At 56.5% G+C, this 70,539-nt stretch overlaps 1 protein-coding gene across 17 annotated transcripts; it reads right to left on the bottom strand.

The window, feature by feature from the left end:
• Positions 1–4,458: 4,458 nt before the first annotated feature.
• TNK2 (tyrosine kinase non receptor 2) lies at positions 4,459–55,090 on the bottom strand. 17 transcript variants are annotated; one of them, XM_012460071.2, is made up of 16 exons: positions 55,002–55,090; positions 32,518–32,698; positions 31,501–31,571; positions 29,374–29,595; positions 28,030–28,182; positions 26,944–27,221; positions 25,391–25,517; positions 24,833–24,979; positions 24,654–24,748; positions 19,720–19,914; positions 16,827–16,918; positions 16,217–16,261; positions 7,144–8,492; positions 6,956–7,051; positions 6,693–6,820; positions 4,459–5,284 (listed from the first exon to the last, which is right to left on the bottom strand). In XM_012460071.2, exons 2-16 carry the CDS (start codon positions 32,678–32,680, stop codon positions 5,278–5,280), a joined length of 3,168 nt encoding a protein of 1,055 aa, XP_012315494.2. In that variant the 5' UTR covers positions 32,681–32,698; positions 55,002–55,090; the 3' UTR covers positions 4,459–5,277. The 17 variants fall into 17 exon arrangements, with proteins under 17 accessions (XP_012315494.2, XP_064216147.1, XP_064216154.1 ...); XM_064360077.1 differs by lacking the exon at positions 55,002–55,090 and adding an exon at positions 39,529–39,631; XM_064360084.1 differs by lacking the exon at positions 16,217–16,261.
• Between the last annotated feature and the right edge of the window lie 15,449 nt (positions 55,091–70,539).

The following is a 70,539-nucleotide window of genomic DNA, read 5'->3' on the forward strand; positions in this document are numbered from 1 at the left end:
TTGGGAGGCTGAGGCAGGAGGATCCTTTGAGCCTGGAAGGTCAGGGTGCAGTAAGTTGAGTATGTAAGCTGAGCTCACGCCACTGCACTCCAACCTGGGAGAGAGAGGGATAGCTTGTCTCTAAACAGATGAAGTTACAAGATAAAAAACATTAGCAAAATGTGTTAACTCGAGTTTATCCACAGAAAAAAATCTAGGCAGTGTTCAAATATTCTTTGAGAAGATGAATTTAGAGATGCAGAAAACTGGCCAGGCATAGTGGCTCATGCTTACAATCCCAGCACTTTGGGAGGCTGAGACGGGAGGATCGCTTGAGTCCAGAAATTCAAGATCACCCTGGGCAATATAGTGAGACATTGTATCTACTAAAAAAAAAATTAGCCAGGTGTGGTAGGGTGTGCCGGTCACCCCAGCTGCCTGGGAGGCTGAAGTGGGAGCATTGCTTGAGTCCAGGAATTCCAGGCCACCCTGAACCGTGACCATGCCACTGCACTCATCCTGGGTGACAGAGAGTGAGACCTTGTCTCAAACAAAACAATAAAACTTAAGAAAACCCTGCATGCTGGATGATCTTATTTTATAAAACTGTAATACATGTAACATATATGTGCACCGATAAAATGTGGGAGAAAATATATCAAAATTTTAAGCGGCTTTCTGGGTGTTTAATTTTTTGCTGTCGTTTTTTGAATGGTCCAATTCAACAAAGAGCGTGTATGACAATCACAAAAACATTTAAAAAAATACAGTGGAGGCTGGGGCTTCCCAAACGGCGTCGTGTGAGGCCAGGACTTTTGCTGCAGAGTGACCACACACTCTCCCAGTCCTCAGCTTCCTTCCCGCTAGCCCCAGCCGCTGGCTTCTGGCCCAGGTTCAGCTGCGGCCTTTTTCAGAGGCCCCACCAGTCTCCTTTCCTGACCTTAGATCCTAGCTGGTCCTCATGTGGCTCCGGATGGTGGGCGACCCGGTTCCTTCCCCTCCAAGCTTCCCTGAGCTGAGTCCCTTTAAGCACCCATGGGTCTAATTTGGACTGAATTGATTTACTGGGCAATGACTACACAATCTTACCCCTCCCACTCCCCGAACTTTAGCCACGGGGACTGCAATGCCACATTTTGCCAGTAGGTGGTGCTGCCTGACACAAAAACGCTCTGGCCCCAGGTCCTCAAGATCGACTTTGGGGATCTTTAAAACGGTGGTAACTGAAGGAGGGGCATCCTGACAGAGCACTGCTACCCAAGGCACGGTGGACACATTTGCCATCTAACACCACCAACAGCACCATCACGCAAGAACAGCTATTTCGATACCAAGAATTCAGGAAGAAAAAGCCATCACAATAAAGACTGTCCTTGAAACGGAACATATTTCATTTTAAGAAAAACTCAGTCCTGCATTTCTTATTCTTATCGCTTCACCTCAGGCCACTGAAAACTCCACTCTAGACCCGCAGTGGGCCTGGACTGGCCCTTCAGGAACCCTTACTCTTGACGAAGATTCCTGGAGCTGGAGGTTCCTCCATTCCCCAGATTTAGCTTAGTTAACTCGCTTCAGATTAGGAACCCTTTTTGCTCGCAGTGTGCAGTGAGAAGCACGTGCTCGTCTTTCCTCCTCTGAGGGCTGCAGTGGAGCCGCGAGCCACTCACAAGCAGACCATCCTGCTTAAACACACAGATCCAACCACACCATGTTCCCTGCTGCCTACAAAGTCAATAGGACTCAGCATTCCACACCAGCAGCCTCATGATCCAGGCCTGCCTCACGCGCCTCCATCGGGAGAGCCGCCTCTAACCCGCCCCCGAAACAACAAAAGGCTGCGCTCGGCCTTGCCAACTTCAGTGCTTGGGACAAGCCGGCTCGTGCCTCCCACCCGCCGCGCTTTGGACCCTCGCCTACCTGGCATCCGCTGTTCTTACCCATCACGTCAGCACAAGGTGACCTCATGGGGAGCCACCTCCTCTGCTCCCAAGGCACCTGCTACATGATAATTTTAGAGCACTTGTCTCGCCACAAGGATGTCACAGTCCCCCAAAGACGCAAGCGCCTCGGGCTAGGACTGTATCTGCTTAGCTTGCGTTCCCTCATCAGGGCGTGGCACACGAAAAGCACCCAATGCATCTCCACTGACTTGATTCTCCCTGCTGGCAAACATACCTCGGTCGGCGTTTCAACATCCTGACTTCAGACCTTTTCAGTAAACCCAGGACATGCTGGAAAAGCTGGCAGGCCGATTAGAAGCCAGAAAAAAACAGCAGGAAACCCCCAGGGTTCAGGGAACCGTGTGTCCCGCAGGAAAAGTGCATGGGGCTCCCTGATCCCCTGGGAAACCTCAGCTGCTCTGACATCCCCTGCCCCCCGCAAAAATCTTTCTGAATGTGTTAGCTCTGAAACAGATTTGCAAATGCTTGTAAAGCATACAAACATCTGATGGCTTACAAAAAAATTTGTTTTTAAAAATGAAGTAAAAAACACTTATCTATAAATGGGATAGATAACTTTGACTGTAGCAAGAGAATAAACTGTTTCCTAAAAAAACAGGGAAAATGAGAAAAGAAAAACACAACTGTATGCACAGTGTGGTCAGTGTGTCATGTAAGCTATTGATTAACAGAAACAGGCAGGGACAGGAAGAAATCAAATAGTTTAGTGGGTACAGAGCGCGGCCCATGCACCAAGCAAAATGTTTTACCTTCGCAACCTCAGTCAGTCCTCACAGCCCTTCTGTAAGGCAGGAATTACTCCATCGACTCAGATAGGCCACACAACATTTCGAAGAGGACACAGAGCTGGGAATGAAATCCAGGTCTAACAGCAATGCTCAAAGCTCACTTAACATGAACTTGTTTCCTTTTATGATACATTTGACTAGGTATTTTAAATCACAGTTAAAATAAGAGAATTCCTGCCTTTGCAAACAGAGTATGCAAACCTACCAGGCCTCAGAGCTTCTGAGCCTCAGGGCGTGCCCACGAAGGCCAGCCCATAGCCACAGACACACACGATGGCCAGACCCGTCCTGAACGGCCTCCGTTTTGTTTTCAATAAACTCAAGTCATCGGCTTTCTTGTGACTTACCTCTTTGCCTAAAGTTCACATGATCAGATGTGAAGCTCAGAGCCAGTTTCCTTGATTGATCTAGTAATTTCCTAGAAAGTAGTTAAGAAGCCGATTAATAATCTAACATTTTTAATGGGCCAAAGATATTAATAGGCAACTCATTAAAAAGGAAATACGAATTGCTCGTTTATTCACAAGAAAAACACATATTAAAACTATAGAAACGCTAATTTCTACCCGTCTGGCAAAGATGAGAAAACTCCACACGAGGAAAGCCCTCCCGCAGCGGTGCTGTGACAGCTGAGAAAGCCCTCCACCGAGGCGTCCAGCAGCACCCACCCGCACTGCACACACACTTTGACCCAGGAGTCCCACTGCTGGGAACTCATCTTTCAGACTGACTCGTGAATGAAAAACAGCCCACATACACGATTTACTGAGGCAACGGTTTTAATTGCAAAGGACGGGATACAACTAAAGTAGTCCTTCATCCAAAGGAGCCTGGTACATGTCCGGTTCTGGCACACCCACACATCCACGCACCCTGAAACAACGGGGAAGCCCAGCCGGGCGCGGTGGCTCACGCCTGTAAACCCCAGCACTTTGGGAGGCGGGCGGATCACCTGAGGTCAGCAGTTTGAGACCAGCCTGGCAAACATGGTGAAACCCCCGTCTCTACTAAATACACAAAAATTAGCCAGGTGTGGTGGCGCATGCCTGTAATCCCAGCTACTCAGAGGCTGAGGCAGGAGAACTGCTTGAACCCAGGAGGCGCAGGTCACTGTGAATGGAGATCAGCCAGTGCACTCCAGACTGGGCAACAAGAGCAAAACTCTACCTAAAAAAAAAAAAAAAGAATGGGGACGTGCGTTCGGTATTGCTATGGAGTTCTTCAAAATATTAACAAAGAGAAAACCCCGAACAAGGAGTACACAAGAAACCGGTGATGCAGGCATGTCTGGGCTGGGGGCGGCCGGCTGGCCTGGGACACTTCACCATATACTCTTCAGGGCCTTTTGAATTTTGGACTGTGTGAATATATTAGTTATTCAGAAAAACAAAATTAAAACACTTAACACACTGAAAGGCCCTTTGATCCTAAAATTTCGGCTTAGCTCTATTTAACCGAGTTGCCGTACTCTCTCCTGCGGGGTATATCCTGGATTGCAGAAATCCACGCGGCAGGTGGAATCCCTGCACTGGGAAAGTCCCTGACTAGACCCACGGAGACTCTGTCAGGGGCACGCAGGTGCCGCCCGGGGTCCAGGCCTGCACACCCTCCCTCCGCCTCCAGGTGGTGCTGCAAGGCCTGCTGCCTGGAGCAGATGCTGGTGGCCTGGGGAACCTTGGGGCCTGGAGCTTGCTGACCAGCAGGCGAAGAAACAGGCAGGCACAGGTAAGTAACATAAAATAGAACGAGCTTTATTTCTCTGGAAGAAGCAGGTACCGGATGCTGGGGCAGCAGCTTTGCCGACAGAGGCTGGTGGGAAAACATGGAATGGCACGGGGAAGTTGGGTGGAAGAGGAAGCACTCATGTCCCTCAGGGCGGCTGCCCCTCAGTCTCCTTCTGGCCATGGGGCCTTGGGCCCTGGTCCCCGCCAGAGAATGGTCTGATACCCTTTCTCCGCTTCCTGAGCCACCTCAGGCTATTTCCAAGCACAAGATCCTGAGGCCAGCCAAGTCCCATTCACGTCCATGGTGAAGCCACCAGTCACATTCTGCCCGGCACCCCAACTGCCTGCCAGGGGCCCCCTGGAAGAGGGCCCAATCCTAGGAGGTCCCGCTGGGTGCTGGTCCGCCTCTCTCTGGCCAACACATCTTCCTTGCCCAGGTCAAGCCTGGTTTCCTCCCAGTCTGGTCACCCAGGGCAGGGCCTGGGGCACTACTCCAGCCATAGGCCAGGCCCACGACTGGAGTCAGAGGCAGGTCATACCCAGAGCCCGCTGGGGCAGCCCCTAGGCCTGTCTTCACCAGGCTCCTTCCTGCATCTTGGCTGGGGCACCAGAGCCGAACCGAAGTGTGCAGGGACGGCGCTGGTAAGGGAGGGACGGGCAGGGCAGGGCTCCCAGCCTCCAGTGCCTTGCTCGGCCTTGCTCCGTCCCAGGAGCAGCAGGGAGCAGCGGGTCCTCCAGGCCTGGATGGGGGCGTCTCCCACCCCTGGTGGACGGACAGGCTCAGGTGATTCCTTCAGGCAGGCCCTCCGGCTCTCCTGACGCATCTCAGCGCCTACAGAATGGGAAACCACCAAAGAGTCCTTCCAGCAGTTAAACAGATCACAGAAAGGTCAGTGGGGTGGTTCCGGGGGCCACTGGAGTCACTGCCTCCTGGTGCCAGGCAACACCACGGAAGACTGGCAGGCCCCGGCAAGAACCATGAAATTTATCGTCCTGAGTGTCCTCTCTACTTCTAACAAACTATGAATAAATCAAGAGACTAGCGCTCCTGTGTGTTAGAGAACCCGAAGACGACAGGTGCCATGAAGCCCAAGCCTAACCGTGTGCAGATCAGTAAGCAGCACCATGAGGCAGTGACACTGAGTGCCTGCGTCCTGAGCCAGGCGTGGGGTGCTACACGCAGACATGCCGCTCATCCATCGCACCAGTCCCTTCTGCGAGGTGGGCACTGTTATCCACACACTTTACATGTGGAAGAACCTCAGCGCCGTGCACAAGGCCAGACGCTGGTGACAAGGACAGCGGGTCCGGACTGAGCTGTGCCTCCAAGGCCTGGCCAGTCTCAGCCCTGCCTCCCACCAGCACCTCCTGCGATGATGCCCGCTCCATCCATCTGACCTCAGTTCACACTGACTTGATACAACTCTCAGATACATTGTTTATATAATATACAAAGCATGTTTATATATTTATGTTTTTAAAATGTCTATATTTTTGTTACACTATATACAAACTTTTTACAGGAAAGACAATACATGTTCTTTTTAGTGAAAAAAAAAATTTTTTTTTTTTTTGGAGACAACTCTTGCTCTGTCCCCCAGGCTGGCGTGCAGTGGTGCAATCTCAGCTCACCACAACCTCCACCTCCCGGGTTCAAGTGATTCACCTGCCTCAGGCTCCCGAGTAGCTGGGATTACAGGCACCCACCACCATGCCCGGCTAATTTTTGTATTTTTAGTAGAGATGGGGTTTCACCATGTTGGCCAGGCTGGTCTCAAACTCCTGACCTCAGGTGATCCGCCCACCTCGGCCTCCCAAAGTGCTGGGATTACAGGTGTGAGCCACTGCCCAGCTGGCACTGAATTTTAAACGTTACTTTAAACAGAAATGCAAAAACACGGAGGTGAGAAACGGGTGTAAATCACAGGTCCTAATGCGCTGCTCCCTGGAGCCACCCGGGGTCGCTGTGGGTGCAAGGGAAGCAAAGCAAGCCCCCTTTAACTGGAGAGGCTCCAGGTCCCTCTTGTACTCATTAGAAAACCTAGTGGCTACCATGTCCAGATAAATGCATTTGGGAGAAATCATTTCCTGGGCCCTGTGCACTCCTCCCTCCCGCAGCTGGAGGGCTGTGTCCCCTGGCGGGAGTGGCTGTGAGGTGTCAGGCTTCTTCCCAGCGTGGCAGGCCCTGGGTAGCCCTCCTGGGGCATGGGGTGGGGCAGACTCAGGTTGGGCTCACTCACTTGTGATGGGCCGGGCCCCAGGAGCCCAGAAGGTGGCAACCGGCCTGCTCCAGGTTCCAGTCGAACATCTCCAGCACTTTGTGGCACTCCCCTCTAGGCCGCAGACCCAGCCCGAAGAGCTGCTCCACCTGGGGGCAAGGGTGGTGCCATGGACACATGGGCCTAGGGTACCAACCAGGGTGGGGAAGAGGAGTCGGGGCGGGGAGCAGCAGAACCAGGCTTCAGGGTCCCTGAAAGCCAGAGCGAGCAGGAGGTGGCGGTACCTTCAGATACTGGGCAGCCCTCTGCATGCTCCAGCCGTGGCTCTGCAGGGCCGCCTGGCACTCCTCTGTGGTCACCCCATGCACCGTGGCCTGCAGCTGGGCACACCCACCCCCTGTCAGCACCTCTCCGGCCCACTGCTCCAGGCCCCTTGGCCTGCCCCGACCCCACAGCCAGGCCCAGTACTCACCATCTGGACCTTGTCTGCCAGCCGGCCCGCTTCCGGCCCATCCCCAGCGCAGCCCCTCTGTGGCGGCCGAGCAGTGGCCCTCGGGGCTGGTGGCCGGGCCCCTGCGTTGCTGTTGTTGGTGGAGAAGTTGGCCTTGGGGTCCGAGGCAGCCTGGGGCATCGGCCGAACGGTGGCCGTAGGGGCGGCAGGGGCTGGGGTGCTGGGTGGGGGCAGCAGGAGGGGCACAGGCAGGGGGGCTGGCTCCTCGGGGCTCTGGGCCTCACGCAGGAAGCGCTGGTAGCGCTCCAGGTAGGACGGGCGCTCAGGCAGCAAGTAATAGTGGGTGCTGCTGACCTTCTTGCCATCCCGGACGATGGGCAGGATACAGGGACCGGCCCGTGGGCCAGGCGCCTGGATCACCTGCGGGGTGGCGTACTTGGGGTCTGAGGCGAAGCTTTGGGTGGTGGGCATGGTCTTCCCAGGTGAGCTTGAGAGCCGGGGCGGCAGTGGGGAGCTGCCAGGTGGTACCAGGGGGCTGGGTGTCCTCGAGCCTGGAGGGGACAGGGGCTCCCGGGGAGGCACCCGGGGAGGGGAGGCAAGTCCAGGCCACCGGCCGGTCCCCTCCTCGCCTGAGGGGGCTGGAGACAGCTCGACGTGCGAGCGCGTTGGCCGAGGGGGGATGGGCACCCTTGGGGGCACCTGGGGCTTGTCGTCACCCCCTGGGCTGGGGGAGGGGGCCTTGGATCCGGCTGGAACCTGCAGCTGCCGCATGCACTCCTGCTGCAGCGCCTGGAAGATCTCCGCGGTCTGCGCAGAGCTGGGCGGCTTGCCCCCACCCTGGGGCAGGAGGAACAGGTTGTCCTCCAGGGGAGGGGGCAGCCGCACCTGCTCAGCCACAAAGGCGTAGTTGGTCTCGCCCTGGCTGGGCACAGCAGGGACCCCCGTGCCCACCAGGCTGCTGTTGATGGAGCAGACCTCAAAGTCATCCTCATCCTGGGCCACGTCGTCATAGGCAGGTGGGGGCGGCAGGGGGCGTGCGTCCCAGTCCACCACAGGCGTGGGGTGCAGGGGCCGGGGCAGCGCCCTCGTGGGGCTCTGAGGTGGGGTCTTGTCTAGCAAAGAGCAGGCGTCCATGGCCAGCTGCGCCAGGGAGGGTGTGCAGGGCCGCAGGGCCGGGACCACGGGCTCCTCACCAAAGTCGATGAGCGTGACCTCAGCCCCGCTGCCTCGGCCGGCCTTGGTGCCCGGCACCCTCGCTGAGGGCTTTGCCAGCCACAGCCCTCGGGGCAGGCCTGGCTTCCGCAGGCCCAGCCTCTTGAAGTCACTGGACAAGGGGTCTTGGTCCTCGCTCACAGGGTCATAGGTTGGTTCTGTGATGGAAAGGGAGACCCCACCAGGAAGGAAGTCAGTCAGGGGCAGGGGCAGGGGAACACAGGGAGGTGGCATGTGGGAAACAAAGCCAAGAATCCCCCACCAACCCGCCACTCCCACTCCCCCCACCAACCCTCCACTCCCACTCCCCTCACCAACCCTCCACTCCCACTCCCCCCACCAACCCTCCACTCCCACTCCCCTCACCAACCCTCCACTCCCACTCCCCTCACCAACCCTCCACTCCCACTCCACTCAGCAACCCTCCACTCCCACCCCACTCACCAACCCTCCACTCCCACCCCTCACCAACCCTCCACTCCCACTCCCCCCACCAACCCGCCACTCCCACTCCACTCACCAACCCTCCACTCCCACTCCCCTCACCAACCCTCCACTCCCACTCCCCTCACCAACCCTCCACTCCTGACTCCCCCCACCAACCCTCCACTCCCACTCCTCCCACCAACCCTCCACTCCCACTCCCCCCACCAACCCTCCACTCCCACTCCCCTCACCAACCCTCCACTCCCACTCCCCTCACCAACCCTCCACTCCCACTCCCCTCACCAACCCTCCACTCCCACTCCACTCACCAACCCTCCACTCCCACTCCCCTCACCAACCCTCCACTCCCACTCCCCTCACCAACCCTCCACTCCTGACTCCCCCCACCAACCCTCCACTCCCACTCCTCCCACCAACCCTCCACTCCCACTCCCCCCACCAACCCTCCACTCCCACTCCCCTCACCAACCCTCCACTCCCACTCCCCTCACCAACCCTCCACTCCCACTCCCCTCACCAACCCTCCACTCCCACTCCTCCCACCAACCCTCCACTCCCACTCCTCCCACCAACCCTCCACTCCCACTCCCCCCACCAACCCTCCACTCCCACTCCCCTCACCAACCCTCCACTCCCACTCCCCTCACCAACCCTCCACTCCCACTCCCCCCACCAACCCTCCACTCCCACTCCCCCCACCAACCCTCCACTCCCACCCCTCACCAACCCTCCACTCCCACTCCCCCCACCAACCCTCCACTCCCACCCCTCACTAACCCTCCACTCCCACTCCCCCCACCAACCCTCCACTCCCACTCCCCTCACCAACCCTCCACTCCCACTCCCCTCACCAACCCTCCACTCCCACTCCCCCCACCAACCCTCCACTCCCACTCCCCTCACCAACCCTCCACTCCCACTCCCCTCACCAACCCTCCACTCCCACTCCCCTCACCAACCCTCCACTCCCACTCCCCTCACCAACCCTCCACTCCACTCCCCCCACCAACCCTCCACTCCCCAACCCTCCACTCCCACTCCCCCCACCAACCCTCCACTCCCACTCCCCTCACCAACCCTCCACTCCCACTCCCCTCACCAACCCTCCACTCCCACTCCCCTCACCAACCCTCCACTCCCACTCCCCCCACCAACCCTCCACTCCCACTCCCCCCACCAACCCTCCACTCCCACTCCCCTCACCAACCCTCCACTCCCACTCCCCCCACCAACCCTCCACTCCCACTCCCCCCACCAACCCTCCACTCCCACCCCTCACCAACCCTCCACTCCCACTCCCCCCCCACCAACCCTCCACTCCCACCCCTCACTAACCCTCCACTCCCACTCCCCCCACCAACCCTCCACTCCCACTCCCCTCACCAACCCTCCACTCCCACTCCCCTCACCAACCCTCCACTCCCACTCCCCCCACCAACCCTCCACTCCCACTCCCCTCACCAACCCTCCACTCCCACTCCCCTCACCAACCCTCCACTCCCACTCCCCTCACCAACCCTCCACTCCCACTCCTCCCACCAACCCTCCACTCCCACTCCTCCCACCAACCCTCCACTCCCACTCCCCCCACCAACCCTCCACTCCCACTCCCCTCACCAACCCTCCACTCCCACTCCCCTCACCAACCCTCCACTCCCACTCCCCCCACCAACCCTCCACTCCCACTCCCCTCACCAACCCTCCACTCCCACTCCCCTCACCAACCCTCCACTCCCACTCCCCTCACCAACCCTCCACTCCCACTCCTCCCACCAACCCTCCACTCCCACTCCTCCCACCAACCCTCCACTCCCACTCCCCTCACTAACCCTCCACTCCCACTCCTCCCACCAACCCTCCACTCCCACTCCTCCCACCAACCCTCCACTCCCACTCCCCTCACCAACCCTCCACTCCCACTCCCCTCACCAACCCTCCACTCCCACTCCCCTCACTAACCCTCCACTCCCACTCCCCCCACCAACCCTCCACTCCCACTCCCCCCACCAACCCTCCACTCCCACTCCCCTCACCAACCCTCCACTCCCACTCCCCTCACCAACCCTCCACTCCCACTCCCCTCACCAACCCTCCACTCCCACTCCTCCCACCAACCCTCCACTCCCACTCCTCCCACCAACCCTCCACTCCCACTCCCCCCACCAACCCTCCACTCCCACTCCCCTCACCAACCCTCCACTCCCACTCCCCCTCACCAACCCTCCACTCCCACTCCCCCCACCAACCCTCCACTCCCACTCCCCCCACCAACCCCTCCACTCCCACCCCTCACCAACCCTCCACTCCCACTCCCCCCACCAACCCTCCACTCCCACCCCTCACCAACCCTCCACTCCCACTCCCCCCACCAACCCTCCACTCCCACTCCCCCCACCAACCCTCCACTCCCACTCCCCCCACCAACCCTCCACTCCCACTCCCCCCACCAACCCTCCACTCCCACCCCTCACTAACCCTCCACTCCCACTCCCCTCAACAATCCTCCACTCCTACTCCCCTCACCAACCCTCCACTCCCACTCCCCGCACCAACCCTCCACTCCCACTCCCCCCACCAACCCTCCACTCCCACTCCCCCCACCAACCCTCCACTCTCACTCCCATCACCAACCCTCCACTCCCACTCCCCTCAACAACCCTCCACTCCCACTCCCCTCAACAACCCTCCACTCCCACTCCCCCCACCAACCCTCCACTCCCACCCCTCACCAACCCTCCACTCCCACCCCTCACCAACCCTCCACTCCCACTCCCCCCACCAACCCTCCACTCCCACTCCCCCCACCAACCCTCCACTCCCACCCCTCACCAACCCTCCACTCCCACTCCCCTCAACAATCCTCCACTCCTACTCCCCTCACCAACCCTCCACTCCCACTCCCCGCACCAACCCTCCACTCCCACTCCCCCCACCAACCCTCTACTCCCACTCCCCCCACCAACCCTCCACTCTCACTCCCATCACCAACCCTCCACTCCCACTCCCCTCAACAACCCTCCACTCCCACTCCCCTCAACAACCCTCCACTCCCACTCCCCCCACCAACCCTCCACTCCCACCCCTCACCAACCCTCCACTCCCACCCCTCACCAACCCTCCACTCCCACTCCCCCCACCAACCCTCCACTCCCACTCCCCCCACCAACCCTCCACTCCCACCCCTCACCAACCCTCCACTCCCACTCCCCTCAACAATCCTCCACTCCTACTCCCCTCACCAACCCTCCACTCCCACTCCCCGCACCAACCCTCCACTCCCACTCCCCCCACCAACCCTCCACTCCCACTCCCCCCACCAACCCTCCACTCTCACTCCCATCACCAACCCTCCACTCCCACTCCCCTCAACAACCCTCCACTCCCACTCCCCTCACCAACCCTCCACTCCCACTCCCCCCACCAACCCTCCACTCCCACTCCCCTCACCAACCCTCCACTCCCACCCCTCACCAACCCTCCACTCCCACTCCCCGCACCAACCCTCCACTCCCACTCCCCCCACCAACCCTCCACTCCCACTCCCCCCACCAACCCTCCACTCTCACTCCCATCACCAACCCTCCACTCCCACTCCCCTCAACAACCCTCCACTCCCACTCCCCTCAACAACCCTCCACTCCCACTCCCCCCACCAACCCTCCACTCCCACCCCTCACCAACCCTCCACTCCCACCCCTCACCAACCCTCCACTCCCACTCCCCCCACCAACCCTCCACTCCCACTCCCCCCACCAACCCTCCACTCCCACCCCTCACCAACCCTCCACTCCCACTCCCCTCAACAATCCTCCACTCCTACTCCCCTCACCAACCCTCCACTCCCACTCCCCGCACCAACCCTCCACTCCCACTCCCCCCACCAACCCTCCACTCCCACTCCCCCCACCAACCCTCCACTCTCACTCCCATCACCAACCCTCCACTCCCACTCCCCTCAACAACCCTCCACTCCCACTCCCCTCACCAACCCTCCACTCCCACTCCCCCCACCAACCCTCCACTCCCACTCCCCCCACCAACCCTCCACTCTCACTCCCATCACCAACCCTCCACTCCCACTCCCCTCAACAACCCTCCACTCCTACTCCCCTCACCAACCCTCCACTCCCACTCCCCCCACCAACCCTCCACTCCTACTCCCCTCACCAACCCTCCACTCCCACTCCCCGCACCAACCCTCCACTCCCACTCCCCCCACCAACCCTCCACTCCCACTCCTCCCACCAACCCTCCACTCCCACTCCCCCCACCAACCCTCCACTCCCACTCCTCCCACCAACCCTCCACTCCCACTCCCCCCACCAACCCTCCACTCCCACTCCCCTCACCAACCCTCCACTCCCACTCCCCCCACCAACCCTCCACTCCCACTCCCCCCACCAACCCTCCACTCTCACTCCCATCACCAACCCTCCACTCCCACTCCTCCCACCAACCCTCCACTCCCACTCCCCCCACCAACCCTCCACTCCCACCCCTCACCAACCCTCCACTCCCACTCCCCTCAACAATCCTCCACTCCTACTCCCCTCACCAACCCTCCACTCCCACTCCCCGCACCAACCCTCCACTCCCACTCCCCCCACCAACCCTCCACTCCCACTCCCCCCACCAACCCTCCACTCTCACTCCCATCACCAACCCTCCACTCCCACTCCCCTCAACAACCCTCCACTCCCACTCCCCTCAACAACCCTCCACTCCCACTCCCCCCACCAACCCTCCACTCCCACCCCTCACCAACCCTCCACTCCCACCCCCTCACCAACCCTCCACTCCCACTCCCCCCACCAACCCTCCACTCCCACTCCCCCCCACCAACCCTCCACTCCCACCCCTCACCAACCCTCCACTCCCACTCCCCTCAACAATCCTCCACTCCCACTCCCCTCACCAACCCTCCACTCCCACTCCCCCCCACCAACCCTCCACTCCTACTCCCCTCACCAACCCTCCACTCCCACTCCCCGCACCAACCCTCCACTCCCACTCCCCCCACCAACCCTCCACTCCCACTCCTCCCACCAACCCTCCACTCCCACTCCCCCCACCAACCCTCCACTCCCACTCCCCTCACCAACCCTCCACTCCCACTCCCCCCACCAACCCTCCACTCCCACTCCCCCCACCAACCCTCCACTCCCACCCCTCACCAACCCTCCACTCCCACTCCCCTCAACAATCCTCCACTCCTACTCCCCTCACCAACCCTCCACTCCCACTCCCCGCACCAACCCTCCACTCCCACTCCCCCCACCAACCCTCCACTCCCACTCCCCCCCACCAACCCTCCACTCTCACTCCCATCACCAACCCTCCACTCCCACTCCCCTCAACAACCCTCCACTCCCACTCCCCTCAACAACCCTCCACTCCCACTCCCCCCCACCAACCCTCCACTCCCACCCCTCACCAACCCTCCACTCCCACCCCTCACCAACCCTCCACTCCCACTCCCCCCCACCAACCCTCCACTCCCACTCCCCCCACCAACCCTCCACTCCCACCCCTCACCAACCCTCCACTCCCACTCCCCTCAACAATCCTCCACTCCTACTCCCCTCACCAACCCTCCACTCCCACTCCCCGCACCAACCCTCCACTCCCACTCCCCCCACCAACCCTCCACTCCCACTCCCCCCACCAACCCTCCACTCTCACTCCCATCACCAACCCTCCACTCCCACTCCCCTCAACAACCCTCCACTCCCACTCCCCTCACCAACCCTCCACTCCCACTCCCCCCACCAACCCTCCACTCCCACTCCCCTCACCAACCCTCCACTCCCACCCCTCACCAACCCTCCACTCCCACTCCCCCCACCAACCCTCCACTCCCACTCCCCCCACCAACCCTCCACTCCCACCCCTCACCAACCCTCCACTCCCACTCCCCTCAACAATCCTCCACTCCTACTCCCCTCACCAACCCTCCACTCCCACTCCCCGCACCAACCCTCCACTCCCACTCCCCCCACCAACCCTCCACTCCCACTCCCCTCACCAACCCTCCACTCCCACTCCCCTCAACAACCCTCCACTCCCACTCCCCGCACCAACCCTCCACTCCCACTCCCCCCACCAACCCTCCACTCTCACTCCCATCACCAACCCTCCACTCCCACTCCCCTCAACAACCCTCCACTCCCACTCCCCTCAACAACCCTCCACTCCCACTCCCCCCACCAACCCTCCACTCCCACCCCTCACCAACCCTCCACTCCCACCCCTCACCAACCCTCCACTCCCACTCCCCCCACCAACCCTCCACTCCCACTCCCCCCACCAACCCTCCACTCCCACTCCCCCCACCAACCCTCCACTCCCACCCCTCACCAACCCTCCACTCCCACTCCCCCCACCAACCCTCCACTCCCACTCCCCCCACCAACCCTCCACTCCCACTCCCCCCACCAACCCTCCACTCCCACTCCCCCCAACAACCCTCCACTCCCACCCCTCACTAACCCTCCACTCCCACTCCCCCCACCAACCCTCCACTCCCACTCCCCCCACCAACCCTCCATTCCCACTCCCCTCACCAACCCTCCACTCCCACTCCACTCACCAACCCTCCACTCCCACTCCTCCCACCAACCCTCCACTCCCACTCCCCCCAACAACCCTCCACTTCCACCCCTCACTAACCCTCCACTCCCACTCCCCTCAACAACCCTCCACTCCCACCCCTCACCAACCCTCCACTCCCAACTCCCCCCACCAACCCTCCACTCCCACTCCCCCCAACAACCCTCCACTCTCACTCCCCTCAACAACCCTCCACTCTCACTCCCCCCACCAACCCTCCACTCCCGACTCCTCCCACCAACCCTCCACTCCTAACTCCCCCTTAAGTCTGAGGTCCGCCCTTGGCTGCCAGATTCTCAGTGCACGTCTGACCACTGGACCAGGAGGGCAGAGCCTCAGTTGCCCGAATCCCCAGGTGGCTGGTGAGCCCCACCTCCCTCCATCTGAGCTGGAGGAAGTGACACTCCTGCCTGATGCTTCCTCCATAGCACAAGACCCCGGCAGCCCTGCCCCTGGGCCCTGGTGAGTTAGTAAGCCCTCATCCCCAACCCCGTCACAGCACACCATAAGCGTAGGCACGGAGCCACCTCCTGCCATCAGGGGCTATAGGAACTGTCCTTGGCGAAGACAGAGCTCCTGACCAACTGCCACGAAGCGCAGACAGCGCCTACAGGTCTGAGAGGGAGTGAGGCTGAGGCAGGAGCCAGGGTCACACTGTTGCTCCCGAAGCGCAGGCTCTGGGAGGCACTACAGGCCAGGTCAGCATGGAAGCTCACAGCACACACCCTAATCCTCCCGCCCAGGCCCGGCTCTGTACCTTCCAGGAGAGGACTGAGAGAGAGGGGGCGGGGGCGGGGGCCGAGGCATCGGGAGCAGCCCCACTTACTCTGAGTGAAGAAGGCAGGCTGAGGTGGGCGAGGTGGAGGCTCCCCTGCAAGAAAGGCCATGCAGAAAGGGGAGACAGACGGAGCAGGACAGAGGACAAAGGAGGGAGTTGGCCGGAGGAGAGGGCAGAGTGTGGAGAGAGGGAGGGAGGGAGGGAAGTGAAGGGGCGAGTGAACGTATAAGCCCCCAGCAAATGGGAGGCCTTGGGGTGGCAGGACGGGGAACACACGGTCTGGTGTGTCAGGCACAGGACTGGGAAATGGAGGAGGCTCCAGGCGGAGCCGGAGCCATGGGATGGTTTTGGCTTGGGACAAGAGAGCAGGATTAGGGGAAGTGAGGAAAGGCAGGATCTGAGCTTGGCCTTGAGGAAGGAGGGAGGAGGGATGCCGGGGAGGGTGGGGCCCAGCCTGAGGAGGCCCACCTCCGCGGATACAGCTGCCTCTGTCTTCCACCCCACGCCCAGCCGGAGCCAGGGACACAGCTGTCCCGCCCGCTGCCCCGACCCCACTGTCCCCAGAGCCCGAACAGCAGGCTCAGGGTAGCCTGCAAAGACAGTGCCCTTCCTGAGTCACCAAGGGATTAGGGACACCAAGGGGCAGAGGAGCTCTTACTTTTCACCCTTCCTAGAGGCTGGGTGGGCCGGGAGGTGCTCAGCTCCACGCTCAGCAGGTCCGGGGGGTCCATGGGGTTTCCCAGATACAGCCTGTCGGGGAGAGAGCCAGGTCAGAGGGCAGGGGAAGGGTGTGGAGGAATGGCAGGCAACACCTCTGGTGGAAATGCTGGGCCGGTCCTGAGTGTGCCCAGGAGACCACCTCATCAGAGCCCCTTCCTCCCAGAGGAACCCGGGTGCAGACTTGGGTGTGCAGCGCAGGCCACCTGCCTCCCACGCCACAGATCCTGACCACAGACCTCAGCTGGAGCCAGAGGGCGTCCTGGAGAGAGGGCAGAGAAAAGACACCGGACCCTCAGATGAAAAACCTAGGCCTTCAGGGGCTCCGACTACCCCCTACAAGGGCAGACGTGGTTTTCCACAACCCCCTGGGCCCCCAGCCCACACCAGGCAGCTTCTGGAGGGCACACACTGCTGTCTGCAGGCCATGCTGGGGCGCCTGAGAATGGGGCATCCCAGCTACAGTTCCCCTGGCCAGGGTGGGCAGGAGGTACCCTTCTGCCACATGGCCAGGAGGTGCAGGAGAGGCTGGGCCACCCGTCCTGCTCCCAAGTCACCCTCCATCCCTGTGCCGATTGTCAGTATCTGGGACTTAGTTACTGGGGCTGATTAAAGCCCAGAGGAATGGGGTTAGACTGCCCATGGCATACCAGAGTGGGACAGAGGGAACCAGGAGTGGGGCAGAGGGCACCAGAGTGGGACAGAGGGAACCAGGAGTGGGGCAGAGGGCACCAGAGTGGGGCAGAGGGCGCCGGGAGTGGGCAGAGGGCGCCGGGAGTGGGCAGAGAGTGCCGGGAGTGGGCAGAGGGCGCCGGGAGTGGGGCAGAGGGCGCCGGGAGTGGGCAGAGGGCGCCGGGAGTGGGCAGAGGGCGCTGGGAGTGGGCAGAGGGTGCCGGGAGTGGGCAGAGGGCACCAGAGTGGGGCAGAGGGTGCCGGGAGTGGGGCAGAGGGCGCCAGGAGTGGGGCAGAGGGTGCCGGGAGTGGGCAGAGGGCACCGGGAGTGGGGCAGAGGGTGCCGGGAGTGGGCAGAGAGTGCCGGGAGTGGGGCAGAGGGCACCGGGAGTGGGACAGAGGGCGCCAGAGTGGGGCAGAGGGCGCCGGGAGTGGGCAGAGGGCACCAGAGTGGGGCAGAGGGCGCCGGGAGTGGGCAGAGGGCACCAGAGTGGGGCAGAGGGCGCCGGGAGTGGGCTGAGGGCACCAGAGTGGGGCAGAGGGCGCCGGGAGTGGGCAGAGGGCACCAGAGTGGGGCAGAGGGCGCCGGGAGTGGGCAGAGGGCACCAGAGTGGGGCAGAGGGCGCCGGGAGTGGGCAGAGGGCACCAGAGTGGGGCAGAGGGCGCCGGGAGTGGGCAGAGGGCACCAGAGTGGGGCAGAGGGCGCCGGGAGTGGGCAGAGGGCACCAGAGTGGGGCAGAGGGCGCCGGGAGTGGGCAGAGGGCACCAGAGTGGGGCAGAGGGCGCCAGTAGTGGGCAGAGGGCACCAGAGTGGGGCAGAGGGCGCCAGAGTGGGGCATAGGGTGCCGGGAGTGGACAGAGGGCACCAGAGTGGGCAGAGGGTGCCAGGAGTGGGCAGAAGGTGCCAGGAGTGGGGCAGAGGGCGCCAGAGTGGGGCAGAGGGCGCCAGAGTGGGGCAGAGGGCACCAGAGTGGGGCAGAGGGTGCCGGGAGTGGGCAGGTGCCAGGAGTGGGGCAGAGGGCGCCAGAGTGGGGCAGAGAGCACCAGGAGTGGACAGAGGGTGCCAGGCCCCTCCCGGAGGTGCCTGCAGTCCTTCACCACAGTTCCCAGGCCCTTGCCTGGTTCTTTTTAGGCAAAACACATAATGACCCCTGTGAGCTTGGGGCTCTGTGTGTGGGGGCCCAGTGGGTGAAGGCCCCTGCTTTCCACGCCTCTCAGGGCAGACCAGAGTATCAGAATTCAGCAGGAGAAGGGCTGCAGAGACCAGGGAATCCCTGTGTGGCCAGCAGAGAGGCTCAGAGGCCTGGCGAAAGAAACTTCTGGGGGCTCCCTGGGGTGGGGCATCCAGGAAGTGATCAATTCTGTGTGTCCTTCCGAGATGCCCCTCACTAGCCTCATCCTCCTACACAGGAGGCGGGCTCCCCGCAAAGTCCAGTGAGCTTTGCAGAGCTGCGGCCGGGAGGCTAAGCTGCCACCTAACGCTCCCTCCGCAGGCCCCAGGGTTTCTGGTCCTGCCCCTGGTTCTGGGAAGCAGGCTGTCTCCCACATGGACCTGTGCACGTTCCCAGGGCCCGACCCAGTAAGTTCACGCCTCCAGGACTCTGGCACCACCAGCAGGAGAAGGAAAACGCTGCTCACGTGCAGGGCTCACAGGAGAAGCTCCTCCTCAGAAGCTTCCACCAGGTTCCTCCCAAGTCCATTTCCTAAGGCCCAGGTACCAGGAGGGGTTACGGTTGTGGCCCGGGGGGCTTTCCACCAGACAGGAGCCCCTCCTCACAAGCTCCTGACCCTACTTTCACTGACTTCTCTTGGGACCCCTGCATCTGAGTGGCACGTTCTAATTCAGAGTGCATTTACAACCCTCCCCTCATCAGTGGGGGGACCCGTTTCACAGATGAAGTCAGTCTCAGAGTTCGGAGTTCAGCCCCCCGAAGCTTGAAAACGGCAGGGAAGCACTCCCCTGGCGAATCCCCAGCAGGCTGGGCTTTCTAGGGCTCTACAGCCTCCCAAGAATAAGGCCAGAGGTCAGGAGGGGAGAGTGGCAGGTTCGGGCGCTGGGGCCCGAGGGAACGGGTGAAGAGCAGGTGGGGCCCCACGCCTGCCACGCTGAGGGCCCTGGAGTCCCACGAAGGGCCAGGTTGGCATCCCTGCCCGGTACTCACTCATCGATCCTGTCCGGGAAGCCCCAGCAGTGGCGGGGGTCGCTGTCACCATGCCCCGTGTGGATGAAGCTGTTCTGCAGGGGCTGGCTGATGTCCTGGGCAGACAGGCCAGCCACGGAGGTCACCACGTTGCGAGGGAAAGGCCCCACACACAGCGTCCGCGTGTTCTGACCACGCCACCAGTAGTTCTCAGCCCTGCCCGACAGAGATGGCACAGTGAACAGCAGGCGTGGTGGGGCAGCCCCGGCAGGGGGGCCCTTCTCACACCCTGGCCACCTTGATAGAGCAGGAATGAGGCTCAGGCCTCAGGACCCAGCTGTCTGCCACCAGCCCTCCTCCCCCACAGTTCCTGTGACCTGTCACGCCCTGCACAGGCCTGACTGTTTGCACACAGCCTTACCCTCAACTCTCCAGGTGGGTCAGACAGCTTTCCCTACAGTTTACAAATAAGGAAGCACGCTGCAGCAGGCCACATGACTTGCCTCTCATTACCAGAAAGATCCCACCAGACCCAGGATCCAAATCTAAGCCCAGTTATCAGGTCTGCAGGGCCAGCGCCCCGCTCACACCTCCACTTTGCCCCTCAGCCCCCTGGCAAGGCCAAGGCCTCAGTCCTCTTCCGGCCACTCGATGTCCCTCCTCAGCTGAGTTCCACGAGTTCTGAGAGGGGCGGGGGTGCCCAGCCTCCAACTACGATCTGCCTCCCAAATGCAGACCTGGGTCTAGAAGCACTCAGGGCACCTCAGGCCCTCTCTCCTCCGCTTCACTTGTTGCCACCCTCTGCTCATGTCTTAAAACTAAGAGTCCAGAAGGGAACTCAATACTCCCAGAGTGACCAGACAGTGGGGCCGTCAGTACCCCCAACCTCAGACACGAAACCGCTGCTGATGCAGCCTAAGCCAGGGCCTGGGGAGGGGCAGGGGCAGGCAGGGCAGGAAGCATGGGGCTCCTGCAAGACGCCCCCGACACCCGAAGGCTCCCAAGTCTGCTGCTGGACTTGCTCATACTCGACGACGTGGGCAGAGTCCAGGCAGGCGGGGCCAGTGACAGCCTTGTGCTGCTGGGGTGGACGCGTGTGGCACCACGCCGCACGCCCTCCCTGCCACCCCTGTTTAACCTGTCCCAGGGCCAACATGTGAAGAAGGCCTCCTCTGAAATGCAGGCAGGCCGAGGAGAGAGGACGGAGGAGGTGGCGATGCCTGAGCGCTGAGACCCACAGCCTCGTGAGCTGATGAGGCCTGTCTGCAGCAGTTGGACTCCAGCAGACCATCCCAGAGACCAAAGTCAAACCCGAGAGCACCCAGTCTTTGGGGAGGTACAGGGAGGTGGGGCTGCTCCTCCGGCCCAGCCTCCTCAGACACAAGGCCACTGGCCGGCCTCACACACAGCGACCCTGTGATTCCCACCCTGCCTGCAGGCGGGGAAGGAAGGAAAGAGGACAACACCCCAATAAGGGACAAGTCCCATCTGAAAAAGAGCTGGGCCTCTCTAAGGAGCAGAGCCACAGCTCCCAGGCATGCACACACAGCCTCCCACAGCGGCCCGGAGGGGAGAACCCCGGCGCTGGCCAGGCTGTGGCTCTCCCACAGCACCCACAGGCTCCCTGGAGGCTGCCCCGGGCTGGAGGCTGGACTCTGCTCTCCACACCTCTTCAGGGGCGCTCATTCATTCACTGGGTAAGAATGCAGCCGGGGCGGAGCCCGTGCTCAGAGCAGCGTGAGGCATGCGCAAGGCTGGGGCCGGCAGGAGGCCCCTTCCTCTGGCCTTGTCCTTCTGCCAACACTGCTGAGCTCCTGGCACAGAAGCCTCCTTTGGGACCCCGCTTCTGAGAGGGAAAGGAGACACCAAGCCCACTCTCCCTTAGGACAGGTATGGCCAAGGCCAGAGCCCCCGAGGCCGCTGGGGTCCCAACACCACTCCGTAAAACATGCTTGCTCCTGGGGGAGGGAGAGTACGACTGTACCCAAGAAAGACCCGCGTGGCGCCACACCCGAGCACGCTGGAACTTCCACGGTGACCAGTGTCGCCTCTCACAGCCCACACAGACCCGAGTGAGCAGCAGCCCAGAGGGGACTGAGGCCAGCCCTTCCCGCCAGACCCGCCCTGGCCGTGCCCTCTCCCCCTACCACAAACAGGCCAGAGTCTCCATGGCCGTGGGAGGGCCAGGAGCCATCTGGCAGCGACTGAAGCAGAGCTGGACGAGGAGTTCCTGGGGGAGGAGGAAAAGGGCCCAGCACCCCCGCAGGAACGTTCCACCTCCTGCTGCAGCCCTCGGGCCTCCGGTCAGCCTCTCTCGGGTAGACAAGATACAAAATGAGGCCTGCGCTGAGAACCGCCGGAGGCTGCCCAGCTCCAGAATCTCAGCACCTCGCTCCAGTCCCGGCCCAAGGGAGTCTAGAAATGGCTCAACCAAGGCTGAACATTCTGCTTAAAATGCCTGCCCGCTCTTCTCTCTGGAGGTCCCAGGCCCAGGCTTGGCGGGATAACCTGGATGCTTCCTCTCCCTACCACAGGAAGCTGAGGCTTCGGGGTGAGACCATGCCAAGGACCCGCAATGAATTTCAGCACCTCTGTGCCCGCTGCACACATTCTGTATGCGGAACAAAAGTGCTGCCAGCCATCCCTTCCTCCAAATGAGCCCCTGGGAAATACCAGGAATCATTTGTCTCTCCAAATCTAGACAGAGCACGAAATATCTCGGTGTCTTCCCTCTGCCCGCGGCCTGGTACCCTGAGAAGCACTGAGCCTAGTCAGTCGGAGCTGGGGCAGGTGACCTCCCAGACTCCGGACCAGGAAACAAATACTGGAGACAGCCTCAAAAGCGGGAATCCATGGCCAAGAGAAGGCCAGGCCAGGAGGGAGGCCCAACCCAGAGACCCACATGTGCAAGCCCAGGCCCAAGACAGACAGGGCCATCCGCCCGTAGACATGGAGACGGAGGCAGTCAAACACACACGGAGACATTCGGGGGCTGAGAAAACAAGGGGGCAGAGTCAGGCTCTCTACCGCCAACACCTAGGCCCGCTCCCAAGCCTCACCGGCTGTCGTGGCCTCCTGTCCCTCACCTCCCACCTCCTGAGCAGCTCCAGGGACTAAAGGCAGGTGCCGTGGTCCAAGCCAGGGCTGGTGGCTGGGGGAAGGGGCCAGAGAGCCCCAGCAGCAGCAGCCACAGGGAACCAGAGCTGGGGCCAATGGGAGCCTGTGACAGAAAAGCGGCCGCACCCACGACCCTCCAGGGAGCAGCCCCTCCCGGCCCTTCCCACTGCCCGCCTTGCTCAGCGGTGACCTAAAGCACCAGCTGCAGAGACACACGCCCCAAACACAGGCCACTCTGAGTCACCCAGGGACACTGGCAGGCCCACGGGCTCCCGCTGAGAGCCAGGGAAGCGGGCGGTAAAGGTCTGGGGCCCTGGCAGCAGCACAAAGCGGGCCGGGCCCATGGCTTTCTGGCTCGTGGGGGTGGACGTGGCCGTGGGCCTGGACTTTGGACTGGAGGCCCTTCCAGGTACCTGCAGGGGACCCCTACCCTTAATCTTCCTATTTCCAGAACGCGCCCTAGAATGCCATGCTTGCCATCCCATCCCTGGCACCTCAGCTCCAAACCTACAGACTGTGTGCCTCCTCTCTCCGGGGCCTCTCTTTCTAGAACCTTCTGCTTTCTTCCCCCACAACACGCCCAACCACAGGCCCCGCAGTCTGTCCATATGTCAGACTGTTCTGACATACGTTCTGTTCAGTCCTGGCACCTCAGCTCCAAACCTGCAGACCGTGTGCCTCCTCTCCCCGGGGCCTCTCTTTCTAGAACCTTCTGCTTTCTTCCCCCACAACACGCCCAACCACAGGCCCCGCAGTCTGTCCATATGTCAGACTGTTCTGACATACGTTCTGTTCAGTCCTGGCACCTCAGCTCCAAACCTGCAGACCGTGTGCCTCCTCTCCCCGGGGCCTCTCTTTCTAGAATCTTCTGCTTTCTTCCCCCACAACACGCCCAACCACAGGCCCCTCAGTCTGTCCGTATGTCAGACTGTTCTGGCATATTCCTGTTCCCGGACCCCGGGCCCGAGGGTGAGGGAGCCGGGCCTGGGAAGGCTCACGGTGTAGGGGTCACAGTGCTGCAGGCCACCCTCCACACAGACTGCCTCAGACCTCGAGGCTCTCCTCTGCCCACCCACAAGAGGTACAGGATTTCACCGAAGGCTACAGACCCTCAAACCTGCAGTGCAGGTGGACGAGGCTCCCTGGGAAGCACCCCCAGCCTGGCTCTGAGTCACAGGAGCTACAGCACAGGGAATTTATTCCACTTCACTCTTCTTCCTGGTCCTCAACACTCCCCGCTGCCTCAAAGGCACCTCAGACCTGCCCCGGGGATCAGATAGCGGAAGGCAGGGCCAGCAGTGCGTGGGGCCGCAAGGAGAAGACAGGGACTCAGGAGAGGCTGCGGGAGGAGGGTTAGGAGAGAGGGTCCCCCACAAGGGAGATGGGAATAGAGGGGCAGAGGCCGGAGGTGGGCTTGGGAGGGGGTGATGGGCTCAGCAAGAAGGATGCAAAGCTGGCAAGAGGGCGGGCTGGGCTGCTTCAGCTACTGAAAGGCACCTGGGTACACAGTTGAGTCCTTATGTCAGGGAGAAGTGGGGAGAGAAGCAGGGAGGACCAGAGGAGGACTCTTGGGAGTCCCTGAGCTCCACTGCAGCCCTGAGGCCAGGCCCGGCCACCCGACCCCTCCATCAAGGCAGCCTGGTCCAATCATATAGCCAGGGCTGGAACCCACGGAAAAGGGTGGTAGGAGGAAGCTGGCAGGGAAAGGCAGTAAGGAGACCCAGCCAGGCCTGTCCCCTCCTCACGTTGCAGGGTTCAGGCCCAACCGCCAGCCTGTGTGTGGCCAAAGTGATCTGTCCACAGGCCCCTTGGACCTGTGCCCTTCAAGACATCCCTACCTTCCCTCGATGACAGTGATGACGTCATTCATCTGGATGTGCAGCTTGTCCGGCTCCTCAAAGTCCTGAAGGGCCCGCATGTCAGTGGGCTGGGCCTGCGGGGAGAGAAAGGTCATGGCCAGCTCTGGGGCTGACCCCTGGATGGCCCCTCAGCTCTCCTGGTCTGCCCTGTCCCTCACCTCCAGCAGGAAGTCCCGCAGAGCCACAAACGTAGGTCTGTCCTCTGGCTTGTGAGCCCAGCACTGGACCATGACGTTGTAGATGTCCTGGGGGCAGTCCTCGGGCCGAGGCAGCCGCTCCCCCTCCTTGTCGATCTTATGCAGGATCTGATGGTGGGAGGCGCAGAGGGTGAGGACCCACGGAGCACCCAGCCCTTCCCTTCCTGCCCTTCCTCCGGCCCCTCCTCAGCTGCAGCTGCTGCCACCATGCCTGGCCTCAGAAGAAGGGATCTGCCTGCCTGGGAGGGGCCCTCTCCAGAGCCCTTGACCCTTCTTCCCAGGTCTGGGCCTCAGCACGAGTGGCTGTGGCAAGGGCTGGAGGATGAGGGCAGGCCCCAGCCCTTCCCTCCCCGGCCCAGTACCTCCCAGTCTCTGCTGGGTGCTCCCTGAGAGGCCATCCAGATACGGGGCCTGGGAGAAGGCAGTCCCTCAGATGAGAGCCAGCTCCAGCAGGCCAGGCTGCAGCTGAGGGTGGAATTTACCCCGTCCCCCACATGGGGCCTGTCTCCTAGCCCTCACCTGACTGCCATTGAGGCCGATCCAGGGCTCCTGGCCGTAGGTGAACATCTCCCACAGTGTCACCCCGAACATCCAGGTGTCGCTGGCATGGGAGAAGGTGCGTGTCTTCAGGCTCTCAGGGGCACACCTGGCAGAGGCAGGGGTCACAGAGAAGCGCTCTCAAACAACCCCACTGCATCCGCCCCAGGGACATCAAATGCTCATTCAGCAAACATCTGTTTGACCCCCTGTGCCAGGTTCAACAGTGGGTCTCGGGGATGTGTGTGAAGTGGGCAGGGGGCAGGACTCCTGGACTACACGGTGCACCGACTCGGGGAAGATGGTCTACGCTCAGGCCTCTTATTCACAAGCAGCCTGGCGTGGGAAGAGGAGGGGACATTTTCCAGCCAGAGAAGCAAGGAAAGAAAGGAGGTCAGAGGCTGCAGGACAGGCAGGAAGAGATCACAGGCTGCTTTCTGACCATGGCGGGAGGATGACAGTTCCCAGATTTGGGGCGGGATCCTGGGATCTGGATCCTTCAGCAGGAAGGTGTGGGTGGGAAATTCAGATAGGGCCGGGGAAAGAACCAGAATGGGTAGAAACAGTCACGCTGGCTTCACCCAAGTACACCCATTCGCTCTGGGCACCCCCTGGGTGAGGTCAGAAACGGCCATCCCAGCGTGGACTGAGGTGCAGAGGGAAGGGTGCTGTCCTAGACATGGAGCCCCGCCCCTCGAGGCAGATAGGACCTGGGAAAGCCACTCGAGGTTGCCAATCCTCCTTGTCCTCATCTGTGAAATGAGAACAGTAAGTGCCCACTTCACAGTGTTGTTTAAAGGCACTGTATTAACAAATTACCATTCAAACCAGGATGCCTGAATGCAAAAGAGGCTGCTATAACTTACTACTCCAGGACTACATGCATAATCTAAGACACATGCTCACCCTGGGTATAAAGCCAGCTGCTGGTTAAGATGACCACATGTCCTGGAATATAAGGCTGCCCACAGCCACCGCTCTGGCAAGCAGGACTAGACCAACCCTTCCTGCCCCAAAGCAGGCAGATCAGAGTCCTTTGTGCCTCTGGCACCAGAAGACAGCAATGGTCTCAGCACAGGGTAAGCCCACACAGGGGTCGGACCAGTGCCAGGTGAGCAGCCCCGGTCTGCCTGCAAGGCCTGGTATGGCCAGGGCCTGTCTACCACTAGCTCTACCTAGAACATGCTTACAACAAGTCCTTCCCCGGCTAGCTGCCCCTGCCATTTCAGGAGCGTACCGTAAGTCCTGCAAGAAGCCTCTGAACACCCCACTGAGCAACACCCCTGGATGAGATGCACAGACTCATCCTGTGCTTCCCAGCACCCAGACCCTGGCACATGGGCCCTCAAGAATTCCTAGGTGGATGGTGAGTGAATAGGGGCAAAGGAGGGCACCCCGGGCTCAGAATAGACAAGGGCAGGCCCAAGCAAAACCAAGGGCTATGGTGGGTCAAGAAAGCCCCGGAAGCTTTGAGGCCTGGGTCTGCAGGGACCAGCATGGGGTCGGACTCCGAGCTGGCAGCACCTGCCCCTCACCAGGCGAAGGGCACCTTGCGATGTTCCTGCATGACGTAATGGTCGTCATTCTGGGGCAGCGCTCGCATCAGCCCAAAGTCCCCGATCTTGACCAGGTCGCGGGTAGCCAACAGCAGATTGCGGGCAGCCAGGTCACGGTGAATAAAGCGCTTGGACTCCAGGTAGCCCATGCCCTCAGCCACCTGCACAGCGTAGCGACTCAGAGTCCCCAGGAGGAAGTGGCCCTGGTGCTTACGTAGCCGGTCCAACAACGATCCCAGAGGTGCCAGCTCTGTCACCTGAGGCCACGGAGGAGGCAGGAGGAGTGAGCCTGGAAGACCCTGCCCCTTCTCGGCACCCCATGCTGGGCTCCCAGCCCCCTTCCTGAAGGCTTTCCAGAGCAAAGCTACATGCTCCTTCCTGGCCTGTCGCCTGGGGACCCATAGGAGTCCTACAGTCTCTCAGGCCTCTCCCTCCAGAAAATGTGGGAAACTGATGCCCAGAGAGGAGGGGCCCAAAGAGGCAATGGCTAGAAATTCCAAAAATTGGCCAGGCTTGGTGGCTCACATCTATAATCCCAGCACTTTGCGAGGCTGAGGCGGGTGGATCGTTTGAGGTCAGGAGTTAAAGACTAGCCTAGCCAACATGGTGGAACCCCATCTCTACTAAAAATATAAAAATCAGCCAGGTGTGGTGGCACACAGCTGTAATCTCAGCTACTTGGGAGCCTGAGGCAGGAAAATTGGTTGAACCCGGGAGGCAGAGGTTGCGGTGAGCTGAGATTATTGCACCCCGGCCTGGGCAACAAAGCGGGACTCTGTCTCAAAATAAATAAATAAATAAAATACAAATTCCCAAAATTAAACTCAATGGCCAGCCCCTCCCGTGGGAGTAACTCTGACAATGAGCACCGGCAAAATACAGACAAACTGGACCGCAGCAGACACAGTCGGTACCAGGCGGGGCCCTGCGAACCCCGTTACTCCATCAGGTGGGGGAACGACGTGGATCCAGGGCGCCTCCGCCCTTAGGATGGAGACAGCACCAAGCACACATCTGGGGAGCAGAGCCCTCTCCGGCCCAGCCCCTCCTCCCCGCAGCACTCACCATCTTCATGGGCGGCGTGAGCACCACCCCGTAGAGGCGAATGAGGTTTCGGTGGTCCAGCGAGTGCATGGCGTTCACCTCCCGGATGAAGTCGTCCATGGCTTCTGGCTGGCTCAGCACGTCGGGCTTCAGGCACTTCACAGCCACACTCACCTGTCCAGAGCGGGATTTGCAAGGACTCAGGACTCGCCAGGTCTTGGACACGCAGAGCCAACCTGCTCCACCCTCTAGCTCGGCTCAGCGATCCCTGCCTCCGAAGTGCTCCTCTGGGTGGGTGAGCGCGTCACCGGCGCTCTGCCTGAGGACTGGCTGCAGCAGGGCAGCTGGCTGGCCCTCAGGAGCCATCGTGGGCCGGGCACTCCCTTCCTGGAGGAATACCCAGCTTAAATACCAGGCGAAAAGTAAGAGATGACCAGTTTGATGAGAGAATGCCAACATGTTATAAAATGGAATGCTAAAAGGTGCTTTGGTGTAGCAGGAGAATGCTTTAAATGTAATGCCAAAAACAAACTGGTGGTGCTACAAGCTGGCACCGTGGCTTCCCTTGGAAGAAGGGCACACTGAGTGGAAGAGGCAGGAGGAGCCTTCTGAGGTGCCTGCATGTGAGAGTCACGTCGGAATTGCATGCTGTGGTGCACACATGCTATCCCTGAAGGGAAACATTTTAAATAAAATGCCAAGAAGAAAGAACAAGATTTTAAAAGCTGTATCCAAAATTTGTATCTTAACTAAATCCAACAAAATGCCTAAGGAGGGAGGAAGAGGCAGAGACGCTAACTCTGCTTCCTGAGTGGTGGGATTACAGGCATTTTTTTTCTTATTTTTCAAATAGTTTCCAAACTTTTATAATAAGTAAATTATTTTTATAATTGAAATAACAAATGTGCTTAGTTAAACCTGAGCATGGTCTGGGTGCCATGGCTTATAATCCCAGCACTTTGGGAAGCTGAGGTGGGCAGATCAGTTGAGGTCAGGAGTTCGAGACCAGCCTGGTCAACATGGTGAAACCCCGTCTCTACTAGAAATACAAAAAATAGCCAGGTGTGGTGGTGCATACCTATAGTCTCAGCTACTCAAGAGGCTGAGGCAGGAGGATCACCTGAACCCAGCAGGCAGAGGTTGCAGTGAGCTGATTACGTACTGCACTCCAGCCTGGGAGACAGAGCGAGACTCTGTCTCAAAAATAAATCAATATATAAAAACTAAAAACCCTAAGCATGGACTCTGGGATGAGCCACTCCGTGCCATGTCCCCAGTCCCAGTCACATCCTGGTTAGGGGCAGAAGAGTCACCAGCAGCCTCGGATCCCATGTCTCTACTGCGCTGGCAGGACAGAGAACTTACCGTCTTCCCTGAGGGCGCGTCCCACTCGCCCCTGCGCACAACGCCGAAGGAGCCATCGCCCAGCTTCTCCAGGAGGCGCAGGTCCTTCTCCCCAATGAGGCAGGTGAGGCTCTGCAGGGGCCCCTCCCCTGCTGGGACCCCAGGGATGGGCGAGGTCTTCCGGAAGGTGCTCTGAGAGTGTTGAGGGGGGAGCTCAGCCTCCAGTCGCTTTCCACTGAACACCTGTTTGAAGGCAGCCAGAGGCCAGATGGAACCCAATGCCCCCAGGTCAATCATTCAGTCCCACCCCGCTGGGTCTACTTGGTGATCCCTGGCTCAGCTTCCAGAGAGGTCCTGGCTTTGCCAAACTGTCAGCGGGATGGCCTCCAGCCAGGATGCCCACACTCCTTCCAGGGCACACCTCCAATACGAACCCAAAGCCTGAGGGTGGCTTCAAGGTGGGTGCTAGAAAAAGACTGACAGGCATGCAGCCTGTGGCCCCACAGCCAGCTGTGGGGACAGGGAGAGTCCAAAGCCCTCTGGGCACCACCCACTCGAGGTCTGAGTCTCCTCCCAAACCTGCCCCACCCCTCCCTTCCTGCACCCTCGCCCAGCACAGACTCCAGCCCTAGCCCGCATAGATGGGGCAGGAGCCGCACGGGCCCTCCACAGACACCTCCTTGTCCATTTTTAGCCCTGGCCCCTTCTCTGGGCTGACCATTTGGTGCTGTCTGTCTCCACCCTCTCTAGGGAGTCGGCTGCCCTTCATCCTGCCCAGGGGAGAGGATAATTTTAGTCTGAGGTTGAACCATGAGTGTGTGTGTGTGGTTTAGATGAAGCTAGTCCTTGCTGGGGAAGGGCCTGGGAAGACAGCTGGGTTTCTGGAGAGGCGCCTAGAGCTGAGGGCTGAGGGCTGAGAGAGAAGGAAGAGTGGAGGCGACTCTGAGGCCAGGGTGGACAGGGAGAGGGCCAAAGGTCAAGGGACTGGAGAAAGGAGGCCGTGAGGGTCAACGCTGGCCATATCAGTCTGATGTGGCCATCTCCACTGAGGCACCCATAGCCTTGGCTCCAGGCTGCAGATTCTTGCCAGTTTGCTGGAGCCTGATCTCTATGGGCTACAGTGCCTTAAATCTGAGCGCCTCTTCTGGCCTCTGCCCTGTGCCTCCTCCCAGTAACTAGAATTCCTTTTGTTTGCAAGCAACGTTCAGGTTACAGGACCTTTCACAGCCATTATCTCAGGTGCCTCCCAAAGCCCCGTGGTGAGCTGGGTAGTGGGGCTGGCATCATTTCACTGAAGACATGACGAAAGTCTGGAGAGGCCACTGACTGCCCAGGGACCTGTCAGGAGCCAGTGGCAGATCCAAGACCCCTACACCTCAGCAAGCCACGCTGCTCTTCTCCTGCCTTCAACAGCCCTGATGCAACTCATCCTTCCCTACAACCTGGGCAAGGGACCAGGACGGTGTTCCCAGAAAAAGCCACAGGATCCCAAGAGACAGCCCCTTTGCTGGAGTGCAGCCAGGAAATCTCTGCTGCCCAATCCCAATCCAGCCATTTGGCCCTGCCCACACCCCACCCCCACCCCCACCCCGTCCCTGAGGCCAGAAGTGGGGAGGGAAGGCCGAGGCTGGCTCACTTCCTCTCTCATTGTCTTCCAGACAATGGGCAAAGTTCCACTGAGTCAGACCAGAGACTTACTACACCACAGACCCAAATTAGGACAAGGTGCGGGGAGAGCTCGGGACAGGCTGTGGGGAAGGAAGCTGTCAGCAGGGCCAGATGACCAGAGAAACCCAGAGATTAGAGAGGGTGGGGGAGGAGGGAAGCCAAGCCAAGATGTCCTGGGTCCAGACAGGTCCAGCACCCCACGCCAGACACTGGCCCCAGCACTCAGACACAGCAAAGCTAAGTTAAGGCTCGCTTGTCAACGAGCTCCTGTTCCGGGCCGGGACACCCTCACCGCACACAGGCTGCTCGCGTGTCCGTATCTGGCGGAGACAGACACTCAGCCCGGCAGCTATGCCAGTGCCCTGCCCGATGAGAGCCTGGAGAAGGAGGGTCTGTACAAAGAACTCTACCTTCAGGGGGCTGGGGGGAAGTTTCCTAGGATGGGAGCGGAGCAGGGCGCTAGAGTCTATCCTCACCCACCTTGCTCATCCATGACTTCCGTTTGCATAAGGCCTTCCTCCTCTTCACGGCCTCCCACAGCCGCCGCTGGCCTGCAGGGAGGATGGGGAACCCAGTGCTGTTAAGGCAGCTCGAGCCCCCCGAGAGGCTGCTGGCTGCGGTCCCCCTGGGGTGAGTCCAGCACTAGATACCGATGACATCAATCCCAACTGACCAGGAGCCTCAAGTGCCCAGACGACCACTGCACTCCAGGCACTGGCTCTCAGACTGGGTGGAGGGCTGGAACCAAAACGTGGAAGCAGTGGCCTGCTCCCAGCTCTCAGGAAAAGGCAAGGTGATGAACAGAATCTTCTCAACGTGGAGGCTTTTTCCCTCCATAACATTTTCTAATGCTGCTGGCATCAGACACCAACTATCCAGGCCAAAAGTAGCATAAATCAATGTCTAATTTAGCACATTATTACCTATTTTTGGCAATTTTAAGTTGAAAGCCCTAACATGCTTCTAATGTTCTATGAAGAACATTATGACTTTTAGATGCTACAACCCCAACTTTTAGAAGAAATAGAGTTGAGCTCAAATTAGAGCAAACCCGTGTGTGCGTGTACCCGCGCGTGTGAGAGCGCGCGCCCGTGTGAATGTATCAGCCACCACCTGAGCGTCGGCCTGCTCCCTACGGGTCTCTGGACATGGACCCCCCCGGTTTTCAGAATGATGAGCAGAACAGGCTCGATTTCATGCTTATGAAGGAGGCGGCGATCGAGGAAGTACGTCCTCTGTGAGAACAAACAGAGCTGGGTCTGTGGTGGCTCCTGCGCAGCCAGGGTTTCAGGGAAGGCCTCACTCTCCTCAAACTCGATTCACCTTTACAACTGCCAGCTGTTCTCTGCACATAAGCATCTACCGATGTCCGTCCTGCTCTACCTCAGGGCTCTGGGACAGACAGAGGTCTCGGCCGCCACCCACCATTCAGTGGTCCTGAGGACAGAGGACGTAAACGGTCAGGGCCAAGACAAGCCAGGCCAAAGTCCCACCTACCAGGCCGGCCCATGCCAATCTTCTCCAGGTCCTCATTCTTGACATACTCAAAGTGGGACAGGCGGGTGACGTTGAGGTCGTCTCGGAGCCGCAGGAAGTATTGTTGCAGCTGCACCTCGGACAGCAGCTCCAGCAGCCAGCCTGTGCCCTCCTCTGGCTGCATGCTGCCGCCTCCTAGCCTCTGTGGGGAGGGAAGAGTGGATCAGGGACAAGGGGTGCGGGGGGACAACAGGGGGCCTGCCCCTGCATGACCAGAGCTCCTCTACACCCCAACACGCTGCTACCTTCTGCTTCCAAGAGAAGCTACAGAGAACCGCCTGGACCCACTTCCCCCATTCCTGCCAGCCACAGGGCACAATTAAGGCAGCGGAGACACAGCCCTGGCCCTGGAGTCAGAAGTCAGCGTCTTGATCCTGCAATCTCTGATCTGTGGTGGAGTGGCCCAAGATCAACCCATCTGTGCTCACGTTCCTCACCTGCTCTAAGTCTCTAGTGGTCGAAAGCCCTTGAAAATCTTTTTTTTTTTTTTTTTTTTTTTTTTTTGAGACAGAGTCTCCTTCTGTCGCCAGGCTGGAGTGCAGTGGCACAATCTCAGCTCACTGCAACCTCCAACTCCCTTGTTCAAGCAATTCTCCTGTCTCAGCCTCCGAGTAGCTGGGATTACAGGTGTGCACCACCACGCCCAGCTAATTTTTGCATTTTTTAGTAGAGATGGGGTTTTAGCATGTTGGCAAGGATGGTCTCAATCTCTTGACCTTGTGATCTGCCCACCTTGGCCTCCCAAAGTGCTGGGATTACAGGTGTGAGCCACCGTGCCTGGCCAAAAATCTTTTAAAAGCTCTCCAGGAAAATAGACGTGTTCTTACTCCTAACATTTGAATAAAAATATTTGCAGGGTGCAGTGTCCCTTGAAATCCAACTATGGGCTCCTCAAACGTGACGGACCCCACAGAAAAATCTCAGGACTCTAGGCTAAGTTCCTCCCAACACCTGACCACCACGGCCTCTCCTAACAATCCAGAGACCACTCCACAGGCCCCCACCCCGGTGCCTACAGGGCCACAGCAAGCAGAAGACAGAGGGAGGGTGGGACTGGGGTGGGCTTGCAGACACCCGTCTACAGGGAGCTCAGACCCCATCAATGGCTGTCACAAGAGACTGTGGTCCAGTGCTGTCAAAGCTTTCCATTTGTTCAAGAAATAAAACATGAAATCTCAGTACTACCATTTTTTTGGAAAAGGTAATATATGCACATGGTGAAATATTCAGAAGGCACACTGGGCCATCAAGTCTCATTCCCTCCCCCGCTGCACAGACACCCGCTCCCCAGTAGCTGCCAATGATGCCTTCTGCAGACCCTTTCAGACTCTGCTGTCCCCTACACAAATATTCATGCGTTCACCATACCATTCTGTTCCTTGATTTCACTTTCCATCTTTCTCCTGACTTCTGAACGATGCTGAATAGTTCAGATTTGAAACATACACATATGCACACCCACACACATGCACACACAGAGGAGCCGATGCCTCCAGGTGAGCAACCTCTGACCTCCACTCTCCTGGGCCAGAGGAGGAAGCTGGTGGCACCTTCAGAGCTAAGCAAGCAGAGCCACCATACAGCAAACCCTCTCGTCAGAGTGAGAAATGTCAGAGCTGAGGGCTTGGCCAGGCCAGCCCCTGACCCACGCTCAATCCCTAGAGAGGAAAACACGCAAGAGAAAAAAGGCCAGCTGCCCAGCTGGAGGCCAAGCCATCCCCCTCCCCAACTCGGCGGTGGCCTCCTCCCCAGCTCTCATCAGAGTGAGAAGCACTTGAGAAGCAGGCACACACAGACTGGCCCAGCGTGAGCCTCCTGCCCCCACAGTTCCCAGTGGCCCTGCCAACACAGTGCCAGTCCAGACTTTCTCAGGCAGCTCAGGGAAGTACAAAGAGTAACAAATGGGAATGAGAAACCCTCAGTTCAAATCCTGGCTCTTCCACCACGGTGACCGGGCCAGGCAGCTGGGCCAGCCGGGTGGTTTCCAAACTTTAAGCTGTAACCCTTTATTTGAATGGTTCTCATGGGGGGCTGCACAGCACCCTATGGCATATTTGTGGTCATCACAATGTTTGGGGGGACTTAGTGACGCGGAGTGGGTAGCTGGGGGACGAGAACATGAGCTATCCTGCAATGCATAGAGCATTCGCGCACCATCCCAGATCCCACACAGCTCAATCATGAAGGGGCGTATGGTCATCCAAACCTAGACTCTGATCCCACTGAACAGGAAAACACTTTTACAGTTTTTTGGTTTTGCTTTTTGTTTGTTTTCTGGGGACACAGTCTCACTCTGTCACCCAGGCTGGAGTGCAATGGTGCGATCTCGGCTCACTGTAACCTCTGCTTACCGGGGTCACACAATTCTCCTGCCTCAGCCTCCCATAGCTGGGATTACAGGCACCTGCCACCACACCTGGCTAATTTTTGTATTTTTAGTAGAGACGGGGTTCCTCTACATTGACCAGGCTGGTCTCGAACTCCCAACCTCAAGTGATTTGCCCTCCTCGGCCTTCCAAAGTGCTGGGATTACAGGCGTGAGCCACTGCACCCAGCCTTCCAATTTTAATATGCACTAAATTTTCCTGGAATGAAACTACGTTGTAGACTTGTTCAGAACACAGCAGAAGCCCACTGTTTCCAGAAATCTCAGCGGAGGCAACCCCTCTCATTACCTCCAAACCCCTTCAGCCAGCACTCGCAGATGCTGCCTTCACGGTGCTTCCGCCTGAGGTCTCGGGATCCGACTCCTTCGCTACATCGTCTAGGTTACTGACGTGTCAGGACACACAAAATATTACACTTTCCCTCTCCTTACATCTCTTTATATTGCGGTTCCCATTGTGTTGCTTGTTTCACTGTACACAGCTTCACAGGTTATATAAGAGATTATATTTCTATTAACTTTATTTAACAAAAGTAACAATACAAATAACATCAGGCTGAGCGTGGCGGCTCACACCTGTAATCCCAGCACTTTGGGAGGCCAAGGCGGGCGATCTCCTGAGTTCAAGACCAGACTGACCAACATGGAGAAACCCGGAATCACTTGAACCCGGAGGCGGAGGTTGCATTGAGCTGAGATGGAGTCGCTGCACTCCAGCCTGGGCAGCAAGAGTGAAATTCCATCTCAAAAAAGCAAAAATATCTAACACTTCAACTGCACTTACTATATTCGAGGAACAATTCTAAGTATTAAGCTGTATTAATTAATTTATCCTCAACAAAATCACCTGTTTACAAAAACACAGGTGTGGGGTTAAGAGGGCGAGGCACCACCGCTTTCGAGAAGCAAGCCCAGAGGCACACTGAAGGCACTGGCCTAGGCAGCGTCTCCCCTCGGCCCGGCCACCGCTGCCCTGTCCCTGGACAAAGTGACCCCGCTCCTGCAGGGCTCAGCCTCAGGACAGGGGCTCCTAGTCTCCAGGAGGCCAAGCAGTCTCCAGGCCCCTCTTCTTCCTCCTACCACCAACTCCCAAGGATCCAGGCCCCTTCCTCTAGGCTCCAGAAAACAGCTCAAAGCCATGCGCTGTGTGGCCAGGGCTGGGGAAGACCAGAGGCCCCTCCCCTGAAGCTCTTCAGAAAGCACAGCCCGGCCCATTCCCTCTGCCTGAAACACCAGCTCAGCTCAGCTGTGCACTCCCCTCCCTGCTCCCTGACCCAGGAACAGCACTGCTCTGCACAGGGATGTGTGTGGGAAGACCGGGAAGACCACCAGGACCGTCGTGAGGGAAGAGTCGGGGTCTCAGTCCTGCCTCTCCTGCTGAGTCCGGGGTCTCTGCACACGTCCCCTCCCCTCTCTGAGTCCCGTCCAGCCCAAGTTTCTTTGTGCAGCTCAGAGCATGGCTGCAGCTCCTCCCGAGCTCAGACCCTCTCTAATTCTGCACAAGCCTGGCCCCAGTACCTCATGGAGTCTGCACACCTGTGCCCATGGCTGGCATGCAAACACACAGGCCAGCACAGGGGAGGCCACTTGGCCCAGACGCCCCCGTCAGCCCCTCACTGGAGGGTCCCAAAGCCGCTCCCAGTCTTGCTCTCTGCCTCTCAGGCAAGTGCTGGTGCTGAGGAGCCCACCCAGTCCCCAGCAGTCCAGCCCCTGCCCCCCACTCACTGTGTACAGGCGTCGCCGCAGTCTGGCCAGGAGAGGGAAGGAGAGCTCCAGGCCAGGGAACCGACGCGCCGCCGGCATCTCCACGGAGCTGGACCCCCGAGTGGTCACTGGGAGTCTGGCCCCAGAAGCAGGTGGGCAGGGGCCTCAGCTCCTGAGCTTCACACTCTGCCCAGGAGGGGAGTTGGCCAGGGGTCTGTCCCAGGAGTCCCCCAATCCCACACCGAGGGTGGGAAATGAGGAAGAACAGGGTGGGCCCCTCTGCTTTGCTGCAAGCCAGGCTGGGTTTCCACAGCTGGCCAGTCTGGCGGGGCTAATAGCTCTCCTCCCGCTGGCTGCAACCCGGGGCCTCTGTCCTCTTTCTGTCTTCTCTCCAGGGCAGTGGTCACAGTCCAGCCCTACTCCCTGGCTTCTCCGCCTGCCTGCCCGCCCTCCCTCTTGCCTCCCTCCTCCCTCCCTCCCTCCCCAGCTGAGCAGCTCTGACACTGGCTGAAAAAGGACCTTTCTGAATCACTGCCAAGAGGGCGGCAGGAATGGGGGGGATTCTTCCTCCCAGCCACCCGCGCTGGCCCCCCTGCCTCCCCATACACAAGGCCCCCTGTCTCCAGCTTCTATCCCAGCCCTCACGGTTGGAGACAGCTCCTAGGATTTTAGGGTGGGGGCTATGTGGCTCAAACAGCATGTACAAAGAGGGGCTGTGGACCCCCACCCAGGCCTGCGTGGGGAGGTGGGGACTAGCACACAGCCTGAGTGGGAGGCCTGGGCCCCAGAGGCTCTGCTGGGCCCTGCAGACAGACTCTCAGAGACCCTCCCCCACGCCCCAGTCCCAGCCTTGGCTGGGTGTCTCCTGGCTCAGACCCTGACGTGGCCCTGTTACCCTGGTGCCCGACGGAAATAGGAGGCCGGCAGCCTGCCAGAGTGGGGCAGACCAGCCAACAGCAAGGGTAGGGTGGGGGCGAGGATCTCCACCCCTCCCCCGGGGTTGCCTTGTCTGCTGCCCAAACACTTGGGGTGCCTCCTACCCAGACCAGGTGGCCAAGTGGCCAAACCCCTCAAGACAACAAATATGCCCTGAGAGTCCTGCTGGGACGCCCCCACCCTAAAGCTATAGGATGTCTCCTGTACAGCACCCCCAACGCAGACCACAGCCTCAGCTTAGGGGGCCTGGAGACACTCCCTCAAGCCCCCGTGGGGCCCCCATGTCTCTCTGGCCCTCCTCAAAGGGTGCCAGCTGCTCTTACACCCCCCTCGCTACAGCCCCCAGACACACCTGACAGCTGCAGGAAGTGCTCTCCGGCCCCCCAGACGCCCCCCTCCCTGCAGGGCCATGCCTAGGGAGCCCCTGTTTCGTGCACACTGCTCTCTTGTCCCTGTCCAGCTGGCCACCAGCTCAGGGAGCCCAGCTGGCTGGAGGGGTGGGCAGCTGGGGAGCAGGGCTTTGGGGAATCAGCATCCCAGGCTCCCTTCCCAGGGCCTCTCCCAGCGCTCGACTTCCCTGATGATGCCGAAAGGGACAGCCATTTCCTGGTCTAACTCCAGGAGGTGGGGAGGAAGACATCCCCAACTTCAGCCCCTCTTCCTCATCCCCCTGCCGTCCACCCCACAAAGCCTGTGGAGACAGTGGGTGCAGCCTGAGTGAATAACCAGTCTGAGGGCTGAGGCCAAGTGGACAAGACAGGGTCAGGCCTACGTTACACCGGAGCTGACTTTTTGCCGAACCTTGGCTGACCATGCCCTTGGATCAAAGAAAGCCTACAGCCTACCCTGGCACCAGGCACCACCCAGAAAAAGACCCAGGAACCGAGGCTGGGGAACAATTTAAGCAGGGTTATTCCCTCTACTTCAAAAACAGGTCTGCTGGATCAGAATGGCCAGATTAAAAACTCTAGCCGTCCCCAGAAATATGTGTCTCAAAGCCACCAGAACCCCATACCTGACCCTCCTTCTTTGGATGTCCAGTAAGAACAAGACCTGCAACTGGGCCAGCAATCCAGCTGCAGGAAGCAGCACACTATGCGGGGGTCAAAGCCAGGCCAGCTCCTGGACCACCCCCACCTTTTTTTTTGAGTCTTGCTCTATTGCCCAGGCTGGAGTGCATGGTGCAATCCTGGATTCAAGCGATTGTCCTGCCTCAGGCTCCTGAGTAGCTGGGATGACAAGCATCTGCCACCACGCCCAGCTACATTTTTTTTGTATTTTTAATAGAGACGGAGTTTCACCATGTTGCCCAGGCTGGTCTCGAACTGTTGACCTCAAGTAGTCCGCCCCCCCTCGGCCTCCCAAAGTGCTGGGATGACAGGCGTGAGCCACCGCGCCCGGCCCTGGCCCCTTTCACCCCGCTCAGAAAAACAGCCCGACCTTAAGCCTCAAGCCTCAACGCTCCTACCGAGTCCCCCTTTCTCCTGTCAGCTACTGCCCTCTGCCGGTCGGGAGAGGAAGTGCCTTCTCTCCAAGGGGAAGGGAAGGGGCCCCATCAATACAGTGACCATTTCAAAAGCAAACAAGGACATTTGGCTTGATATTCACATTTGAAAGGCTAGTAAATGGGAATGCCAGGGACTCAGTTCTCATGAAATACTGAACCCCAATCCTAGCCGTGCTTCCTGGACTCCCTTGGGGCATTGAGGAAAGCCCAAAGGCAGCTTTTTGGGGTCCCAGGTGACACATGCACACAGAGGCAGAAGCCAGCATCACTAATTCACCACCGCCACACCCACATAAACACACCCCTCTCTGTACCCCGGCCCAGGAGCAGAAACTCTCACTCCTGAGGGGCTGCTGCAGAGGGCAAGGCTGGGCCTGGCTCACAGCAGACGATGGGGTCTGGGCCCAGGTATCTGGCTAACCCTAGCCCTCCCCATTACCTGTGATCCTTCCTCTCCCCTAGCCAGGCGCTGGTAAGCAGCTCTCGCCCCCATGGAGCCCAAACTCCCGGTGGCTGCGGTCAGGGAGGGAAGCTGCGCCCGCAGCCTCCGCCCCGCAGCGGCACCGGCAGCGTCACTGCCCTGCGTCCTGAGGGGCCGGGCCTCGAGCATCCTCCAGAAGGAGCTCAGGGCTGCTACTGCGTCCAAGCCCGGGGGAGGCCCCAGTCGCTGACCCCCGCCCCCCACAGCCTCATCTGCCATCGGCCAGCAGCCTGGGGTCGCACCCCTCCTCCTGCGGGCCTGCGGCCGTTCCTTCCTGCAGCCGGTCCCAGCTCCGCTTCTCCTCCCCACGGCGCTGCTCCCACCCTCTCCCGGCAAGCCAGCTGTGCCAGCCTCGCGCTGACCCTCACCGAGAGCCGGGGGCTCTGCCTTCACTGACCACAGAACCGGGCTCCACGCAGCCCTGGGCCCGCCTCCAGGGCCCCAGAGCCGCCCATGGGGCCTTAGGGGGTTCACAAGTCCCCCGTATTCCACTAGAAGGGGCCATCTAAGACCACAGAAGAGACGCCTCCGTCCGACTCAACCTGAGGACCCTCCTCCTAGACATCCCGGGGCCTGCGGCCTGCCCCACCCCCAGCCTGCGCCCGGCAGCCGCTCAGCTGCCAGAACGCCGGGCGCCCACCTGCTCGGGCCTGTGCTCAGCCGGCTCCGCGCCGCCTCCTGCGCAGGCCACGCCCCCAAGCAAGCCACGCCCCCAGGCCGCGCCCCCGCCCCGGAGGCCCCCGCGCCCATTTCACCGCACTCCACTCCGGCAACGCGGCACGCGCTGTGTGTGCTGGGAACGCCGGGCCGACCGGGTACTGCGCTGACCTCCCTGACTTCAGAGCAGTGACACGAGGGCCGGGACTCCTGCTGAAAAGCTGCTCCGACACTGGCCCACGTGGGGGTGCCGCACCCAGCCCTGGCGCAAGGCCATAGCCGGCACAGGAAGTCCCAGGGCAGAGACTCTTCCTCTCCCCCGGGGCCGCAGGGTATCACTTCTCATTCTGGTGGCATCTGAAACAGCCACGGACCCTTTAGTACCAGGTATTTAGGGCTGAGGTCAGGGCACCCTCCCTGGGTTGGGTCAGAGGAGAGAGAGGCTCGGAGACATCTCCCCACACAGCTTCAAGGCTAAGCGAGACCCTGGGAGGGCACTAGGTGAGTTCCCCCTAAGGCCTACTCCTCACACAGCCCCTTACCCGCCCCGAAGCACACCGGGATAGGTGGATGACTCTGCCGGGGAGGGGTCCCAAACGCCTGGTTCTATGCTGTACAGACGTTTCTCGGCATCTTACTGCAGCTAAAGGCACACACTAGTCTTGGGAGTAGCTGTAAGACCCCAAAGCCGGGACAAGGTGGGAAATACCAGGGCCATTCCCTCTTGCCCTGGCTGGATAAAGGATCTGATCCAAACACTGCCCTTTCCCGCTTTCTCCCTGCCTCACCGCCCCCCACAAATCTCATCTCCCAGTACCATCCTATTGTAAGAAATCCACAGGATCCGGACTACGTTGAGGATTTCCAGAATCCACCCCACGTGTACACCTCTGCTCTTCACGTGTCCCTTTCTAGCTCCAGGCTGCAGAGCTAAAGGAAACAAAAGAGGCTGGGGGCCAGCCCACCTCCGCTGTCCATTCCCCCTGCAGCCTCTCCAGCTGCACTTTGTGACACTTGTTGAAGTGACAAATCCACACCAAGGAGCAGACATGACATGCAATTTCCGGCCAAGAGGATTTTTCCAAAACAATGTACCGTATTCTCAGGAATGTACGCCAACCCTACCTCCCAGCCAGCCTTCTCCCACCTCCACCTCCCTCTTCTCCAAACCCCGAACATACTGAAAAGGAGAGAGGGGCTTACAGCTCCCTCCCGCAGCCAGAGGATTATCTTGCCTCCACACGTCAGCCCCACCAAGTTTAGTCAACCTTAACTCACCCCTCTGTGCGCAGGGCCCAAGCTTCTGGGCCAAGGCCAGGCTGGGTGCCCTCAGAACCTCATTCCAGAGGGAGCTGCACCAGGCAACCCCACACCCTCAGGTCAGCTGGGTCTGACATCACACTGGTCTGGGGAGGAGGCTGGCCAGGGACCAAGAAAGAAAAGGGAGTGATTCAGACACATGCCACGACTGTCCATGCTCTTTCCATCTCCAGGACAGAGGCCCGCTCCCTCCCACGGGAGTCTGGCAGCTGAGGTCCTGAGGGCAGGCAAGGCTGTGTCTGCTGGCAGTGTTGGGCCCATGCCAGCCCTGAAGCGTCTTCACCCCCACGTGTTTTTTGTTTTGTTTTTTTGAGATAGTGTTTCACTCCAGCCCCAGACTGGAGTGCAGTGGTGCGATCTTGGCTCACCGCAACCTCTGCCTCCCAGGCTCAAGCAATCCTCCCGCCTCAGCCTCCTGAGTAGCTGGGATTACAGGCGTGCACTGCCACACCCAGATAATTTTTGTATTTTTTGTAGAGAAGGGGTTTCGTCATGTTGCCCAGGTTGGTCTCAAACTCCTGGGCTCAAGCAATCTGCCAGTCTTGGTCTCTCAAAGTGCTGGGATTACAGGCAGGAGCCACGGCGTCTGCCTCCCCCACCCAGCTTCTTAACTGTTGGTATTTCCTATGACTTTCGAACTCATGTTTCCTTATCTTCTCCACTGACACATTGCTGCCTGGGGTCACCTCCTCTCCTCCAGGAGACCACCACGTGCTGTCTCTCTATGACCACCATGTGCTGTCTCCATTCCTGAATTCCTGCGGCTCCAGACCCACATTTCCAGACTCATAGGGCAGCTCCGCCAGGAGGCTGCACAGGTACCACACATTGCGTATCCATGAGCTCGTCATCACCCCCACCCCCTTAAACTCTGCTTCTGTGCTGTATCCTGACTGAAAACATCACAAGCCAACACCAGCCACCCAAGGTAGAAGCCACACCCCACCACCGACCTCAACCAAGACTTCGACTCCTTCCTCTACCTTCTCCACCAGGCACACCACGGTCAGGGTGCTTCAGCCGCCTCAGAGTTCCTCCTGTCAATAACACTGAGATCAGGAGTCAGGCAGATGGGGGCTGAAATCCTGACTCCGTCACATTCTAGTTGGGCAACTTTTGAGCAAATAACCTCTAAGCCTCAATTTTTTATCTGTAAAGTGGGGATAAACGGAGTCTCCTTCATAGAACTGTCACAGTCGTAGGAGGTCGTGAGGGGCACCCTCAGCACAGCACCTGGCTGCCCGCTGTTACTGCTGTGTCAGCAAGACCTGCCATCCTTCCCTGGCTAGCACACAGGTGCCCTGTAAGTCCTCATGGCACCCAACCCCCTGCTGGCACTCAGGCCCTCTGGGATCCACTCCTCGCCAATTTCTCCACCTCTCTCTCTTAGCATTCCCTTCAAATGTCTCTATGTCCCAACCAGGCCGAGTGTTTGCCCTTCCCTAGACATACGCCGGGTTTTTTCTTGTTTTTTGTTAAGAGACTGGGTCTTGCTCTGTTGCCAGGATGGAGTGCAGTGGTGTGACCGTGGCTTATTTTAACTTTGAAATCCTTGGCTTAAGTGACCCTCCCACCTCAGCTTCCTGGATGACAGGCACCAGCCACCATGTCCAGATGCCCTTTAATTTTAATGTCTGTGGCCAGGCGCAGTGGCTCATGCCTGTAATCCCAGCACTTTGCGGGGCCAAGGCAGGCCGATCACCTGAGGTCAGGAGTTCAAGACCAGCCTGACCAACATGGTGAAACCCCGTCTCTACTAAAAAATACAAAAATTAGCTGGGTGTGGTGGTGGACACCTGTAGTTCCAGCTACTTGGGAGGCTGAGGCAGGAGAATCGCTTGAATCTGGGAGGTGGAAGTTGCAGTGAGCCGAAATTGCACCACTGCACTCCAGCCTGGATGACACCAAGACTCTATCTCAAAAAAAAAAAAAATAATTAATTATGGTTATCTCTGCTGTTTCATTGGAGGGGTGCTTGAAAACATGAGTAGGATAACTACAGGGGCCTATTGTTATTACACAGTAATAACATGTGAAAAATAGCCAAAAGAATTTTTTTAAATTTAAATTATCCATCATGTTCCTATCCTTAAAGGGTCACTATTCCTGTAACTCTTTGTATTAGCACACAACTGGACTGAAGGAGCCCTCTGTACACACCTCTGCTGTCATCTGTGCATCGTAAGGTGACATCTATCTACATATGTCGCCCTGAAGGCAGAACCTGGCAGGAGCCTGGGCGGGTCTGCTGAGGACCCCATCTTTGTGAGGGACCCTGGAGAAAGGTGGCCTGCTTCTTTCCCCGCGAGCTGCTGCCCGATACTTTCCCAGCGGGTGCCAGAAACAAGCCTGGTTGCCATCCCCTAGCCCTGGCTTTGCCTCTCCCCTGATTTCTAACACAGAGAAGCCAGCACCTTCCTGGGAAGAGGGGCTGTCAATCTCATCACAACCACTCCAGCCCCAGACCTACTAAGCGACTTAGCCCCCACAAAGCCATCTCAGATCCAGAGACAACTCAGCCAGTCCCTTGGGCAGAGGGAGAGCCTGGCATTGGCCTTAAGAAAGGCGCCTTCTCACTGGACTCCTGCGGAGGCAGTGCTGGGGCACAGGGTGGCACACAGGGTGATGGAAAGGGGCCTGGTTCTGTCAGGATCCCAGCTCACCCAGAGAGGAGAGGGGTGCAGGGAAGTGCCAGGGTGGCAGGACAGAGCCCAGAAGCAGGGGCAGACACACCAGACAGGGGCCCTGCTATGCCTCATCTCCTCCAGCTCCAGCGGAGAAGGGCTGTCACTTTAGAGTGGAAGGCAGAGGATCTGACTAAACAACATGACATAGCCCACGCTGAACCTGAGGCTGACTGGACTTGTGGGCTGACATGTGGAGACAGGATCACCCATCTGTATCAAGCCTTTAAAGTACTGCGAAGCTGCTTCATGCTCCACCAGCTGAAGACCCCTTCCCTCCCCAGCGCCCACACCAGCAGCAGCGTGTGGCAAAGGAGACATTCCGGCAGCTGACGGGTCTTACTCCCATGCACGCCACACATGCCCAAGCACCCGGCTGGAACACCAAGTGCTGCAGAGAGCGGCCTCCCGTTGCCTGTCCTGCCCACACACTGTCATGGCACCAGGGCACAGACGGAAGGGTGCAGTCTAGCTCCCAGCTGCAAGCCACTCCCAGCGAGAGCGCTTCCAGGGCTGGGCGGAGGCTGTCCAGCTGGTCGTCCTGCCCACTGCCAGCTCAGGCCTTACCCCACCCCGAAGCCCTAAGCAAGAGCCCAGAGCTGAAGGGGCCTATTGTTGGCCTGGAGGTGGAGCGTGGAAAGAAAGATGCTGAGGAGATGCCAGAGCTGTGAGCTGAACATTACTCTGCAGGAGGCACTGCTCATCCCCTTGGGACCATGCCTACACCAAGACCCAGGAGCTGGGAAAGCGTCATCTAGAGCAGCCTCCTGGGAGCAAGAGAAATGTCTGGGGCTTCAAGACACACACCTTTAATCCCACTGTATCCTGCTCACCCATCTGGCCCTTGAAGAACCTGGGACTCTCAAAGGGGAAGGGGCCTTGCCTGGTCCAAGATGCTAAGAAACTGTCATCAGGAATGGATGCCCAGGATTTGCAAGGGGGCAAATGCCAGCATAACAGTGACTCTCTTCTGGCCATGGGGTGGGGTGAGAGCCCTGCCAAGGTCAGGGGCCCAGAGAAGAGACCCTGCCTCATTAGCAGACACAGTATACAGGGGACAGAAACAGAAGGATCTCATGTTGTTACATTCAGCTGGGGCTCCCAGGAGGTACAGCTGCTGAAGAGAGGGACCAGAAAAACCTCTCCCCCCTCTTGCCTTCCTTAGTCACGCACCTAGCACACGCCCACCCAATGCTAGTTTCTAGGGAAATATGAAGGGGCAGAAGTCATGGTCTGGGCCCTCAAGAAGACACTGTGCACAAGCTCTTCACTAAAAGTGACTGGAAATCCACCTTACTACCCCAGATCATCCCCATTTTACAAATGAGGAAACCAGCTCGGAGAGGTGGCCAGGAGCACCAAGAGAATAAAAGGTAAAGCCAGAATTCGCCCATTCAGGACTGTATGCTTGGCTCAAGGACGCGGGCCCATGGAGGTCACGGCTGAAGTCTTACATCCCCATCACACTTGCTAAGTAGATACACATCATTCGCTAATGCTGAGTGAATTCATGGATTCTGTGAGGAAGTCAAAAGAAGGGACAGGGGTTCCAGGAAAAAACAGTAGATTCCACACAATGTCACTCCTTCCTGAAACCCCACCAGAACTACAATTAAAAAAGAATTTTCTAAATGCCATAGGCCCCTAGGGAGGGCAAGAATGGCACAGGAAAAAATCCAGCACAAAACTTTAGAAGCTGGAAAGCAGATAGGCTAGTGGCAGCTGAGAACTGACCCAAGAAAATCACAAATCCCAAAGTGAGGGACACTTGACTGACCCCCATGGAATCCTCAAAAGCCTAGGAATTGGCAGCCCCAGAGACCTCTGGAAGAAGAGGTGAGTGTCCAAAGGGCAATGCTAAAATACAGGGGATTACTGAAGAGCTATTTAACAGACAGTAACGGCTAGGCGCGGTGGCTCAAGCCTATAATCCCAGCACTTTGGGAGGCCAAGGTGGGGGATCACTTGAGGTCAGGAGTTCAAGAACAGCCTGGTCCACAAACCCCGTCTCTGCTAAAAATACAAAAATTAGCCGGACGTGGTGGCTAACGTCTGTAGTCCCAGCTACTCAGGTGGCTGAGGCAGAAGATCTGCTTGAACCCGGGAGGTGGGGGTTGCAGTGAGCCAAGATCATGCCACTGCACTCCAGCCTGGGCGACAGAGCGAGCGTCCATCTCAAAAAAATGAAAAAAAAAAAAAAGAGAGAGAGAGTAAACCTGTAGCCTCTCTCCCCAGCACAAAGCTACCAGGCGAATGCTCCTCAACCACCCTGCAAAAGCCAGGGCTTTCGCGAGAGAGGATAAACTGATGTCTCTGTACAGCGGCACAGCAGGCTCAGCTGAGAACAGAGGGCGTCACACCCCAAACGGGGAAAGCACACACGGCAGATGTCAAGATCCCAGTTCCCTTCTCCACTTGCTCCCGGAACATGGCAGGAGACAAGAGGTGTCTTCTCTGGGGACTCGGACCAGGCCAAGAAAGATGGAAAGATACAAACCCTGACAGTTGCCAACAAATGGCCCATCCAGGTCACCACACAAAGCTCTGTCAACAAGGCCACCCAGCGCTGCAGTCAGCCTCCCTGAGGAGCACACAACAAAAAATTACCAGAGACCGGCCGGGCGTGGTGGCTCACGCCTGTAATCCCAGCACTTTGGAAGCCAAGGTGAGCGGATCACCTGAGGTCAGGAGTTCAAGATCAGCCTGACCAACATGGTGAAACCCCATCTTATTAAAAAAAAAAAAATTACCAGATACCTAAGAAAAGCATCGGAGAAACAGAACAAAGCATGCTGAAAAATGCAACCGGGAGGAAGTAAGACGGTGGAAAACATTTTCAGACAGAAAACTCTCATCAGTTTCCTCAGAGAGACAAAATAAAAATGGAATTTTTTTTTAACTGGAGGATCAAAAAATTACAAACAAGACAGCAGACACAAAAAATTCAAGAGACTGCCAGGCGCAGTGGCTCACACTTGTAATCCCAGCACTTTCGGAGGCTGAGGTGGGTGGATCACCTGAGGTCAGGAGTTCGAAACCAGCCTAACCAACATGGAGAAACCCGTCTCTACTAAAAATACAGAATTAGCTGGGCGGGGTGGCCCATGTCTGTAACCCCAGCTACTCGGGAGGCTGAGACAGGAGAATCTCTTGAACTCGGGAGGCGGAGGTTGTGGTGAGCTGAGATCTCACCATTGCACTCCAGCCTGCGCAACCCCACCCAGGGTGGTCTGGGCCACAGCAAGTGCTCATTCATAGTTGCTGCATGTTAAATGAGGCACAGATCCGTTTCTCAGAGGTTCATGTATATAAGATCACCTGGGATCTTGTTAAAACACATTGTGATCCCAAGCCTATGAGGTGGGGCCTGGGCATCTGCATTTCTCACAAGCTCCCACGCAGCTTGGATACTGTTGGTCCATACGCCACGATCTGAGAAGCAGGTTCTCCTCTCAGCTCTGGAGTGGCAGCTCTTTGCCCTGTTGTGCATTAAAACCACCTAGAAGCTTGGAAAGTGTCAGGGGAGTTTCTTTGTTTTGGGTTTTTTTTTTTTTTTTTTGAGACAAGTTTTGCTCTTGTTGCCCAGGATGGAGTGCAGTGGCACGATCTCCGCTCACCACAACCTCCGCCTGCCCCCCGCCCCGGGGGGTTCAAGTGATTCTCCTGCCTCAGCCTCCCGAGTAGCTGGGATTACATGTGCCTGTCACTGCATCCAGCTAATTTTTGTATTTTTAGTAAAGACAGGGTTTCACCATCTTGGCCAGGCTGGTCTGGAACTTCTGACCTCATGATCCACCCTCCTCGGCCTCCCAAAGTGCTGGGATTACAGGTGTGAGTCACTGCACCCGGCCAGTTTTGGGTTTTTTTCTTTTTAGAGACAGGGACTCGCTCTGATAACCAGGATGGAGTGCAGTGGTGCAATCAACGTTCACTGCAGCCTCAAACTCGAGGGCTCAAGGGGTCCTCCCACCTCAGCTAGGACTACAGGCACGCACCATGACACTCAGCTTTTTATTTTTTATAGGGAAGGGGTCTCACTATGTTGCTTAGGCTGGTCTCAAACTCCTGGCCTTGAGCAATCCTCCTGCCTTGGCCTCCCAGACTGCTGGGATTTCAGTGTTTTTTATTAGGCTTTTTTTTTTTTCCTGAATATTTTCAACCTGTGGTTGGTTGAATTCACAGATACAGAACCCACAGATACAGAGGTCCGACTATACAATGAATCCTGATGATATAAGAAAACTACTCTCATAAACACAGATGCAAAAGTTCTTAACAAATCCCTCAGCAAACAGAATCCAACAATAATACAACATAACCAGTGGGGCTTGTCCCAAGAATGTGAGGTTGTTTTAACATCTGAAAATCATTCAGTGTAGTTCGCCATGTTAACTAAAAGAAAATCCAACGATCGCTTTGAAAGATACAGAAAAAGCGTTTGCCAGAATCTAACATCTATTCCTGATTCAAACTCTCAGCCAAGTAGGAATAAAAGGGAGCTTTTGCAACCTGGTAAAGGTCAGATATGAAAAACTTACAGCTAACACCGCTTTTTTTGTTTTGTTTTGTGAGAGTTTCGCTCTGTTGCCCAGGCTGGAGTGCAGTGGTGCGATCTCGGCTCACTGCAACCTCCACTTCCTGGGTTCAAGCGATTCTCATCCCTCGGCCTCCCAAGTAGCTGGGATTACAGGCGTGTACCACCACACTGGGCTAATTTTTGTATTTTGAGCAGAGATGGGGTTTCACCATGTTACCCAGGCTGGTCCTGAACTCCTGACTTCAGGTGATCCACCCCCCTCAGCCTCCCAAAGTATTGGGATTACAGTTGTGAGCCAGGACACCGAGCTAGCTAACACCACTCTTAATGGTGAGAGACTGAATGCATTCCCTGGAAGATCAGAAACAAGGTATCTGTTCTTTTATTCAACATTAGATGAGGCTGGGCTTGGTGGCCCACTCCCATAATCCCAGCACTTTGGGAGGCCCAGGCAGGCAGATCATCTGAGGTCAGGAGTTAAGAGACCAGCCTGACCAACATGGTGAAACTCCATCTCTACCAAAGATACAAAAATTAGCTGGGTGTGGTCTCTGTAATCCCAGCTACTCAGGAGTCTGAGGCAGGAGAATCGCTTGAACCCAGGAGGCAAAGGTTGCAGTGAGCCAAGATCATGCCACTGCAGCCTGGGCAACAGAGCAAGACTCTGTCTCTAAAACACAACAAATTACACCAGAGGATCTAGCCAGTGCAGTCAGGCAAGAAAAATAAGTAACAGGCATAAAGATCAGAAAGGAAGAAGTAAAACTTTATTAGCAGATGACATGGTGCTTCAGAAAATCCAATGGAAGTTACAAAAAAGCTTATTAGAACTAAGTCAATTTAGCAAGACTGCAGGATTCAAGCTCAAAATACAAAAATCAATGGTACTTACATAATTAGCAACAAACAACTGGGAAGTGACATGTAAACAACAGGACCATCTTACAACAGCATTACTGACAAGAGCCAAAAGGTGAAAGCCACTTGAGCCCAGCCTGGGCAACATGGCGAAATCCCATCTCTACAGAAAAAAAAAAAAAAAAAAAAAAAAATTATCCAGGCGTGGTAGTGCACACCTGTAGCCCCAGCTACCCTGGAGGCTGAGGTGGGAGGGTCACCTGGGCCCAGGAATTCCAGGTTGCAGTGAGTCATGATCACGCCACTGCTCTCCAGCCAGGGAGACAGAGTAAGACCCTGTCTGAAAAAAAAAAAATGGTGAAAGCAATCCAAGTGAATGGATAAACAAAATGTGGTATATTCACACAGTGGAATATTATTTAGCCTTTAAAAAGAAGAAAATGCTGACGTATGCTACAGTGTAAATGAACCTTGAATACAGTATGCCAAAGTGAAACAAGCCAGTCAAAAAAGAACAAATACTGTATAATTCTACTTCTGTGAGGCACCTAGAGTAGCTAAATGCATAGAGACAGAAGGTGAAATGGTAGTGATCGGGGCTGAGAGAGGAGGGACAGGAAGCTGCTAATAGGTGCACAGTTTCAGTTTCACAAGATGAAAAAGTTCCGGAGGTGGATGCTGATGACGGATGTGCGACATTATGAATGTATTCACCACCACTTTAAGATGGTTAAAATAGCAAATTTTATATTATGCCTATTTTACCACAATTAAAAGTTTCTAAAAATAAAAAACAATACTACAAAGAAAAACCAGTATCATTTACAACAGCATAGAAATAGGTAATATTTAAGGATATGTTCGACAGAAGATAGAAAAGAGTGATATATCAAAAACTACAAAACACTGCTGAGAGATATTAAAGGAAACCTAAATACAGAGAGATATATTGTTCAAGGCTCAGAAGGTTCAATATTGCTAAGATATCAATTCTCCCCAAATTGATCATAATCCCAATCAAAATCCCACAGGCTTTTTTGTAGAAATGGGCAAACTAATTCTAAAATGTATATGGAAATACAAAGAACCCAGAATAGCTAAAGCAATTTTGAAAAGGCAAAACAAAGTCTGAGATCTTACCCTGATTTCAAGACTTACTATAGTTTACAAACCCACAGTAATCAAGATAGTGTGATACTGGGATAAAAACAGACAAATAGCTCAATAGAACAAAACAATCCAGAATTAGACACACACAATTGATTTTTTTCTTTTTTTTGAGACAGTCTCACATTGCAGCTCAGGCTGGAGTGCAATGGCACAATCTCGGCTCACTGCAACCTCTGCCTCCTGGGTTCAAGAGATTCTCCTACCCCAGCCTCCCCAGTAGCTAGGATTACAGGCACCTGCCACCACACCTGGCTAATTTTTTGTATTTTTAGTAGAGATGGGGTTTCACTATGTCGGCCAGGCTGGTCTCAAACTCCTGACCTTGTGATCCACCTGCCTCAGCCTCCCAAAGTGCTGGGATTACAGCTGTGAGCCACCATGCCCAGCCAACAATTGATTATTGACAAAGATGCAAAGGCAATTCATTGGAGAGACACATCTTTTTAACAAATGGTGCTACTAGATCAATTAGAGTTCTACATGCAAAAAACTGGACATGGATTCACACCTTGCATTACATACAAAATTAACCCGAAATGAATCACAGATCTAAATGTAAAACCCAAAACTATAAAACGCCTACAAGAAAACAAGAGAAAACTGTTGTGACTTTGGGTTAGGCAAAGACTTCTTGGACATAACACCAAAAATGTAATCCACAAAGTAACAGACTAATAAATTAATTAACTAAAATTTAAAACTTCTCTTCAAAAACACACCATTTTGCATTATTGATCATGAACATTTTTTTAGAAGACACTGTTAAGAGAATAAAATATAAGCCACAAACTGGAAGAAAATATTTGAAATCACATACCTGATAAAAGGCTTATGTCCATAATATATGAAGAACTCTTCAGAACTCAACATGAAAAAATCCCCACACAATTAAAAATGGGTCAACAATCTGAATAGACACGTCACCAAAGATACACACATGGCCAACAAGCACATGAGAACATGCTTAACAACATGAGTCATTAGGGAAACACGAATTAAAATCATAACGAGATACCACTACAGACATGAGAATGTCTAAACTTAAAGACTGACCGAATCAAGAGGTGGACATATCAAAGATGTGTACAAACCAGAACTCCCATACACAGCAGGTGAGTATATAAAACGCACAACCACTTTAGAAAACAGTCTGGCAGTTGCTTAAAAATTAAATGCAGGCCGAGCGTGGTGGCTCACACCTGTAATCTCAGCACTTTGGGAGGCCGAGATAGGCAGAGCACCTGAGGTCAGGAGTTTGAGGCCAGCCTGACCAACATGGAAAAACCCCGTCTCTACTAAAAATACAAAATTAGCCAGGCTTGGTGGCGCATGCCTGTAATCCCAGCTACTCAGGAGGCTGAGGCAAGAGAATTGCTTGAACCAGGGAGGCGGAGGTTGTGGTGAGCTGAGATCACGCCACTGCACCCCAGCCTGGGCAACAAGAGCAAAACTCTGTCTCAAAAATAAAAAATAGGCCGGGCGCGGTGGCTCACGCCTGTAATCCCAGCACTTTGGGAGGCCGAGGCGGGTGGATCCCAAGGTCAAGAGATCGAGACCATCCTGGTCAACATGGTGAAACCCCGTCTCTACTAAAAATACAAAAAATTAGCTGGGCACGGTGGCGCGTGCCTGTAATCCCAGCTACTCAGGAGGCTGAGGCAGGAGAATTGCCTGAACCCAGGAGGCACAGGTTGCGGTGAGCTGAGATTGCGCCATTGCACTCCAGCCTGGGTAACGAGAGCGAAACTCCGTCTCAAAAATAAATAAATAAATAAATAATAAAAATAGTTAAATGTATACCTACCACATGACCCAGCCATTCCAGTCCTAGGGATTTATCCAACATCCACACAAAGACTAAAAAACCATTCACAGCAGCTTTCTCTGTAATTACCAAAAACTGAAAAAGGAGGCACAGGTTGCGGTGAGCTGAGATTGCGCCATTGCACTCCAGCCTGGGTAACGAGAGCGAAACTCCGTCTCAAAAATAAATAAATAAATAAATAATAAAAATAGTTAAATGTATACCTACCACATGACCCAGCCATTCCAGTCCTAGGGATTTATCCAACATCCACACAAAGACTAAAAAACCATTCACAGCAGCTTTCTCTGTAATTACCAAAAACTGAAAACCCATCAACAGGTCAATGGATAAACAGACTTTGGCACACGTGTGCAATGAACTGGTGATACATGCAACCACGTGGACAAACTCCAAAACACTTCCGTTGAATGAAAGAAGCCAGGTCAAAAAAAGAGCACATACTACTTGATTCCATTTACGTTAGATGCTGCAAACTCAAATACAATGACAGAAAAGACCAGCCTGTGACCTCTGACCTCTGGTAGGACACGGCAGAGGAGGGGTGGGGTGGAGGGATTCCACCAGGAAACTTTTGGGGACTGGGGAATAAGGGGGATGTTCACTATCTTGATGGTGGGGGTGGTTTCATGGGTTTATACATAGGCTACATCTTATTAAATTGCATGTTTTAAATATGCTCAGTTTACCATGTGTCATTATACTTCAATAAAGCTGTTATTTCAAACAAACAAAAAGAAACACTTCATCTTCTAGAGGAAGCACAAGGCAGCAGGCTAATCTCGGGCTTAGAGGCCACAGGAAAAGGCCTGACCATTCCTCCCCGACATCTGCTAGCCAGGGCTCCTGGGAGGTGGGCAAAGGTTCCAAAGGGTCTGAGCAGGACACTGCAGGGGAAGCCCTGGCCCGCCGCACACACCAGGAAACTGAAACCTAGAGACATGATGTTGCCCAAGGAAGTTACGCAGCTTGTAAGCGATATAACCAGATCAAAAGCAATCTGTGTGATGCCAAGGCCTTTTTCCTCCTATTCATCTACAAGTTCAAAAACGCCGACCTGAAATAAGGAGGTGAAGATCTGTGCTCGTGTATATGTGTTTAAAGCAGACAATTCTCTCCACCTGAAGCCACGCAGTGAGAACCACTCTGGCCGTTCCAGAAGCGCCAGGCGCCGTGGGCGCAGCAGCTGAACTTCCGGTGCATGAGTGTTCGGGTGGCAGCATGACAGGCAGGGGATGAAGCTGACAGACGGGTTTAAGTTTGTATGAGGAGCAGGCTAACCGGCTCCTCCAGCAGCTGCTACCTCCAGCACCACTCCCTCTGCCCCTACAGAGCACCCAATCTGGTTCGGGACGGGGGCCTGGGACCATCTGACTCAGAGCCACACCTCGGGCTGGGGCAGAGAGGGGTCCCAGCTAAAGCCCTGGGCGGGCAGCAACCCTGCACCCATCCCCACCCAGGTGCCAGGGACCCATCCCCACCCAAGAGCCTGACAGTGCCAGGTAAGAGGCAAACTGCCCTAGGAGACTAAGCCCCCCCGTGGGGGCGAGGCAGGATGAGTAGGTCTGGCACTCAGGCCACCAGGGAGTCAGCAAGAAGCCCAATACAGCCACCACCCTTGACCCCTACAAGCCCTCCCTCTAGACTGGGCTGGGAGCAGCCCTGATGGGTGCAGAGCCCATGATACCACAGCGGCCCATCTGCAAACCTCCCCAGGGTGGAGTCCTGCGGTGCAAAGGCACCCTCCTCTCCCACCCCTTTTGCGTTGGGGTGGTGAAGTCCCACCCGAAGACGGGAAGGCTCACCAGTTGCTCTCCATCCTTCTGCCCACTAATCGCCCTTGGCTCTGGGCCGTCAGGGTAAATCAGCTGTGACAGGACGCGCGGAGGAGCAGGTCAGGCTCGTGCCGTGCCCAAGCCACTAGCTGTCACACTCACATCTCAGCTCACGTGACCAACAGGGTTACAAAATAAGGTTCTGTTAATCCCACACCGCCCTCTTCCCTTACGTGGAACGTGTTTTGAGGACTTGAGGCAACCTGTGTTGATTGCAGCATGCAGAATACAGCATGGAGGCGCCCCGAACGCCATCGGCGGGCAGGTGGAGGGGTGGGACCCCTCTCTTCCCTCTGCACAGACCTGGCAGCTACCCAAACGTCTCGCCTGCTATCTAGACGCTAAGAAGACGCCCCATCACTCCAGGAGCCATACACAGTGCAGAGGGTAAGGGGCGGCGGGGAGGAGGAGGTCCTGCCTCACACCTGGAAACTACACCGCTCCCTCCAGGCTGGAAGCCGAGAGAGACCAACGACAGTGCGGGGACCAGCGAGCTCTTGCTCCCAAGCACACCAACCCCAGCTAGGGGAACCGGGCTTCCTTACCTGCGCCTTCCGCCGCCTCCCCGCAGACGCAGCTTCGGCGATGCCCAGGCTGAAGCAGCAGAAGAGGCTCCCGCGGGCCGCGGCCCGCCCTCAGGCAGTGGCTCCCAGCGCGCCCCGCTTCCCCGCACGCTCCCGCTCCCGACCCCCGACGCCCCTACATCCCGCGTCCCCTTCCGTCCGTGAGTGACCGCGGGGCCGCGCCGGCCAGCTACCACCTCCTCCGCCGGCGGCGCCTCCGGGGCCTGTGCCCCTCGCGGGGTTCCTCGCCCTCCCGGGGCTCCTTCCCGTGCACACAGGTTTCCTGGACGGCCCGCACCACCTGTCCCTCCTGCACCCCGGGAAGCCAGTTCGCCTCCTGCACCCCCAGGCGCCCCTCCCCAGCGGGCCCCCAGGGCCCCACCGGCCGGGCCCTCCCGACCAGCTCCGCGCGGCTGCGGCGCGCCGGGGCCGCTCCCAGGACCACCGCCTCCCGCCCGACGCTCTCCCACGGCCGCTCCCCGCGCTCGCCCGAACTTCCCGGCCCCTCGCCGGACTCCGGCTCGGGCCGCCGCGGCCGCCTCCGCGGGCTCCCCTCGCCGCGCTCCTGCACCCCGGCCCGGGCCTCGCCGCGCTCCTGCACCGCGGGGCCGCCTCCGCCCTTCTCCTGGTGCTGCCCGCGGGGCCCCAGCCCCTCCTCCTGCGCCACGGGCCAGCGCGCCGGGCCCGGCCACCGCGGCGGGCGCCCCCTGTCCGCGCCGTCCGGCGGCCCCCACGGCGCCCCCGGGCCGGGCTCGAGGCCGCGGCCGCCGCGCTCCTGCAGCGCCGCGCCCACCCCGCCCTCCTCCTGCAGCGCCGCGCCCACCCCGCCGCGCTCCTCCACGCCGAGCCTCAGCCCGCGGAGCTGCTGCGGGCCCCAGCTGAGGACCCCGACGCGCGGCGGCTGCTGCTCGGGCAGCGCGGGGCTGAACCCGCCACGCTCCTCCTGCGCGCCCCGCCGGCCGCCCCCCAGAGGCCGCGCGCTCCCGCCCCTCCAGATGGTGCTGCCCCGGCCCCGCTCACCGCGCCGCCGCCGCCCCGGGCCTCCCCTCCCGCCCCGGCCGCCCCCGACTCCTGGGCCCGCCTCCCCGCCGCCCGCCCTCGCCTCCGGCCGTCAGCGCCAGCCCCTCAGGTGAGCGCGCTCCCTCCGCCCGCCGCCCCTCCAGCCCGAGCGCCCCCCGGCCCGTCTGCGCCTGCGCCGCCCAGCGTGGAGGCGGGGCGTCCCGCCTCTTAAAGGGCCCGGCCGCGTCGCTCCTCCCCTCCCTCCGCCCCCAGCCTCCCGGCCCCACCCCGCGGCCCCCCTCAGCCCCCGCTGCCCCCTCACCCCCCTGCCCCCCTCGCCCCCCTCGCCCCCCGCTGCCCCCCTCGCCCCCCTCGCCCCCCGCTGCCCCCCTCACCCCGCTGGCCCCCTCAACCCGCGGCCCCCTCACCCCCACTGCCCCCCACACCCCCCGCTGCCCCCTCACCCCCCGCTGCCCCCCTCACCCCGCTGGCCCCCTCAGCCCCCGCTGAACCCCTCGCCCCGCTGCACCTTCACCCCCACTCTGATTCCTAGCGACCGGGCAGCCCGCAGACCCAGGTGCGAGACCCAGCCCCAGCCCCAGGGCCCAGCCCCAGACCCAGGTCCCAGACCCAGACCCAGCCCCAGGGCCCAGACCCAGACCAGCCCCAGGGCCCAGCCCCTGACCCAGGTCCCAGACCCAGCCCCAGCCCCAGCCCCAGGGCCCAGCCCCTGACCCAGGTCCCAGACCCAGCCCCAGCCCCAGCCCCAGGGCCCAGCCCCTGACCCAGGTCCCAGACCCAGCCCCAGCCCCAGGGCCCAGACCCAGACCAGCCCCAGGGCCCAGCCCACACAGAGGCTGCCGTGGGCAGCGAGCACTTGGAACCCAAGAACTCAGGGCCACTCTGCCCTTGTCACTGTCCCTCATGTAGAAAGTGGGTGTAAAACAACTCTCTGCAGAAGGGAAGGTCAGACCTCGAGGAACTGTGTAGGGCTGGCTGTTTTGCACTCACATTGTCCAGCAATGGAGCCCAGGGCCGTGGCCAGAGAGCAGGAGGGCAGTGAGAAAGGGGAGGCTTCTGGAAACCGACATGGGGCGCAGTCTGGGTGGATCTGGGTGGCGGCGCCTGGCCAGTGAGGTGGGCAGGGCAACTTTCTACTAAATCATCTAACTCTGCAAGTAACGGCAGCCCTTCCCCGGGGAGCTGTGAGGCCTCGGCCAGGACCACCCACTGTGGCCTGGCTTCAAGACGCCGAGTGGGGACGACAAACCTGAAGTTTTCTCCCAGCCCGCGACACTGCCTCCGTCATGACAGCTGTGGAGGCTCGCAGAGTCTGACAGCACAAGGCCCCGCACGTAGCACCTCTCCGCATCCAACTCCAAGAGCCCGAGGGGACACGTACCGTCCCCAGCTCTCACGTGACAGAACTGAGGTTCTCCGTGGTATACGTGACTTGTTCAGCGCCATACAGCTGGTAGTAGTGAAGCCAAGATGCAAATCCAGTTTTCCGACTCTAAAGTCTAAGGCACAGGCCAGGTGCAGTGGCTCACACCTGTAATCCCAGCACTTTGGGAGGCTGAGGCCGGCAAATCGCTTGAGCTCACGAGTTCAAGACCAGCCTGGGCAGCATGGCGAAACCCTGTCTCTACAAAACATACAAAAATTAGTGGGGCCTGGTGGCACATGCCTGTAATCCCAGCTACTCAGGAGGCTGAGGCAGGAGGATTGCTTGAGCCTGGGAGGCAGAGGTTGCAATGAGTAGAGACTGCGCCACTGCACTCCAGCCTGAGCAATAGAGCCAGACCTTGTCTCAAAAATGAAAAATCACGCTGGGTGCAGTGGTTCAGGCCTGTAATCCCAGCACTTTGGGAGGCCGAAGTGGGTGGATCACCTGAGGTCAGGAGTTCAAGACCAGCCTGGCCAACATGGTGAAACCCCCATCTCTACTGAAATACAAAAATTAGCTGGGCATGATGGCGGATGCCTGTGACCCCAGCTACTCGAGAGGCTGAGATGGGAGAATCGCTTGAACCCAGAAGACGGTGGTTTCAGTGAGCCGAGATCGCACTACTGCACTCCAGCCTGAGCGGCTGAGCAAGACTCCGTCTAATGTAAAATGAAATAAAATTAAAAATTCTGAGGTGCAATAAAGCAATGCCAAATCCAGGAGCCCTGCTTCAGAAAGCATCAGGACTGACCAGATTTCACTGCTCAGTAGATGCAAACGACTGATTTAGAGCACACTTCCCCACCAGTAAACAGAGCTGGGGGCGAAGCACCTCTGCCTTGGTTGGTCCTGCTGCTAGAGCAGCCCAGCCCCCAGTTTCCCCAGCCCCCACCTTCCTAGTTTCCCTCAGACAGCCAGAGCTGTCCCCCATCTGCACCTCTAGCGTAGGGTCATCTGGAGCTTTAGGCTCAAAGGAAAGAGTGAAGTCTCCTGCTTCCTTCCCCCATCCCACGCTGTTCCTCACCCATCCTGGACTGTCCCCGCCATGGGGTGGAGCGCTGGGGCTATGCTGGGATGTGTCTGTGACACTGATCATTGTGGCCAGAGAGACACCAAGGGAGACTGCTCTGCCACCAGGGAGCTGACATGAGGAATGAGCGCCAGACTAAACACAGAAGTCTCAGGAGATTGGGAGGTGGCCACGGGGATAACCCCAACCCTCTCACTAACATGCCTGAGCCAGCTCCTCCCACATCTGGAACTTGAGGAGCACTGCCCACAGCAGAGTGACTCGGCAAGGAGAAGGGCTTGTCAGGTCTCGCTGGGAGTGGAGGTGGGCCAGGCTGCCAGAGGGAGGCTTTGCCCTGAAGAATCTCTACCGTGAGCCAGTTGCGCTGTGGGGTAAGCAAGAGGGCCAGGAAGGCCACTGCTGGCAGCCGGCAGCCTGGCCCACACCTGCAGGCAGCTGCTAAGCCGAGTGGTAGGTGCGGCTGAGGGATTGGGATGAAGGTTTTTTCCTTCTAGTTTGTTTTTTTAATTATTATTATTAGTTATGTATTTATTTTTTTGAGACAGAGTTTCACTCTGTGGCCCAGGCTGCAGTGCAGTGGCACGATCTCAGCTCACTGCAACCTCTGCCTCCCGGGTTCAAGCGATTCTCCTGCCTCAGCCTCCAGAGCAGCTGGGATTACAGGTGCCGGCTGCCATGCCCGGCTAATTTTTGTATTTTTAGTAGAGATGGGGTTTCACCATGTTGGCCAGGCTGGTTTTAAACTCCTGGCCTGAAACGATCCACCTGTCTCACCCTCCCAGAGTGCTAAGGTTACAGGTGTGAGCCACCATGCCTGACTTGTTTTTAAATAGAGCAGTTTTTAAAACTACTGTTGCAACTTTTTAGTGGGAGGTAAACTGAATATGGTGGATTTGAATGATTTTTTTTTTTAAATGAAAGAGGATAATAATAGAATAGAAAATGTGAGAATGTTTAGCCAGGAGCGGTACCTCATGGCTGTGATCCCAGCACTTGGGGGCTGAGGCGGGTGGATCACTTGAAGTCAGGAGTTCGAGACCAGCCTGGCCAACATGATTCCTAGCGACCCCCTCTACTAAAAATACAAAAATTAGCCGGGTGTGGTGTATGCCTGTAACCCCAGCTACTAGGAGGCTGAGGCAGGAGGATCACTTGAACCCAGGAGGTGGAGGTTGCAGGGAGCTGAGATCATGCCATTGCACTCCAGCCCGAGTGACAGAGCAAGACTCTGAAAAAAGGGCAGGAAGGAAGGAGGGAGGGAGGGAGGGAAGGAGGGAGGGAGGGAAAGAAGGAAAGATCAGAACGTAATTTTTGAACGTTTTATTAAAGTGCAGCACACCTCCGGAGAAGTGCAGAACCCTTGAATTATTGCAGTTAATATACCCAGCACCCAGATCAAGAAACAGAAAATGACCAGCACCCCAGAACCCCACCCTCGAAATGGAATTTTTAAAGAGATTTTATTATATACCTTTTAGCATGCCCTTTATATACATGGTTTGTTTTTAACTTTCTGACCCCCTTGCCCTCCTCCTAGAATATAAACTCCACAACAGCAGGGGTTTTGTTCTAGACACAGGCAGCTAGAGCAATGCCCAGCACAAAGCAGGTGGCAAAGACACCTGCCGGATGAGTGAGTGCGTCACAGGTAGTAAAGGCGTCGCTTCCGTGGTGTTTCGCTGTCATCATCGTATCCACACGAGTGCTCTCCATCTTAATGTGAAGTCCATTTCTTTCCGCAGGTCACAGTGAAAACTTCTGAGAGCCACTGCTACAGCTTGAGAAAGTCAAACAAGCTAAGATTCAGGCCGGGGAGACCAGCATGGGCGAAGAACAATACACGACCGGCCCAGGGCTTCTGGAACCTCGGCGCGCGGCAGAATCACCTGGGCTTCTTGGTGAACTGTACATTCTGAGTCAGCAAACTGGAAGGGGGATGCTGAGATCCAGCATTTCCATCAAGCTTCCCAGGCACTACGCTGTGACTCTCAAGGCCTTAGACGCCGACAGTCTCAATGCACCGCACTCAAGAGTCACACAGAAAGCTGTAGAAATGCTGCCGTCCAGGCCGCACCCTGGAGCAGTGAAACTGGAATCTTTTGTGTGAGGCTTGGCATCTTCATTTTATTGTTTTGCTTTTGTTTATTTTTATTTTTGTAGAGACAGAGTCTCAAGATGTTGCCCAGGCTGGTCTCGAACTTTTGGGCTCAAGCGATTCTCCTGCCTCAGCCTTCTCAAAGTGCTGGAATGATGGGCGTGAGCTGCCCAGAGTCTTACCCTGTCGCCCAGGCTGGAGTGCAGTGGCGCAATCTTGGCTCACTCACTGCAACCTCCACTTCCCAGGTTCAAGCGCTTCTCCTGCCTCAACCTCCCAAGCAGTTGGGATGACAGGCATGTGCCACCACACCCGGCTAATTTTTGTATTTTGAATAGAGATGGGGTTTCACCATCTCGGCCAGGCTGGTCTCGAACTCCTGACCTCAGGTGATCCACCCGCCTCAGCCTCCCAAAGTGCTGGGATTACAGGTGTGAGCCACCATCTTCGTTTTTAAAAGCTCCCTCGCTGAGTCCAACCTGCTACCGGAAGTGGAGGAGGAGGAGCCAGGCTTTGTTCCCAAGCGCAGCCCCAGTGCCTAGAATGAGGCAGATGCCAGGGCTAAGGCCAGGGAAGTGAGGGGTGGGATCAGGACCGTCTGACTTGACAGAACACACCACTTCTGAGTCAGGAAGAGCTCATTTGCCTTTTAGCGGAGGTGAAGTGAGGGGTTTCTGAAGGAATTCGTAGGCGTGGTGCGTGTCTGCTAACCCCGGCCACACGCTCCCAGGACGGGGAACAGAATGTGCTTTCACCCTATTGCCCAAGTCACAGGTGCTGGTGCTGCCAGCGGGGCTGTGCTCACATGCCCCCGAGCAAGTCGGTTTTCAGAACCTTTCTAGGCCATTGGGAGGAGGCACTGCCAGCTGCTCCCACACACCGGCCCCCTCTGCCCACCTAGAGCAAGAGCCAGGCGAGCCAAGAGATGGCAAACCTGAGGTCATCGGCGCTATTCTGAACAGAGCGTCAGGGAGTCCTGGGCTCCGGTGCCCCCTGGTGGACACCTGGAGTTGTGGTTGGTAACCAACAAATGAGTCGAGTTACCCTCATCTGTCCGTGTTCAGGCAGCGTCAGGCACACTCACACCAGATGGGGCCTCACACACAAGCAAGAAACTTGTAGTGTGGCACAGTAGCTCACGCCTGGAATCCCAGCACTTGTGGGGCAGAAGCAGCAGGATCAGTTGAGCGTAGGAGTTCAAGGCTGCAGTGAGCCATGATCTGCACTCCAGCCTGGGTGACGGAGCATCATGGGGTCCTGGACGGAGTCTCACTCTGTCGCCCAGGCTAAAGTGCAGTGGCATGATCTCGGCTCACTGCAACCTCCGCCTCCTGGGTTCAAGCTATTCTCCTGCCTCAGTCTCCAGAGCAGCTAGGGTTACAGGTGCTGGTCACCATACCCAGATAATTTTTGTATTTTAGTAGAGACGGGGTTTTACTATGTTGGCCAAGCTGGTCTTGAACTCCTAAGCTTAAGTGATCCTCCTGCCTCGGCCTTTCAAAGTGCTGGGATTACAGGCGTGAGCCACCATGCCTGGCCAAAAAAAATTAATTTTTAAAAAAGAGGCTGGCTGAGTATGGTGGCTCGCACCTGTAATCCAGCAGTTTGGGAGGCTGAGGTGGGCAGATCACCTGAAGTCAGGAGTTTGAGACCAGCCTGGCCAACATGGTGAAACCCCATCTCTACTAAAAATACAAAAATTAGCTGGGCGTGGTGGCGGTCACCTGTAATCGCAGCTACTTAGGAGGCTGAGGCAGGAGAATCGCTTGAACCCGAGAGGCAGAGATTGCGACGAGCCTAGATCACACCACTGCACTCCAGCCTGGGCAACAAGAACATAACTGCATCAAAAAAGAAAGAAAGAAAGAGAGAAAGAAAAGAAAGAACGAACAAACCTATGTCCAAGTCCTAGCTAAGAAAGAAGGAAAAGAAAGAAAGAATGAATGAGCCTGTGTCCATGTCCTGGCTTCTCCACGTTCACTTTTCAAACAGTGATCAAGTATGTTTGGGATGCAAGACACCTAACCATGAATTGACTTGCACGTGAGCTGGATCAAATCCTTCCCTTAGCCAGCCTCTGTGTCTAAGATATGATCCCCTCACTGGGAGATTGTAAGAATTAGCCAAGATAACACTGTGATATTCACACCCTTGAATCGAGTTATTACAGCAAACATCGTATGGATGACCTTGCCTACTTCAGTCCCTGTACCTCCCTGTTAATTCCCTGTTAATCTTCCTAAAACATCAATTTCATCATGTCACTCCCTTACTCAAGAACTTAGCATTGCTCCCTAGTTCCCTGTAGGTGTAAGTGTTCTACAAATCACAGCAGCCCGTGGCTGGGCGTGGTGGCTCACGCCTGTAATCCCAGCACTTTGGGAGGCTGAGGCGGGTGGATCACGAGGTCAAGAGATCGAGACCAACCTGGTCAACATGGTGAAACCCCGTCTCTACTAAAAATACAAAAAATTAGCTGGGCATGGTGGCGCGTGCCTGTAATCCCAGCTACTCAGGAGGCTGAGGCAGGAGAATTGCCTGAACCCAGGAGGCACAGGTCGCGGTGAGCCGAGATCGCACCATTGCACTCCAGCCTGGGTAACAAGAGTGAAACTCCGTCTCAAAAAAAAAAAAAAAAAATCACAGCAGCCCTTAGGGGACAGTTCATCACGATAGCAGAGTGAGAAATTGGGTCTAGAAGGGCCAAAAAGCCAAAACACACACAAAGCCACAGCGAAGACACGTCTATGGGTTAAAACTCAAGGAAATTCCATGTCTAGAAGACAAGGCAATCGGTATGTCAGAAATCAGGGAAGCAGGTGAAGTGCCAATACCAGTCACCCGCAGCAAGGATGCTAGTCTGTAACTTCTGCGGAGATGGGCTTGTCCATAGAAAAATGGCATGTTCCTGGAACATTCGCTGTAGTTGTGCCAGACACCTGACTATCAACAGACCCAAAGAAGATGACTGGGTGGTTAGGCCCAGAGGAACACTCGGGGGGAACACAGGGCACCTGGGAGGTCTCAGCAACTGCACTTCTGTGTTACTGCGATGCGGAGGAAACACGATAAAATAATACATTAAGGTCGGGTGGGGCGGCGCACACCTGTGATCTCAGCACTTTGGGAGGTCGAGGCAGGTGGATCACCTGAGGTCAGGAGTTTGAGACCAGCCTGGCCAACATGGTGACCTGGCCCATCACTACTAAAAATACGAAAATTAGCCAGGTGTGGTGGCGGGCGGCTGTAGTCCCAGCTACTCAGGAGGCTGAGGCTGGAAAGTCACTTGAACCCAGGAGGCAGAAGTTGTGTTGAGCTAAGATCACACCTTTGCATTCCAGCCTGGGCAACAGGGCAAGGCTCCATCTCAAAAAATAAATAAATAAATAAATTTGAAGGGTAGAATGTAGAATTGAATATGGTTTTGAAGTTTGAAGGGGGGAATGTATATTCTCAATGGGAGAGGGATTTTATGTTAGAGCTGAAAAGGGTCTTAGAGAACATCGGGTCCAACCACTCACTCAGCAGTGAGGAAACAGGTTCTGAGAGACACGGCAGGTTACCCGAGGACACTCAGCAGCTCAAGGGTAGTGACTGCACCTGGATGAGAGTCTCCACCACCAAGACACACATCCAGGGCTCCTACTCTGCTATTTCTCTCTTACCCACCTCCCAACCCCTCTAATACACACGTAAATGCCACGCCAAAGCTGAGCTGCAAAAGCCCAGACAACAGAAAAGTATGGTAGTGAGTCCTGGGAATCCACACGTGGGGACTGTATATGGCCCTGTCTCGATTTGCCTGGGTACAGGTGATAAAAAGGACTTTGGCCAGGCGCAGTGGCCCACACCTGTGATCTCAACATTTTGGGAGGCCAAGGCAGGAGGATTACTTGAGGTTAGGAGTTCAAGACCAATCTGGTTGAGACCCTATCTCTACAAAAAGAAAACAAAAAATTAGCTGGGTGTGATGGCGGGCACCTGTAGTCCCAGCTACTCAGGAGGCTGAGGCAGGAGAAGGCGGAGGTTGCAGTGAGCCGAGATTTCGCCACTGCACTCTAGCCTGGGCAACAAGAGCAAAACTCCATCTAAAAAAAAAAAAAAAAAAAGCTAAAGCCACATTTTCTGTAGCAGAACGTTGCAGAAAGTCAACAGATAATATTTAAAACTGGAAACATTTTAAGTCTGTTATTTAGAAATAAAGAGGTAAATACCAAAACAAACTGCTAAAAGAATGGAAAACCCTGGCTTCTGAGGACTGGGCAAAGTCAGGGCTGTTCTTTATTATAAATCTCGAAGTACTATTTGAGTTTTTAAAACTATGCATAAGTATCGTATTGGTAAAAAGCAAAATTAATCAGAAAAACATCTTTTTAGCTTGAAGTAACTGGCATTAACATGAAGCAAACATCATTCTGGATATCTCTCTGTACATATATCCAGGTAGGAAGATGACAGGTGGATGGGAGGTGAGACAGCTAAAGCAAATTCGACGGAAAGACACAGTTTTCTCATTTCACCCGTGTTCCCTGGATCTGGGACTGGTACGCAGCTCACATGTGAAGCGGAATGGCAGAGCAAGGCCCTGGCCACAGCGGGGCAGGCGCGCCGTGCCTGTGTTCAACGGCGCCTGGTCCTGGAGGCCCAGAGGCAGGAGGGCTGACGGATCCCAGGACTTCAGAGAGACATGGACTGCACCGGGGCCTGCAGGCAAAGATCTCCCGCGGGGAGGGTTTCCAAAGGCCGCGAAGGCCCTCCTGAACAGGACACTGGCACTGTGGCAGAGAACCCACACGGCCGGGTGACAACCGCACTGGTTAAGCAGGACCTTTCGGCCCCTTTCCTCTCGTCTTCCACATCTCGGATGCAGCCAGAGGCGGCGAAGTGAGTGCAGGAGTCAGAGTCAGATGGGAAATCACAAACCAATGACATTTTGTTAAAAAAGAAAGAAACAAAAAATTTGAGCCACGCACGGTGGCCATGCCTGTAGTCCCTGAGGTCAGGAGTTTGAGACCAGCCTGACCAACATGGTGAAACCATGTTTCTACTAAAAATACAAAAAATTAGCCAGGCGCGGTGGCGGGCGCCTGTGGTCCCAGCTACGCAGGAGGCTGAGGCAGGAGAATTGCTTGAACCCGGGAGGTGGAGGCTGCAGTGAGTAGATACCGCGCCACTGCAGCCTGGATGACAGAGCGAGACTCCGTCTCAAAAAAAAAAAAAAAAAGCCAGGCGCGGTGGCTCACGCCTGTAATCCCAGCATTCTGGGAGGCCGAGGCGGGCGGATCACCTGAGGTCGGGAGTTCAAGACCAGCCTGACCAACGTGGTGAAACCCCATCAAAAAAAAAAAAAAAAAGTTTAAAAATAAAGTTCATTGGCCCTCTCCCTTCCCTCCACCTCCCCCACCCGTCTTAAAATAAATAAATAAGTGAATAATAAAGTTCATGCAGGCTTATTAGAGGATAAAGGAAAAAAAAAATAAAGTTCAGAGGGAGAAAACAGTGCAGCCTGCTCTGGCCCCCACATTTCCCAGACCCTCGAGCAACTGGTATTTAAAAAACAATCAAAGACTTTTTTAAAAAAAAGTTTAAAAAAACCAATGACACCCTGTTATTGCACTGAACTTTAAAACTTACACGGTAAGACCAGTTTTTTATTGATAACTGTGAGTTCCAGGAAAAGCTATGGGACCCATCCAAGCTACATGAAGGCCAAAGAGAGACATTTATCATAGAGAATAAAGAACACTGATGTGAACAGAAGTAATGCTGGCTGGGCACGGTGGCTCCGGCCTGCCCTGTAATCCCGGCACTTTGAGAGGCCGAGGCGGGTGGATCACTTGAGCTCAGGAGTTCGAGACCAGTCTGGCCAACATGATGAAACCTCATCTCTACCAAAAATACAAAAAATAGCTGGGTGTGGTGGCGCATGCCTGAAATCCCATCTACTCAGGAGGCTGAGGTAGGAGAATCGCTTGAGTCTGGGAGGCGAAGGTTGCAGTGAGCCGAGATCGTGCCACTGCACTCCAGCCTGGGCAACAGAGTGAGACCTTGTCCCAAAAAATAAAAAATAATGCTACTTTCTGCCTGCACACTGAGTCCTTCTCATTTAAAAACCAGTTATGTATGACTATAAATATATAATACTCTTTTTAAGGGTTCTGTTATGCAAATGGACTTTTAATTTGGCATACTGAGATCCATCCTCTCTGAAACATGGATATAGTTCACTTGACTCCACATACACTCCACTGCAGGAATACACAGTTTTCTCAATCCTCATTCATGAACAGTTTCCTTGTTCCCAATTTTTTGCTGTTACAAACAATTCTGTGATGAACATCTTGTGTACGCATCTCCTTATGAGAACGTGGACAAATCTCTCCACCAGTTTAACTGGAACTGACATACATCTCAAGCATCATGAGCCTTTTCAGATACCTTTTGCAATGCCAAACTCTTTTTCCAAAATGCGTATATCAGTTTTCACTCTCACCATCAGCATTCGTGAGTTTGTGGGAGATTCTTACCTTCATTTATTAGATTTATTATTGTTATTATTTGAGATGGAGTCTTGCTGTCGTCATCCGGGCTGGAGTGCAATGGTGAGATCTCAGCTCACTGCAACCTCCACCTCCAGGTTCAAGCGATTCTCCTGCCTCAACCTCCAGAGACAAAAAAGCAAGACCCCACCTCATAAATAAACAAAAAATTGTGACTGGGCACCGCGGCCCATGTCTGTAATTCCAGCACTTTGAAAGGCTGAGGTGGGTGGATCACCTGAGGTCGGGAGTTCAAGACCAGCCTGACAAATCTGAGAAAACCCCATCTCTACTAAAAATACAAAAATTAGCCAGGTGTGGTGGCAGGCGCCTGTAGTCCTAGCTACTGGGGAGGCTGAGGTGGGAGAATCCCTTGAACCCAGGAGGCGGAGGCTGCAGTGAGCTGAGATCACGCCACTGCCCTCCAGCCTGGCAACAGAGCAAGACTCCATCTCAAAAAAAAAAAAAAAAAACAAAGCTTCTCTAGGTCCTCCATATTTCCATATAATTTTTAGTATCATGTTGTCAATTTATGTAAAAAAGCCTGCTTGAATTTTGGTGGGGGTCGTGTTAACTCTATAGATCAATCTGGGAAAAACTGACATCTTAACAACTGCTATCAATTCCATGTCTTTGCCCCCTCCCAAATTTACATGTTGAAACCTGATACCCAGCGAGGTGGTATTTGGACGAGGGGACCTTTGGGAGATGGGCAGGTCTGAGGATAGAGCCCACCTAGATGGGATTGGTGTCCTTACAACAGAGACCCAGAGAGCTCCCTCGCTCCTTCCGCCACGTGAGACACAATAAGACGTCAGCTGTCTCTGAGCCAGGAAGCCGGTCCTCAGCAGACACCAAATCCCAAATCTGCTGCTGCCTGTCTTACCAGCCTCCAGAACATGAGAAATACAGGTCTGCTGCTTAAGCCACCCAGTGACTAAGACAATCATATTCCAGTTCATAAAAGACATGTGTTTTTGCCAATCCATAAATGTGGTATATGAATTGAAATCTTTAATTTCTCTCAGCAACATTTTGTAGTTTTCTGCATTGAAATTTTTAACATCTTTTGGTACATTTTTTCCTAAGTACTCCATGTTCTTTAGCACTGTTGTGAATTAATTTTTAAAAATTATTTGATGCCATTACATAAGAATATAAATGATTTATTTTTATTTTTTGTAGAGATGGGGTTTTGCCATATTTTTCAGGCTAGTCTTGAACTTGTGAGATCAGGCAATCTGCCCGCCTCTGTCTCCCAAAGTTCTGGGGTTACAGGTGTGAGCCACCACTCCCAATCAAAAATGCAAATGATTTTAATACAGCAATCTTGTATCCTGTGACCTTGACAAATTCACTGATTCCTTCTAGAAGGTTTTTTGTAAATTTCTTGGGATATTATACAGAAGCAATCATAAACTTTGCAAATAAAGATAATTGTACTTCTTTCTTTTTTTTGGTTAATTTTACTTTAAGTTCTGGGCTACACGTGCAGAAAGTGCAGGTTTGTTACATAGGTGTACATGTGCCATGGTGGTTTGCTGCACGTATCAACCTGCCATCTAGGTTTTAAGCCCCACCTGCATTAGGCATTTGTCCTAATGCTCTCCCTCCCCTTGGCCCCCACCCCAGACAGGCCCCGGTGTGTGATGCTCCCCTCCCTGTGTCCATGTGTCCTCATTGTTCAACTCCCACTTGTGAGTGAGAACATGCAGTGTTTGGTTTTCTGTTCCTGTGTTAGTTTGCTGAGAATGATGGCTTCCAGCTTCATCCATGTCCCTGCAAAGGAGGTGAACTCATTCTTTTTTATGGCTGTTTATTTATTTATATATTTTTTGAGCTAGAGTGTCCCTCTGTTGGCCAGGCTGTCCCTTCAAAGGACATGAACTCATCTTTTCTATGGCTGTACTTTTTTTTTTTTTTTTTTTTGAGACAGAGACTCCCTCTGTCACCCAGGCTGGAGTGCAGTGGCGCGCGATCTCCGCTCACTGCAACCTCCGCCTCCCGGGTTCAAGTGATTCTCCGGCCTCAGCCTCCCAAGTAGCTGGGATTTCAGGTGTCTGCCACCACGCCCGGTTAATTTTTGTATTTTTAGTGAGACGGGGTTTCACCATGTTGACCAGGATGGTCTCGATCTCTTGACCTCGTGATCCACCAGCCTCGGCCTCCCGAAGTGCTGGGATTACAGGCGTGAGCCGCTGCGTCTGGCCCAGTTATGCCTATTTCTGATCATTCTGCCTTTTGTTCTTTTTCTAGTCTGACTCATTGGCTAGGGTTTTCCATACAATGGTGAAAAGGGGGTGAGAGGGAAGTGGAGCAAGATGCTCAAGTCGAACCCTCCAGCGACCATCCCTCACCCCCACCCCACCCCTGCCCAGGACCCCAAAACTGTAAACTATCAAGATGAGAGAGCACCTTCACAAGAACCAAAAATCAGATGAGCAATTACAGTATCTGGTTTTTTTGGCTTTATTGTTGAGACGGAGTTTCGCTCTTGTTGCCCAGGCTGGAGTGCAGTGGTGCAATCTCAGCTCACTGCAGCCTCCGCCTCCCAGGTTCAAGCGATTCTCCTGCCTCAGGCTCCTGAGTAGCTGGGATTATAGGCACGCGCCACCAGGCCTGGCTAATTTTTGTATTTTTAGTAGAGACGGAGTTTCACCATGTTGGCCAGGATGGTCTCAAACTCCTGACCTCAGGTGATCCGACCTCCTCAGCCTCCCAAAGTGCTGGGATTACAGGCGTGAGCCATTGCACCCAGCCTATAATATCTGGTTTTAACATCATCTCAAGAAAAGAGGCACTGAGGAGGACAGGAAAGGCCGTCTGGAACTGCTAACATCAGCCCTCTCCTGTGCCACGGCAGCAGTCACAGGGCAGGAGAGAGCATCTGTGTGCTGGGAGGTAGAGCACAGTGATGTCAGGACTTTGCGTTGGCACTCAGCGCTGCCCGGGCACAGTGGGAAACAGCACAGAGAGAGCATTTACGGCAGCCCTGGCAAAGGCAAACCGTCAATCCCACTGGTGTGGACCTGAGTTCTAGAAGCCACACACCGCTGGCTAAAGGGCTGTGGGTCCTAAACAAACTCGGAAGGCAGTCTAGGCTGCAGGGATTGCAGTTCCGGGAAACGTCCTGGTCCTGTGCTGGGCTGGAGCCGGTGGGCTTGGGGTGCACGTGAGCTAGTGAGACGGCTCAGGAGTGCTGGTGTCAACCCTCCCCACCCCAGGCTGTGCGGCTCACTGCGCTGGGAGACACCTCTTCCTTCCACTGGATGAGAGCAGAGAGAAGGATAAACAGGGCTTTGTCTTGCAAGGCGGGTACCAGCTCGGCCACAGGAAATTAACTCACCCAGCAGAGTCCTGAAGCGACCCCCTCTCCCCGTTCTAGGCCCCAGCTCCTGGACGACATTTCT

Source organism: Aotus nancymaae, unplaced genomic scaffold (genome assembly GCF_030222135.1).
Source record: "Aotus nancymaae isolate 86718 unplaced genomic scaffold, 86718_ANA_hifiasm-v0.15.2.pri h1tg000038l, whole genome shotgun sequence".
Taxonomy (NCBI): domain Eukaryota; kingdom Metazoa; phylum Chordata; class Mammalia; order Primates; family Aotidae; genus Aotus; species Aotus nancymaae.

Coding starts and splice junctions, on each gene's coding strand:
- TNK2 (XM_064360075.1), bottom strand. CDS start 41,278: ATGTCTGCTCCTTGGTGTGGATTTGTCACTTCAACAAGTGTCACAAAG. Junction 24,749..24,832: donor TGCGGGACTTCCTGCTGGAG/GTGAGGGACAGG, acceptor CTCTCCCCGCAG/GCCCAGCCCACTGACATGCG. Junction 6,821..6,955: donor GGGCTGCCCAGTATCTGAAG/GTACCGCCACCT, acceptor CCTTGCCCCCAG/GTGGAGCAGCTCTTCGGGCT.